At 50.0% G+C, this 72,089-nt stretch overlaps 1 protein-coding gene across 1 annotated transcript; it reads right to left on the bottom strand.

The window, feature by feature from the left end:
- Positions 1–20,938: 20,938 nt before the first annotated feature.
- Positions 20,939–48,475, bottom strand: LOC139272731 (probable G-protein coupled receptor 139). The gene is made up of 2 exons (XM_070888834.1): positions 48,253–48,475; positions 20,939–21,822 (listed from the first exon to the last, which is right to left on the bottom strand). The coding sequence occupies exons 1-2, from the start codon at positions 48,473–48,475 to the stop codon at positions 20,939–20,941; spliced, it is 1,107 nt and encodes a 368-aa protein (XP_070744935.1).
- Between the last annotated feature and the right edge of the window lie 23,614 nt (positions 48,476–72,089).

The raw sequence follows: 72,089 nt of genomic DNA on the forward strand, positions 1-72,089 counted from the left end.
AGTGAATGAAACCCCAGACCCCCGTTGCTCATCATTTCCCCACTTTACCCTCCCTCTGTCACCGAACATCACAGCGACACCCTGGGCTCAACACTTGAAAGGAGAGCTACCACAAAACACATAATTTATAAATTTATCAAATCCAAATCAAAACAACTAACCACCCTTGTGCAATCCCTCAGTGCCTGCCTTCCGTCTGCCTTTGCCTGCCCTAGTGCTCCTGCGCAGTGTTCCCCCAGTGTCTGCAGCATGGCTGGGGGAAGGCTGCTGACTCTCAGTGGGGGATACTGCAGATGGCCTTGCAGGATGACCTCGAGCAGCTCTGGGCCTAGTAGGCCCGGCTGTAGACTGCACCACCTCAGCACGGGCAGCCGTCTGAGCTGGCTGACAAGCAGCAGCAAGGGCACTGGGGGAGTGGCAAGGGTGGGAGGACAAATGCTGTCATCCTGAGAGAGTACAGCACGCAGCCACTGGCACTCCCCTGGGGCGGTGCCTCAGCATTCCTAGGCATCTGTTGCAGCACAAATCGCTGGACTGCTGTGACACCCTGCAAGCCCCTTTCCGCACTGGTAAACCCAGCCATGATGGCAGCAGTCTGAGTCCACTGCAGCACTCAGATGTTTGGTCGCTTCCGCCTGTGCTGCAATGGTAGCTGAGACATCGCCCGCCGCACCCAGCATCAAGGTTAGGTCCACATGTCTCTCCTGGAGTTGCCCATCTCTTTCATCCTGGAAATCCTGGGCTCCAAGCTCTGTGCACAACCCCGTGTAATGTTGGAGCCGGACTCCTCTGTTGTGTATGTATATCATAAGTATACTCCCTGTACACTCAATATACAGTTACATAAGAGTACTGGATGTACCTTCACACTGTATACACTATGTTGGACCACCAGAGGGTGCAACTGGTGGAGACCTAGGGATCACCTGTACATGACAGGTAACCAGGTATAACAGGGAGCTCACCATGCTGTATCCTCACTCAGGAGCTGTAATAAATGGACTAAGGTCATCACAGTTCAAGTACAATACCTTGCCTCGTGGGGTCATTAATAGAGTGCTTACAGACACAATAACTGGCGACGAGATTACGAATTTCCATGCGAAAATGGCTAACCTTGGCACGTTTCAACAATTTGCCAGTGGGTAAGATTGGGAGGCCTTTATGGAAAGGCTCGAACACTTCTTTATTGCGAACGACCTGGCGGGAGACAACCCGACCTCGCTGGCTGATAAGTGCAGAGCTATCCTGCTCAGCAGTTGTGGGCCCACCGTCTTTGGCCTTGTCAGAGACTTGCTAGCCCCAGCGAAAACAACGCTCAAAACATTGAAGGAGCTTGTAATGGCCTGCAATTCCAAACGGATGTCACACCCCCAGGCCTCTAACCCGGCAAGTTCTGTGAACCGACTGCCGCCTTTTAGAGGCAGGGCTGCTGCAAACAGTCTCTCTCAGGGAAGACAGAACAGAATCATGAGTCCCACAACCCTGAGTCCGTCACATGGGGCATGCCGACAAAACCAAGGGCAACCTCCCGTCGGAAGCACCCGGGTCCAGCGGGCTACCTGACCATGTACCAGCTGCAGGGCCAGTGATCAGCGGACGGCAAAGACACCACTACCGGTACCCTGCCCCTGATCGGCTCTACCTCTCTGGCCACCAGGGCCAGTACCGGGAGCAAGAGGCTAGCACCCTCCAGCTCTTCCAATGGGACCTGGGATGACCAGGCTCCCACTATCGCTGAAGGGCAGCAGGGAGACACCGCAGCCCTCCAAGGAGGACAGGGAGGCCACACACTCCTGTGGCTCTGCCCATCACTAGGCAACGGCAAAGGCCCTGAGACTCAGCCAGGTGAGTGATCCGAGCCCACCCAGCTGGCAGGGGGTACAACGCCGCCATCAGACAACATGGTCACTCTGGAACTAGCGTCCTCACCCACCTGCACCTACACAACCCAGGGGCAAGTCTGCGATACCACGTCTGTACCTTACCTGTAAAATGTACTTGTTCCACAACTGCAGAACCCAAACAGTGATGTAATTAATCCTATGTTTTTTTTTGTTCTTTCTTTCTGTACATGTATGCACAGGTAGGTGTTGAGCCACACACATGGTCTATGTATGGTGGGGGGGGGGGAGGAGGAATGGATGTATGTAGCCATGGACACACATGGATCACACCCAGAACCCACTCAACCCCCCACTGCAACCTCTAACCGTCCACTGCTGACCATTTCCCAATGTTGTGGCAATAAGGACTTAGGGGTCAACAGGGAGAGAGCCAAGCTAAAGCACAGACAAGGTGCAAGGGCCTTGGGCACTCAAGTCTAGGGCCAGAGCACACAGTGCAAAGGCCAGTGGCACAAGACTTAAGGGAGAGTGATGTTGTGTATGTATAACATAAGTATATTCCCTGTACACTCAATGTACAGTTACATTAGACTACTGGATTTACCTTCACACTGTATATACTATGCTTGTACCACCAGAGGGTGCAACTGGTGAAGACCTAGGGGTTACCCCTATACGACAGGTAACCAGGTATAACAGGGAGCTCACCATGCTGTACCCTCACTCAGGAGCTGTAATAAATGGACTATGGTCACCTCAATTCAAGTACAATACCTTGCCTCGTGGGGTCATTACTAGAGTGCTTACAGACACAATAGCCTCCATGCTCCTTGACATTGACTAGGGGTTCTCTGGCAGGCCTGCCATTGCACCAAGTATTTCTGTGTGCCCGCCTATCGCCCTTCTTCTGAAGTCTGCATCTGAGTCCTGAGCAGCAAAACTCGTGCGCGAACTCGCCTTAGTTTGCTGATGATACAAAGTTAGCTGGGAAAGTGAGCTGTGAGGAGGACATGAAGAGGCTGCAAAGGGGCATAGGCTGTTAAATTGAGTGGCCAAGAACATGGCAGCGAAGTGTGAAGTTATCCACATTGGTAGGAAAATAGAAAAAGCAGAATATTTTTGAAATGGTGAGATTGTTGCTCAGAGGAACCTGGGTGTCCTTGTACACAAATCACAGAACGTTAACATGCAGGTACAGCAAGCAATTAGGAAGGCAAATAGTCTGTTGGCCTTTATTACATAGGGATTAGAGTATATGAGTAAAGAAGTATTTCTACAATTTATACAGGGCATTGGTGAGCCCACACCTGGAGTATTGTGTACAGTTTTCATCTCCTTACCTAAAGAAAGACATAATTGCCTTAGTAGGAGTGGGGAGTGCAACAAAGGTTCACCAGACTGATTCCTGGGATGGGGGGATTGTCCTATGAGGAGAGATTGAGTAGACTAGGCCTATATCCCTAGAGTTTAGAAGAATGAGAGGTGATCTCATTGAAGCATACAACATTCTTACAGGGCTTGACAGGGTAGATGCAGGGAGGATGTTTCCTCTGGCTGGGGAATCTAGAACCAGGGGTCAAAGTCTCAGAATAAGGGGTTGGCCATTTAGGACGGAGATGAGGAGAAACTTCTTCACTCAGAGAGTGGTGAATCTTTAGAATTCTCTAGCCCATAGACAAGGGATGCTCAGTTGTTCTATATATTCAAGGCAGAGGTCGATAGATTTTGGGATACCAAGAGATTCAAGGGATATGGGGATAGAGCAGGAAGGTACAGTTGAGGTAGAAGATCAGCCATGATGATATCATTGAATGGCGGAGCAGGCTCGAGGGGCCGAATGGCCTACTCCTGCTCCTATTTCTTATGTTCTTATGGTCCCGTCATTGACCAAGCTCCCAGATACCCTGTTACCTTTGCCGCGCCATTATCAGCTCACACTTTCAGCAACTTACGGGGCAAACAATCTTTGAGCTGAAGGCTGCAGGAGAAAGTCTAACTAACCGAACCACAAGATGCTCTGCTCCAGCAAATTCTGGCCCTGTATTTAATTTCAATATATTCACAATTAATGACATTTGGTTGAATCACTCACTTTAATATTAAATTGTTCTTTTCATTCCTTTGCCCTGTTTACAAGGACCAGACTCACTCACAGTGTCAGCTAACAACTCCAGCTCCTCCCACAGTAATTCCCACTGATGGTGTGTAACCAGGGGCGTAAACCTGTCTCCAGGTGACATCACAAAGGAGCCAGTAGCCAATCACAACAGCAGCCAGGGATGATGTCACAAAGCAGCCCAAGCCCCGCCCACTCGAGGTGTTCCAGGGTCACATGACCAGGCCCGGCCCCTGGGGTGCAGTCTCACTGGGCACGAGCGCAGGTTGTACACTCAGTCCTGTCCCTGACCCCACTCCCATGTACTGAGGTTCCAGGTAGGGAGCACAGCCTCCCAAACATACCCCTTACAAATTTTCCCTCCCATCCTCTAAATGTGAGGTCTCACTATTCAATGTCCCCAAGACCACCTCTTGCTTTATACACCCTAAAGTCCCCATCCTCCTTAAATCAGGCAGTGTGACTCCTTCCTTCTTTGAAAGTGAGAAGCAGTTTGAAGGAATGATGTTGGGATGAGGCAAGTACATTACACACTCTTCTGTGTTCTGAAACCAGTCTATTCCCTGTAACCAATAAGGGGATAATGGTTATGGGGAACAGACAGGGAAGTGGACCTGAGTGCATGATCGGATCAGCCATGATCATGTTAAAAGGTGGAGCAGGCTCAAGGGGTTGTACGGCCAACTCCTGCTCCTATTTCTTATGTTCTTAACAGATGGGGTGTCAAACTCAAAAAGCAGAGGCATCAAGGTTATCAAATGATGTGACTATTGGAGCAATAATTTGAGGCAACATCATGGTCAATAATACATTGTCCCGTAAAATACTCCTATCATCATTATAGGCAGTCCCTCGATATTGAGGAAGACTTGCTTCCACTCTAAAAGTGAGTTCTCAGGTGACTGAACAGTCCAATACAGTAATTACTGTCTCTGTCACAGGTGGAACAGGCAGTGGTTGGAGGAAAGAGGGGGTGGGGAGCTTGGTTTGCCGCACGCTCCTTCCGCTGCCTTTCTGCATGTTCTCGGCGACGAGACTCGAGGTGCTCAGTGCCCTCCTGGTTGCACTTCCTCCACTTAGGGCGGTCTTTGGCCAGGGACTCCCAGGTGTCAGTGGGGATGTTGCACTGTATCAGGGGGGCTTTGAGGGTGTCCTTGTAACGTTTCCTCTGCCCACCTAGGGCTCTCTTGTCGTGTAGGAGGTCCGAGTAGAGCGCTTGCTTTGGGAGTCTTGTGTCGGGCATGCGGACAATGTGGCCTGTCCAGCAGAGCTGGTCGAGTGCGATCAGTGCTTCAATGCTGGGGATGTTGACCTGAGCGAGAACACTGACGTTGGTGCATCTGTCCTCCCAGGGGATTTGCAGGATCTTGCGGAGGCAATGCTGATGGTACATCTCCAGCACTTTAAGGTGTCTACTGTATATAGTCCATGTCTCTGAGCCATACCGGAGGGCAAGTATCACGACTGCCCTGTAGACCATAATACTCCCAGGTCAGTAACAGCACAGGTAAGATACATAATGAAGCTCCGTCTACAGTGTCCCATCGCACACTCCCAGGGCAGGTACTGCATGGGTTTGATACAGAGTAAAATTCTCTCTAAATTGGTGTACAAGCAATGCCAACTCATATACAGAATGTGTTCAATGCAGTGTACAGCTCCCTTGACGCTACAACACGTTTCGAGTAAACTCGAGACACTTTGTAGTGGAGTATACGGAACAGACTTTATTGACACACAGTACAGGTGACCAGCCTGACTGGACACAGAGAGTGGGGTTTTTCAGTTCCTGCATCTTTCGAGCCTGTCCAAGAAATGCAGAAAGCCCTGCTCCTTTATACAGTATATTTTGTCTACAGCAAAGGTAAATGTCATCGATAATACTTCATGACGTATGTATTCCCAAATCCTTTGAAGGCAGTCTATTGATGTAAACACGTAGTTGTTTACTTCAAAGCTACTTCCCCTAAACAAGGCTGCCTGATGTAACTGTCCCTGAACCCTTTGAAGACTCGGCTTCACCAATCATCATCTTTCTATATTATAGTTAATAAATACCTCAATCTATGGTTTATTATCCTAAAGGTACAATTTACTCACTCATGGCTGATGTCATCACTAACACTTATTTCCTTTCACACTGTCAGCTGTGGGTAGCACACTTACTTCTGAGACAGAAGTTTGTGGGTTCAAGTCCCACTCCAGAGACTTGTAACGCCCCTATTTAATAAAGGAGGCAGACAAAAAGCAGGAAACTATAGACCAGTTAGCCTAACATCTGTGGTTGGGAAAATGTTGGAGTCCATTATTAAAGAAGCAGTAGCAGGACATTTGGAAAAGCAAAATTCGGTCAGGCAGAGTCAGCATGGATTTATGAAAGGTAAGTCATGTTTGGCAAATTTGCTGGAATTCTTTGAGGATGCAACAAACAGGGTGGATAAAGGGGAACCAGTGGATGTGGTGTATTTGGAATTCCAGAAGACATTTGACAAGGTGCCACATGACAGGTTACTGCACAAGATAAAAGTTCACGGGGTTGTGGGTAATATATTAGCATAGATAGAGGATTGGCTAACTGACAGAAAACCGAGAGTCGGGATAAATGGTTCATTCTCTGGTTGGCAATCAGTAACTAGTGGGGTGCCGCTGGGATCTCAACTATTTGCAATCGATATTAACGATTTGCGAGAAGGGACTGAGTGTAATGTAACCAAGTTTGCTGATGATACAAAGATGGCAGGAAAAGAAATGTGTGAGGAGGACACAAAAAATCTGCAAAAGGATATCGACAGGTTAAGTGAGTGGGCAAAAATTTGGCAGATGGAGTATAACGTTGGAAAATGTGAGGTCATGCACTTTGGCAGAACAAAAATCAAAGAGCAAGTTATTATTTAAATGGAGAAAGATTGCAAAGTGCCGCAGTTCAGCGGGACCTGGGGGTACTTGTGCATGAAACACAAAAGGATAGTACGCAGGTACAGCAAGTGATCAGGAAGGCCAATGGAATCTTGGCCTTTATTGCAAAGGGGATGAAGTATAGAAACATAGAAACATAGAAAATAGGTGCAGGAGTAGGCCATTCAGCCCTTCTAGCCTGCACCGCCATTCAATGAGTTCATGGCTGAACATGCAACTTCAGTACCCCATTCCTGCTTTCTCGCCATACCCCTTGATCCCCCTAGTAGTAAGGACTTCATCTAACTCCTTTTTGAATATATTTAGTGAATTGGCCTCAACAACTTTCTGTGGTAGAGAATTCCACAGGTTCACCACTCTCTGGGTGAAGAAGTTTCTCCTCATCTCGGTCCTAAATGGCTTATCCCTTATCTTTAGACTGTGACCCCTGGTTCTGGACTTCCCCAACATTGGGAACATTCTTCCTGCATCTAACCTGTCTAAACCCATCAGAATTTTAAATGTTTCTATGAGGTCCCCTCTCATTCTTCTGAACTCCAGTGAATACAAGCCCAGTTGATCCAATCTTTCTTGATAGGTCAGTCCCGCCATCCCGGGAATCAGTCTGGTGAACCTTCGCTGCACTCCCTCAATAGCAAGAATGTCCTTCCTCAGGTTAGGAGACCAAAACTGTACACAATACTCCAGGTGTGGCCTCACCAAGGCCCTGTACAACTGTAGCAACACCTCCCTGCCCCTGTACTCAAATCCCCTCGCTATGAAGGCCAACATGCCATTTGCTTTCTTAACCGCCTGCTGTACCTGCATGCCAACCTTCAATGACTGATGTACCATGACACCCAGGTCGCGTTGCACCTCCCCTTTTCCTAATCTGTCACCATTCAGATAATAGTCTGTCTCTCTGTTTTTACCACCAAAGTGGATAACCTCACATTTATCCACATTATACTTCATCTGCCATGCATTTTCCCACTCACCTAACCTATCCAAGTCGTTCTGCAGCCTCATAGCATCCTCCTCGCAGCTCACACTGCCACCCAACTTAGTGTCATCCGCAAATTTGGAGATACTACATTTAATCCCCTTGTCTAAATCATTAATGCAGGGAAGTCTTGCTACAGCTATATAAGGTATTGGTGAGGCCACACCTGGAATACTGTGTGCAGTTCTGGTTTCCACATTTATGAAAGGATATACTTGCTTTGGAGGCATTCAGAGAAGGTTCACTGGGTTGATTCCAGGGATGAGGTGGTTGACTTATGAGGAAAGGCTGAGTAGGTTGGGCCTCTACTCATTGGAATTCAGAAGAATGAGAGGCGATCTTATCGAAACGTATAAGATTATGAGGGGGCTTGACAAGGTGGATGCAGAGAGGATGTTTCCACTGATGGGGGAGACTAGAACTCGGGGGCATAATCTTAGAATAAGGGGCCACCCATTTAAAACAGAGATGAGGAGAAATTTCTTCTCTCAGAGGGTTGTAAATCTGTGGAATTCGCTGCCTCAGAGAGCCAAGGAAGCTGGGACATTGAATAAATTTAAGACAGAAATAGTTTCTTAATCGATAAGGGGATAAGGGGTTATGGGGAGCGGGCAGGGAAGTGGAGCTGAGTCCATGATCAGATCAGCCATGATCTTATTAAATGGCGGAGCAGGCTCGAGGGGCCGTATGGCCTACTCCTGTTCCTATTTCTTATGTTCTTATGTTCAGCACATAAATCTAGGCTGACACTCCAGTGCAGTGCTGAGGGAGTGCTGCACTGTCGGAGGTGCTGGCTTTCGGATGAGTCGTTAAACCAAGGCCCTGTCTCCCCTCTCAGGTGGATGTGAAAGATTCTATAGCCCAGGGAAGAAGAGCAGGACTATTTTGAAGAAGAACAGGGGAGTTATCCCCGGTGTCCTGGCCAATATTTATCCCTCAATCAACATCACTAAAACTGATTATCTGGTCATTATCACATTGCTGTTTGTGGGAGCTTGCTGTGCCCAAATTGGCTCCTGCGTTTCCCGCATTACAACAGTGACTACACTCCAAAAGTACTTCATTTGCTGTAAAGCACTTTGATACATCTAGTGGTTGTGAAAGGTGCTATATAAATGCAAGTCTTTCATTCTTTTGTTTTAAATGGGTGTACATAGCACCGGGATGGAATTCTATCGGGTTGATCTTGACCGATAGTGTTGCCCGTTTTACATCTCTCCATCGAAGTCAATGGAAATAAACATGGTGAGAGATGTAACATGGGCTACCAACCCCCTATCACCTGTGTTACCCCATCAGACAAGGTCCTGATCTCCCCGCAGATTGTGAAATCCAGAGCCGTACCACAATGCCGGCATTTGCAGAGAAGCTGAGAGGGAGTCAGGTGGGAAATATTGCACGGCATACAGAATGAATTGGAAGCCAGTAATTCTGTCATTTGTTCCCTATTTACCATTCTGCAATAGAAAGAAACTTTGAGCCTTTCATTTAGATTTTTGTAATGGAACTATGAATTCCTTCATTTATACAGTAAAACTCAGGGGATGTGGTTCCTACTGTTGAGTGGAAAAGTCAGTGTGAGGAAGTCCCATTTTAAACCCACCTTCCCTTTTCAGTGAGTGGGAGGGGGGAAGGTGTTTCAATTCCATCTCATAAGTGGTGATACGCTTGGTATTCTCTGTTTCCCATTTAGTTCAGGTTTGTGATATTGCAATTTGTGACCCATCTATAGCAAGATCAGAAATCTACTAAAAATCTGGTGAGTGAATATTCTTTAGTATATTTTGTCCATAATTTTAATAATTTTGACTTGCGAGCTATACATTATGACGCACTAACATTAACGTCATTGAACAGGCCAACATCCCCAGCATTGAAGCACTGACCACATTTGATCAGCACCACTGGACAGGCCACATAGATCGCATGGAAGACACAGGACTCCCAAATAAGAAAATAAGAACATAAGAATTAGGAACAGGAGTAGGCCATCTAGCCCCTCGAGCCTGCTTCGCCACTCAACAAGATCATGGCTGATCTGGCCGTGGACTCAGCTCCACTTACCCGCCCTCTCCCCATAACCCTTAATTCCCTTATTGGTTAAAAATCTATCTATCTGTGATTTGAATACATTCAATGAGCTAGCCTCAACTACTTCCTTGGGCAGAGAATTCCACAGATTCACAACCCTCTGGGAGAAGAAATTCCTTCTCAACTCAGTTTTAAATTGGCTCCCCCGTATTTTGAGGCTGTGCCCCCTAGTTCTAGTCTCCCCGACCAGTGGAAATAACCTCTCTGCCTCTATCTTGTCTATCCCTTTCATTATTTTAAATGTTTCTATTAGATCACCCCTCATCCTTCTGAACTCCAATGAGTAAAGGCCCAGTCTACTCAATCTATCATCATAAGGTAACCCCCTCATCTCCGGAATCAGCTGAGTGAATTGTCTCTGTACCCCCTCCAAAGCTAGTATATCCTTCCTTAAGTAAGGTGAGGTCATCCACCTTGGGAAAAAAAAACAGTAAAAGGGAATGTTATTTGAATGGGGAGAAATTACAACATGCTGCGGCGCAGAGGGACCTGGGGGTCCTTGTGCATGAATCCCAAAAAGTTAGTTTGTAGGTGCAGCAGGTAATCAGGAAGGCGAGAGAGAGCTCGGTCAGTCAGAGCTCATGACCTGTCAATCTGGAGTAGTACTGACAAGGTAGTCCAATTAGAGATCTAGGGAGTCTTACCAGGGAATGGAGGGGTTTTTGAAATGTATAAAAGTTGTATGATTGTGCTGTTTGGGCAGCATCTCCACTCACAGGTGGCTGTGATGAGGGATGTTCCCGGACGTTCGTAATAAAGATCGTTATACTTTGCCATCCATCTCTGTCTGCTATCTTCGAGAATTGTTACGTGGGCTGGGGCGAGCGTCGACCCTCTATATCAGAAGCCTTCCCTCTCCCCCATCAACAGATCCCCCTGGAATGAATGATCATAGCATGATTTAATTTCAAATCCAGATGAAGGGTGAGAAAGTTGGATCTATAACCAGTGTACTAAGCTTAAATAAAGGAGACTATGAAGGTATGAGGACAGAGTTGGGTAAAGTGCACTGGGAAAACAGATTAAAGTATAGGACGGTTGATGAACAGTAATGTACATTTAAGGAGATATTTCACAACTCTCAAGAAAAATATATTCCAGTGAGGAGAAAAGGGTGTCAGAGAAAAGATAGCCATTGGTGGCTAACTAAAGTATTAAAGAACAGTATCCAATTAAAGACAAGGGCATACAAAGTGGCCAAAACTAGTGGGAGGACAGAAGATTGGGAAGCGTTTAAAAGCCAACAAAGAATAACTAAAAACTGATTAAGAAAGGGAAGATAGACTATGAAAGTAAACTAGCACGGAATATAAAAACAGATAGCAAGGGTTTCTATAGGTATATAAAAAGGAAAAGAGCAGCTAGGGTAAATGTTGGTCCTTTTGAGAACGAGACCGGGGAACTAGTAATGGGGAACATGGAGATGGAAGAAACTCTGAACAAATATTTTGTATCAGTCTTTATGGTAGAGGACACTAACAATATTCCAACAGTGGATAGTCAAGGGGCTATAGCAGGGGGAGGAACTTAACACAATCCCAATCACTAAGGAGGTGGTACTCAGTAAGATAATGGGACTAAAGGCACATAAATCCCCTGGACCTGATGGCTTGCATCCTAGGGTCTTAAGGGAAGTAACGGCAGGGATTGTGGATGCATTGTTTATAATTTACCAAAATTCCCTGGATTCTGTAGAGGTCCCAGCAGATTGGAAAACAGAAATGTAATACCCCTATTTAAAAAAGGAGGCAGACAAAAAGCAGGAAACTATAGACCAGTTAGCCTGACATCTGTGGTTGGGAAAATGTTGGAGTCCATTATTAAAGAAGCAGTAGCAGGATATTTGGAAAAGCATAATTCAGTCAGGCAGAGTCAGCATGGATTTATGAAGGGGGTATCATGTTTGACAAATTTGCTGGAATTCTTTGAGGATGTAACGAACAGGGTGGATAAAGGGGAACCAGTGGATGTGGTGTATTTGGACTTCCAGAATGGCAAAGTTATAAATGCAAGTTATTTCAACTTTGCTCTTTATTTATTTATTTATGTCCTTCTTCCCTTTTTATTTGTCCTTTCCTTTTTTCTCACATTCTTCTTTCTAGTCTATCCCATTAGAAATAAAGCCAAGTTTGCTTTTTGTGTTCTAATTAACCTGCGTCACTACTTTTAATGACAATTGCATCTGAACACCTAAATCCCTTTGCTGCTTACCCCATTTAGACCCTTATTATCCAAGCAGTGGCTTCCTTATCCTTCCTACATAATTGTGCCACCCCACATTTATCGGTATTGAAATGTATTTGCTGATTAAACACCCTTCGTGATACTTTATTCATCTCTTCTAATATTTTGTCACAATCTTCCTTTGTATTAAATACAATTTACTGTCGATTGCAAAATTAATATTGCACTGTCGATACCTGAGTCAGTGTCATTATGCAAATGGAAAATAGCAATGGTCCCAGCCCTGAACAACAATTCTCACCTTTTGCCAGTCTGAGTAGCTGTCATTATACCCTCTCTCTGTTTTTTTTTGCAGTGAGTTTGTTATCCATTCGGCTACCTGTCCGCTGACTCCATTTGCTCTGACCGTAGTCATGTGTCTACTATGTGGCACCTTATTGAAGGCCTTTTGATAATCCAAATATATTATATCTACTGCATTACCCTTATCTACACTTTCTGTTACTTCAAATAATTCAACAAGGTTGGTCAAACATGAAATTCCCTTTTGAAATCCGTGCATACTAATACGTTATATTTTCGGTTTCTCGCTGTTTTTTCAATTACATCCTTGCATTACGATTCCATTATATTTCCTACAACTGATGTTTAGCTAACCATCCTATGGTTCCCTACATTTATTCTATCTCTGTTTTTTGAATATAGGAATAACATTAGCTGCCCGCTAGTCTTCTGGCACGTTCCCATTTTCTAATTTTTTTTTAATATATAAAATAGTACCTTTGCTTTCTGTTCCCTAATTTATTTTAATATGAACAGTTGCATTCCACTTGGAACAGGGGGTTATCCTATAAGTTTGATTCATTTATAAATTATCTGCTCTTTGTATCTTAAATGTCTTCATATATTTTTTGACCTCTTCTAATTTAATGTACATGTGTTTACACATGGAGATGCCGTCAAGAATGCAAAAAAAATGTTTCATTTCTCTACTCTTTGGATCATTATTTAGCTAGCACACAGAGGACGGTCGGAGTTGAGTTCCTTAATTATTAACAAACAGGCAGATCGATAGGTTAATTGAGCGAACGATGGCGGAACAGTCTCGAGTGGTTGAATGGCCTTCTTCTGCTTGTCTGTTCCTATTTTAGGCCTGTACTGATGTAGCTACCCCGATTTGCAACAACAACCTTAATCTAAGTTGCAGGAATGACTGAAGTAGAAAAGTCAGGGACGGTCCTGATACTGATGTACCAATGAGCACCACCGTGTTTCAAACTTTTTTTCGGAAATTGTTTTTCTCCCAATTCACTGCAAACAATCGCAATGCGAGGGGGAGCAGCGATTATTACATTCACCTTCATATCTGTCTGATCCTTATAAAAAGCTGCGTGATATAAAAAGACTTGGAGAAGGAAAGTAGCATGCTGTTTGTTCGTGAAAACATGATTATCATTAATGGTCAACTTGATCATGTTGATTTTGGATCTGGATGTCTCGTTTTCCATCTGCCCATATTATGAAACCGCATTATGCTCACTTATAAGGTTTGTCCTTTGAATTGAGGGCTGCACTGTTGTTATTATCAATGTAAATATAATGCTACTACGAGGCATATTGTCAGCAAATGCTTAAAATTTCTGTCAGACTAATGTTGTTTCCTATTTTTTCTACAATTAAGCATTATTAATAGAGTATACGAAACACACCGAGCACGTAAGTCAACCATTTTATTATTTTCCTTTATATCTTCTCAGTTCTTAGCAGGCAAGGGTACGAAAGGCAAAAGTGATATTTATTTATTAAATTTGTGCCAATGCTTGAAAAACTGGTAACACAAGCTTCCATTTATATAGCACCTTTAACTTGGTAAAACTTCCCTTGGCACTTCACAAAATTTGACATCAAACCTCAACAGGAGATGGTCAAAAGCTTGGTGAAAGAGGTCTCTTTTACATTGCATTTTAAAGGCAGAGAGAGAGATAGAGAGATAATTTTAGTGAGGGAAATCTAGAAATTAGGGCCTAGGCAGCAGAAAGCACGGCTGCCAATGTTTGACCGATTAAAATCGGGGCTGCTCAAGAGGCCAGAATTGGAGGAATGCAGATAGCTCGAAGGGCTGTAGGCCTGGAGGAGTTTACAGAGACAGGGAGGGGCGAGGGCCATGGAGGGATTTGAACACGGTGATGAGAATTGTAAGGCCTGGAGTTTACAGAGATAGGGTGGTGGCGAGTGACAATGGAGTGATTTGAGCATGAGTAAGAGAATTCTAGAGCTGGAGGAGGTTACAGAGATAAGGATAGGCGAGGGCGATGGAGAGATTTGAACACAAGGAGGAGAATTGTAAGACCGCAGGTGGTTACAGAGACAGGGAGGAGGCGAAGGCCATGGAGGGATTTTAACAGGAGGATGAGAAATGGAGAACTGCAGGAGGTTACAGATGTAGGGAGGGGGCGAGTGGCCATGGAGGGATTTGAATAGGAGGATGAGAATTGTAGAGGCTGGAGGAGGTTACAGATGTAGGGAGGGGCAAAAGCCATGGAGATCACTGTCCCGACTCAGTGAGCCCAGTGTAGACAGTGAGTGAGTGAGTGAGCGTGTTGATGTTCACCTATATCACTGTCCCCACACAGTGAGCCCAGTGTAGACAGTGAGTGAGTGAGCGTGTTGATATTCACCTATATCACTGGCCCCACACAGCGAGCCCAGTGCAGAGAGTGAGTGAGTGAGCGTGTTGATATTCACCCAGATCACTGTCCAAACACAGCGAGCCCAGCGTAGACAGTGAGTGAGTGAGTGAGCGTGTTGATGTTCACCTATATCACTGTCCCCACACAGCGAGCCCAGTGTAGACAGTGAGTGAGTGAGTGAGCGTGTTGATGTTCACCTATATCACTGGCCCCACACAGCGAACCCAGTGTAGAGAGTGAGTGAGTGAGTGTGTTGATAGTCACGCAGATCACTGTCCCCACACAGCGAGCCCAGTGCAGAGAGTGAGTGAGTGAGTGTGTTGATATTCACCCAGATCACTGTCCCCACACAGCGAGCCCAGTGCAGAGAGTGAGTGAGTGAGTGAGCGTGTTGATGTTCACCTATATCACTGGCCCCACACAGCGAACCCAGTGTAGACAGTGTGAGTGAGTGTGTTGATATTCAACTATATCACTGTCCCTACACAGCGAGCCCAGTGTAGACAGTGAATGAGTGAGTGTGTTAATGTTCACCCAGATCACTGGCACCACACAGCGAGCCCAGTGTAGACAGTGAGTGAGTGAGTAAGCGTGAAGATGTTCACCTATATCACTGTCCCTACACAGTGAGCCCAGTGTAGACAGTGAGTGAGTGAGTAAGCGTGTTGATATTCACCTAGATCACTGGCCCCACACAGCGAGCCCAGTGTAGACAGTGAGTGAATGAGTGAGCGTGTTGATATTCACCTAGATCACTGGCCCCACACAGCGAGCCCAGTGTAGACAGTGAGTGAGTGAGTTAGCGTGTTAATGTTCACCTATATCACTGTCCCCACACAGCGAGCCCTGTGTAGACAGTGAGTGAGTGAGTGAGTGTGTTGATAGTCACCTATATCACTGTCCCCACACAGCGAGTCCAATACAGAGAGTGAGTGAGTGAGTGAGCGAGCGTGTTGATTTTCACCTAGATCACTGGCCCCACACAGCGAGCCCAGTGTAGACAGTGAGTGAGTGAGTTAGCGTGTTAATGTTCACCTAGATCACTGGCCCCACACAGCGAGCCCAGTGTAGACAGTGAGTGAGTGAGTTAGCGTGTTAATGTTCACCTATATCACTGGCCCCACACAGCGAGCCCAGTGCAGAGAGTGAGTGAGTGAGTGTGTTGATGTTCACCTATATCACTGGCCCTACACAGCGAGCCCAGTGTAGACAGTGAGTGAGTGAGTGAGTGTGTTGATGTTCACCTATATCACTGGCCCCACACAGCGAGCCCAGTGTAGACAGTGAGTGAGTGAGTGAGCGTGTTAATGTTCACCTATATCACTGGCCCTACACAGCGAGCCCAGTGTAGACAGTGAGTGAGTGAGTGAGTGTGTTGATGTTCACCTATATCACTGGCCCCACACAGCGAGCCCAGTGTAGACAGTGAGTGAGTGAGTGAGCGTGTTGATATTCACCCAGATCACTGTCCGCACACAGCGAGCCCAGTGTAGACAGTGAGTGAGTGAGTGAGTGTGTTGATATTCACCTATATCACTGGCCCCACACAGCGAGCCCAGTGTAGACAGTGAGTGAGTGAGTGAGTGTGTTGATGTTCACGTATATCACTGGCCCCACACAGCGAGCCCAGTGTAGAGAGTGAGTCAGTGAGTGAGTGTGTTGATATTCACCTATAACACTGGCCTCACACAGCGAGCCCAGTGTAGACAGTGAGTGAGCGTGTTGATGTTCACCTATATCACTGGCCTCACACAGCGAGCCCAGTGTAGACAGTGAGTGAGCGTGTTGATATTCACCTATATCACTGGCCTCACACAGCGAGCCCAGTATAGACAGTGAGTGAGCGTGTTGATGTTCACCTATATCACTGGCCCCACACAGCGAACCCAGTGCAGAGAGTGAGTGAGTGAGTGTGTTGATGTTCACCTATATCACTGGCCCCACACAGCGAGCCCAGTGTAGACAGTGAGTGAGTGAGTGAGCGTGTTGATGTTCACCTAGATCACTGGCCCCACACAGCGAGCCCAGTGCAGAGAGTGAGTGAGTGAGTGAGCGTGTTGATTTTCACCTATATCACTGGCCCCACACAGCGAGCCCAGTGTAGACAGTGAGTGAGTGAGTGAGTGTGTTAATGTTCACCTATATCACTGGCCCCACACAGCGAGCCCAGTGTAGACAGTGAGTGAGCGAGTGAGCGTGTTGAAATTCACCTATATCACTGGCCCCACACAGCGAGCCCAGTGTAGACAGTGAGTGAGTGAGTGAGCGTGTTGATATTCACCCAGATCACTGTCCGCACACAGCGAGCCCAGTGTAGACAGTGAGTGAGTGAGTGAGTGTGTTGATATTCACCTATATCACTGGCCCGACACAGCGAGCCCAGTGTAGACAGTGAGTGAGTGAGTGTGTTGATATTAACCTATATCACTGTCCCCACACAGCGAGCCCAGTGTAGACAGTGAGTGAGTGAGTGAGTGTGTTGATGTTCACGTATATCACTGGCCCCACACAGCGAGCCCAGTGTAGAGAGTGAGTGAGTGAGTGTGTTGATATTCACCTATATCACTGGCCCCACACAGCGAGCCCAGTGTAGACAGTGAGTGAGTGAGTGAGCGTGTTGATGTTCACCCAAATCACTGGCCCCACACAGCGAGCCCAGTGTAGAGAGTGAGTCAGTGAGTGAGTGTGTTGATATTCACCTATATCACTGGCCCCACACAGCGAGCCCAGTGTAGAGAGTGAGTCAGTGAGTGAGTGTGTTGATATTCACCTATAACACTGGCCTCACACAGCGAGCCCAGTGTAGACAGTGAGTGAGCGTGTTGATGTTCACCTATATCACTGGCCTCACACAGCGAGCCCAGTGTAGACAGTGAGTGAGTGAGCGTGTTGATATTCACCTATATCACTGGCCTCACACAGCGAGCCCAGTATAGACAGTGAGTGAGTGAGCGTGTTGATATTCACCTATATCACTGTCCCTATACAGCGAGCCCAGTGTAGACAGTGAGTGAGTGAGTGAGCGTGTTGATGTTCACCTATATCACTGGCCCCACACAGCGAGCCCAGTGTAGACAGTGAGTGAGTGAGTGAGCGTGTTGATGTTCACGTATATCACTGGCCCCACACAGCGAGCCCAGTGTAGACAGTGAGTGAGTGAGTGAGCGTGTTAATGTTCACCTATATCACTGTCCCTACACAGCGAGCCCAGTGTAGACAGTGAGTGAGTGAGTGTGTTGATGTTCACCTATATCACTGGCCCCACACAGCGAGCCCAGTGTAGACAGTGAGTGAGTGAGTGAGCGTGTTGATATTCACCTAGATCACTGGCCCCACACAGCGAGCCCAGTGCAGAGAGTGAGTGAGTGAGTGAGCGTGTTGATATTCACCTAGATCACTGGCCCCACACAGCGAGCCCAGTGCAGAGAGTGAGTGAGTGAGTGTGTTGATAGTCACCCAGATCACTGGCCCCACACAGCGAGCCCAGTGCAGAGAGTGAGTGAGTGAGTGAGCGTGTTGATGTTCACCTATATCACTGGCCTCACACAGCGAGCCCAGTGTAGACAGTGAGTGAGTGAGTGAGCGTGTTGATGTTCACCTATATCACTGTCCCCACACAGCGAGCCCAGTGTAGTGAGTGAGTGAGTGAGTGAGCGTGTTGAAATTCACCAATATCACTGGCACCACACAGCGAGCCCAGTGTAGACAGTGAGTGAGTGAGTGAGTGTGTTAATGTTCACGTATATCACTGTCCCTACACAGCGAGCCCAGTGTAGACAGTGAGTGAGTGAGCAAGTTGATATTCACCTATATCACTGGCCCCACACAGCGAGCCCAATGTAAACAGTGTGTGAGTGAGTGAGCGTGTTGATGTTCACCTATATCACTGTCCCTACACAGCAAGCCCAGTGTAGACAGTGAGTGAATGAATGAGTGTGTTGATGTTCACCTATATCACTGTCCCCACACAGCGAGCCCAGTGTAGACACTGAGTGAGCGAGTGAGCGTGTTGAAATTCACCTATATCACTGGCCCCACACAGCGAGCCCAGTGTAGACAGTGAGTGAGTGAGTGAGCAAGTTGATATTCACCTATATCACTGTCCCCACACAGTGAGCCCAGTGTAGACAGTGAGTGAGCGGGTTGATATTCACCTAGATCACTGGCCCCACACAGCGAGCCCAGTGCAGAGTGTGAGTGAGTGAGTGTGTTGATGTTCACCTATATCACTGGCCCCACACAGCGAGCCCAGTGTAGACAGTGTGTGAGTGAGTGAGCCTGTTGATGTTCACCTATATCACTGTCCCCACACAGCGAGCCCAGTGTAGACAGTGAGTGAGTGAGTGAGTGTGTTGATGTTCACCTATATCACTGTCCCCACACAGCGAGCCCAGTGTAGACAGTGAGTGAATGAATGAGTGTGTTGATGTTCACCCATATCACTGTCCCCACACAGCGAGCCCAGTGTAGACAGTGAGTGAATGAGTGAGCGTGTTAATGTTCACCTATATCACTGTCCCGACACAGCGAGCCCAGTGTAGACAGTGAGTGAGTGAGTGTGTTGACTTTCACCTATATCACTGGCCCCACACAGCGAGCCCAGTGTAGACAGTGAGTGAGTGAGCGTGTTGATTTTCACCTATATCACTGGCCCCACACAGCGAGCCCAGTGTAGACAGTGAGTGAGTGAGTGTGTTGATATTCACCTATATCACTGGCCCCACACAGCGAGCCCAGTGTAGACAGTGAGTGAGTGAGCGTGTTGATTTTCACCTATATCACTGGCCCCACACAGTGAGCCCAGTGTAGGCAGTGAGTGAGTGAGTGAGCATGTTGACTTTCACCTATATCACTGGCCCCACACAGCGAGCCCAGTGTAGACAGTGAGTGAGCGTGTTGATATTCACCTATATCACTGGCCCCACACAGCGAGCCCAGTGTAGACAGTGAGTGAGTGAGTGAGTGAGCGTGTTGATATTCACCTATATCACTGTCCCCACACAGCGAGCCCAGTGTAGACAGTGAGTGAGTGAGTGAGCGTGTTGATATTCACCTATATCACTGGCCCCACACAGCGAGCCCAGTGTAGAAAGTGAGTGAGTGAGTGTGTTGATATTCACCTATATCACTGTCCCCACACAGCGAGCCCAGTGTAGACAGTGAGTGAGTGAGCGTCTTGATATTCACCTATATCACTGGCCCCATACAGCGAGCCCAGTGCAGAGAGTGAGTGAGTGAGTGAGCGTGTTGATATTCACCTATATTACTGTCCCCACACAGCGAGCCCAGTGTAGACAGTGAGTGAGTGAGTGAGCATGTTGATATTCACCTATATCACTGTCCCCACACAGCGAGCCCAGTGTAGAAAGTGAGTGAGTGAGTGTGTTGATATTCACCTATATCACTGTCCCCACACAGCGAGCCCAGTGTAGACAGTGAGTGAGTGAGCGTGTTGATATTCATCTATATCACTGGCCCCATACAGCGAGCCCAGTGCAGACAGTGAGTGAGTGAGTGAGCGTGTTGATATTCACCTATATCACTCTCCCTACACAGTGAGCCCAGTGTAGACAGTGAGTGAGTGAGTGAGCGTGTTGATATTCACCTATATCACTGTCCCCACACAGCGAGCCCAGTGTAGACAGTGAGTGAGTGAGCGTGTTAATGTTCACCTATATCACTGGCCCCACACAGCGAGCCCAGTGTAGACAGTGAGTGAGTGAGCGTGTTAATATTCACCTATATAACTGGCCCCACACAGCGAGCCCAGTGTAGAGAGTGAGTGAGTGAGTGAGCGTGTTGATGTTCACCTATATCACTGTCCCCACACAGCGAGCCCAGTGTAGACAGTGAGTGAGTGAGTGAGCGTGTTGATATTCACCTATATCACTGTCCCCACACAGCGAGCCCAGTGTAGACAGTGAGTGAGTGAGTGAGCGTGTTTATGTTCACCTATATCACTGGCCCCACACAGCGAGCCCAGTGCAGACAGTGTGTGAGTGAGTGAGCGTGTTGATGTTCACCCAGATCACTGGCCCTGTGGGGGATAGTGCCTTGCACACAATATCAGACACATTGAGTTGGAAGGATGTAAAGTCTCCAGCTTTTCTCTTCATTTAATGAATTTCACAAAGGGATATTTCACCACATTCTTGAACTGCTCTCTGAACTTAGTCTGGGTCACGACATAAATGCCCGTGTTTGTGCAACAACTCAGGAGCTGGAGCATGAATCCTATTTCTTGTACATGCAAATGTAGATAGGAAAATTGAAATCCCAACCAGGCCATCCGGTTCCATATAGAAAACACCATAAACATTGACCATAACAGGATGAAATTCCCGGATATAACAAGTAGTAAAATGATGGATTTTCTGCGACTCTCCATCTCGGGGTCTCTGGGACTTGCGCCACTGCTGGGACCCAGGAGTCTTCTGCGAGCTCTGCTGGCCACTAAAATGTGACTGACAGTGACAGCATTAAGCAGTACAATCAAAACAAATGGGACACATGGGGTTAGAATGTAATGAAGGATCTCGATTTCTAGCCAGACACGTGAGTTCTCAAGATCTGCATAACAAAACCAGGGGCTGTTAACAAGGGAATACCTATCTGTCAACATGAAATACCATGTGATGTCCTTTAAACAGCTCAGCACAGTCACTGTTCCCAGAACCACATCCGCTGTTCTCTTGGTGCAATATTTAGTTTTCAGCTTCTGGCAACAAATGGCCACAAATCGATCAAAGGTGAAAGTGACGGTGAACCAGACAGAACAGTCTGTGGCTGCATAAAGCAGAAAACCATGAATATTACACACGCGGATGGACTGTAAAAATGCAAACTGTTCCCAATAAACAATCGGAATGTGTCTCAATATCAGGTCGAGGATAATGACCAGTAGATCTGCCGCTGCCATGGCCACCAGGTAGCGAGTGACACATTTGGAGAGTCCGCACTTTCCACGAGACAGGATCACAATCGTCACTAAGTCAACTGTAAGAAAGGGAAATAAACAGGGAAAATTATTCATCAGGTTGGAAAGCAGCAGTTTAATGGAATTCGTGGTGAAATCTGCAACCCATTAGCAACATTCCATTATATAATCTAATGATTTTACCAGTGGAGTTGAATATAGGGTTTATTGTGAGAAACATCACTAATACATTGTGGAATCAATAAATGAAATAGGAATAAATACAACAGGAATGTAACAGATGTTTGATCTGTTATATATGTAAACTTGTACATAATCTGTACAGCCAACAGAGGACTCAGCTCCTGGAGTCCCAAGGGATCCCATAATCCCTAGGGAGCACAGGTATTTAAGGAGGCCTCACAGGTTGGAGAGGCACTCTGGAGACCTGCAATAAAAGACTGTCACACTTTACTTTGAGCTCACAGTGTTCAGTCTAACTCTTTCTCCATACATAACAACTGGCGACCGAGATACAGATAACAAACCCAAAGATGCAGAGAACAGTGGGCATCCTGGAGAAATTCTCAGAGGGAGATGATTGGGAAACTTTTGTGGAGCGACTCGACCAATACTTCATGGCCAACGAGCTGGATGGAGAAAAGAACGCTGCCAAACGAAGGGCGATCCTCCTCACTGTCTTTGGGGCACCAACATATGGCCTCATGAAAAATCTGCTCACTCCAGCGAAACCTACAGAGAAATCGTACAATGATTTGTGCACACTGGTCTGAGAGCATTTGAACCCGAAGGAAAGCTTTCTGATGGTGAGGTACCGGTTCTACACCTACGAAACCATACTTCGCAAACTTCTGACTGTAGAGACCCCAACCTTGAGTAAGGTCATAGCGATAGCCCAGGCGTTCATTGCCACCAGTGACAATACTAAGCAAATCTCTCAGCACGCAATTGCTGCTACAAGTACTGTGAAAAAAGTGATGTTGTTTTCAAATCGCAACGTACAGGGCAGGTCACACATGCCTGCAGCTGCATGTCCGCAGATGTCTCAGAGTCCACAATCAAGGGTGATGAATGCAAGGCCATTAACACCTTGTTGGTGCTGCGGGGGTGATCATTGTTTCCATTCATGCCGCTTCACAGGGTACATTTGCAATGGCTGTGGAACAATGGGACACATCCAACGTATGTGCAGGCAAGCTGAAAATCCTGTTAATCCTGCAAACCACCATGTTGCAGAGGAGGACAGATGAACGGAGGATCACGATGAATCAGAGCCTCAGACCGAGGAGGCAGAGGTAGATGGGGTGCACATATTCACCACAAAGTGTCCCCCGATAATGCTGAATGTTGAACTAAATAGACTTCCGGTGTCAATGGAGCTGGACACGGGCATGAGCCAGTCCAACATAGGCAAAAAGACTTTTGAAAGATTGTGGTGCAACAAGGCCTCAAGCCTGCCTTAACTCTAGTTCGTACGAAACTAAGAACCTACGCAAAAGAACTGATTCCCGTAATTGGCAATGCTACCGGAGAGGTCTCCTACGATGAAGCAGTGCACAAGCTACCACTCTGGGTGGTACCGGGCGATAGTCCCACGCTGCTCGGCAGGAGCTGGCTGGGAAAGATACGCCGGAACTGGGACGACGTCCGAGCGCTATCGCCCGGTGATGACACTTCGTGTGCCCAGGTCTTAAACAAATTCCCTTTGCTGTTCGAACCAAGCATCGGGAAATTCCAAGGAGCAAAAGTGCAGATCCACCTATTTTTGGGGGCGTGACCCATCCATCACAAGGCGAGAGCAGTATCGTACATGATGAGAGAAAGGGTAGAGATCGAGCTAGACTGGCTGCAAAGAGCGGGCATCATTTCCCCGATCGAGTTCAATGAGTGGGCCAGTCCTATTGTCCCAGTCCTCAAGGGAGACGGTACCGTCAGAATCTGTGGTGATTACAAAGTAACTATCAATCGTTTCTCCGTGCAGGACCAATACCCACTACCAAAAGCTGACGACCTCTTTGCAACGCTGGTGGGAGGAAAGACGTTCACGAAGCTGGATCTGACTTCAGCCGACATGACGCAGGAACTGGAGGAATCATCGAAGGCCCTCACCTGCATCAACACGCACAACAGTCTTTTTGTTTATAACAGATGCCCGTTTGGAATCCGATCAGCGGCAGCGATATTCCAGAGAACATGGAAAGTTTACTGAAGTCGGTCCCGTGCACCGTGGTCTTCCAGGACGACATCTTGGTCACAGGTCGGAACACAGTCGAGCACCTGCAGAACCTGGAGGAGGTTCTTAGTCGACTCAACTGCGTGGGGCTCAGGTTAAAACACTCGAAGTGCGTTTTCCTGGTGCCTGAAGTGGAGTTCCTGGGAAGGAGAATCACAGTGGATGGCATCAGGCCCACCAACGTGAAGACGGAGGTAATCGAGAATGCACCGAGGCCACAGAACGTGACGGAGCTGCAGTCGTTTCTTGGACTCCTGAACTACTTTGGTAACTTCTTACCGGGTCTCAGCACACTGTTAGAACCACTGCATGTCTTACTGTGCAAAGGGGACGAATGGACATGGGGCAAAAGCCAAGAAAATGCCTTTGTAAAAGCTAGAAAATTGTTATGCTCAAACAAATTGCTTGTGTTGTATGATCCATGTAAACGTTTGGTACTAGCATGTGATGCGTCGTGATATGGCGTCGGGTGTGTATTGCAACAAGCTAATGATTTTGGGAGACTGCAACTGGTTGCTTACACATCCAGGAGTCTGTCTAAGGCTGAGAGAGCCTACAGCATAATTGAAACCAAAGCATTATCGTGTGTCTATGGGGTAACGAAAATGCATCAATATCTGTTTGGTCTAAAATGCAATTTGGAAACTGACCATAAACCACTCATATCCCTGTTTTCCGAGAGTAAAGGGATAAATACCAATGCATCGGCCCGCATCCAGAGATGGGCGCTCACGTTGTCTGCATACAACTATGCTATCCGCCACAGGCCAGGCACAGAAAACTGCGACGATGCTCTCAGTCGGCTGACATTGCCCATCACGGGGGTGGAAATGGCGCAGCCCGCAGATCTAGTCATGGTTATGGAAGCATTTGAGAGTGAGCAATCACCCATCACTGCCCGGCAGATCAAAACCTGGACCAACCATGACCGCTTATTGTCCCTAGTCAAAAACTGTGTGCTTCACGGGAGCTGGTCCAGTGTCCCAGTGGAAATGCAGGAAGAGATTAAGCCGTTCCAGCGGCGCAAAGATGCAATGTCTATACAGGCAGACTGCCTTCTGTGGGGCAATCGAGTAGTGGTCCCCAAGAAGGGCAGAGACACCTTCATCAGTGACCTCCACAGTACCCACCCAGGCATTGTAATGATGAAAGCGATAGCCAGATCCCACGTGTGGTGGCCCGGTATCGATGCGGACTTAGAGCCCCGCGTGCACAGATGTAACACATGCTCGCAGTTAAGCAATATACCCAGGGAGGAGCCGCAAAGTTTATGGTCTTGGCCCTCCAAATCGTGGTCTACGGTGCATGTCGACTATGCAGGCCCGTTCTTGGGTAAAATGTTCCTTGTGGTTATAGATGCGTACTCTAACTGGATCGAATGTGATATAATGTCTGCTAGCACGTCCGCTGCCACTACTGAAAGCCTGCGGGCCATGTTTGCCACACATGGCTTACCCGATGTCCTAGTGAGCGACAACGGGACATGTTTTACCAGTGCTGAGTTCAAAAAATTCATGACCCGTAACGGGATCATACATGTCACATCTGCCCCGTTTAAACCAGCGTCCGATGGTCAGTGCAAACCATCAAGCAAGGTTTGAAGAGGGTAACTGAAGACTCACTGCAGACATGACTATCACGAGTCCTGCTTTGCTACCGCATGAGACCCCACTCACTCACTGGGATCCCACCTGCTGAACTGCTCATGAAAAGAGCACTTAAGACAAGGCTCTCGTTAGTTCAGCCTGATCTACATGAACAGGTAGAGAGCAGGCAGCTTCAACAAAGTGCATACCATGATAGCGCAAATGTGTCACGCGAGATTGAAATCAATGATCCTGTATTTGTATTGAATTATGGACAAGGTCCCAAGTGGCTTCCCGGCACTGTCATGGCCAAAGAGGGGAGCAGGGTGTTTTGGGTCAAACTTTCAAATGGACTTATTCACCGGAACCACTTGGACCAAATCAAACTCAGATTCATGGATTATCCTGAGCAACCCACCTTGGACCCTACCTTTTTTGACCCCCCAACATACACACCAGTGGCAACCGTTAGATGTCGTCCTTATTATTAGGGGGATCAAGGGGTATGGGGAGAAAGCAGGAATGGGGTACTGAAGTTGCATTTTCAGCCATGAACTCATTGAATGGCGGTGCAGGCTCGAAGGGCCAAGTGGCCTATTCCTGCACCTATTTTCTATGTTTCTATGTTTCTATGTTTCTATGACACCACCCTCGAAGCAGAACCCATTATCCACAGCAGCACAACAGGACCCAACACACCAGGCAGCCTAGCAAGGCCAGCTGCACAGCAGCCCAGCGAGGGCCCAACAATTGACTCAACAATACCCTCTTTCACACCAAGATGATGAACCAGGACAAGAAGGGCCCCAGATCGACTCACATTGTAAATAGTTACATTATTGACTTTGTGGGAGAGTGTTGTTATATATGTGGACTTGTATATACTCTGTACAGCCACCAGAGGGCTCGTCCCCTGGAGTCCCAAGGGATCCCATAATCCCTTGGGAGCACAGGTATTTAAGGAGGCCTCACAGGTTGGACAGGCACTCTGAAGATCTGCAATAAAAGACTAAGGTCACACTTTACTTTGAGCTCACAGTGTTCAGTCTGACTCTTTCTCCATACATAACACGATCAATGAGAGATTAAATGATAGATCTACCCTTAAGCCCAGTAGACAAAAGCACCGCCTGAGGTACCAGGAACAAAAAGGACGGGAACCTTCCAGGGAGCATTTGTGTCCTGGGATCACTCAGCATTTGGAGTACTGCAATTCGCTTCCATGCCCCTGTGTTTGAAAGGTAGATATCCGCTTGGATCCTTTCTCCTAGTTAGAATACACATTATATTTAGAACTGAACATGAATGCAATAGCAAAATACAGACACTGCAACATTGGAATGAATGAAAGGAAATTGTATTTAAAATTTATGGATGTAATATGCAATTGCTAAGATAAGTAATACAGTGCAATTCACTTATAAAATAACTGCGCTGTAAGAAATGTTTGGGTGATTGGGTTTTCTGTATTTTTGTTGACATACATAATCTGTCGCTCATTGAAATGAAGATTTTCCAAATAGCATTACAAAAAATGGACTCTGAATTAGATTAAATAGTATCATTAACCAAGTAAAGTTCATCTAAAAGCTTTTGTCAGCTTCAAAATCAGATGATGGGCAAAGTTCCAGAGCATGCTTTTGTAAACTAACTGAAAACAAATAGAAGGGATATAACCTTGTGCTTTTCACCTGTTGGGTTCTAACTTGTGAAGATAATATTAGACGGGAAAATACTAAAGGACGTTCTTATCCTCAGCACTTCAATTACAGTCACTTGTGATTGTTTATCCAGAAATACAACAATTGGCAACAGAGAACAATCTGGGTCTCACTGAGAGATGAATTGAACTGTACCTGACATGCAGGGGATCCAATTGTAAATTTTTACAAACACAGATTGGAGATAAATGTATTGAAGTCTAGCCAATGAGCATTAAGTGAGAATGTAATTTATCATTGTAATGTTTTTCCAACTGTCAGAAACAGTGCCACTATCGCAGAACTGGAGATGATTGGAAAGGACACAGTAACTGGAATCAAAGGATGAGCGGATATTTCAGGCAGAAAACAACAGCAAAATATTGCGGATACTGGAATGAAAGCAGAAATGATGGCAATACTCAGCAGCTCAGGCAGCATCTGTGGAGAGAAACAGAGCTAACGGTGCAGAGCCACAGCCTTTTGACATTTGGTGAAGATTCTCCTCAACCCAGACAACATTCTTCTGATCGTTTAGTTGTTCAGTGGAGATAACAGACTGAAGATGGTTCAATAAAGAGTCTCGTCCAATATATTTGCTTGAGCTGAATAGAGAACATTTGAATCTTGGTAAAACTGCATCATGATCGAACGAATAGCCGACAGCAGAGTGGATGGGATGGGGAATGACAAGGAGAGATACACAGTCAAGCATTACTTATAGAATGAATAACTGGATACATAGATTAATCAGGGACATCAAAAGCGGCGTAGATGTTCCAGTGTTTATAAATAAAATCCATTCGTTACCAAAGATGCAACAACTTGAACCACAGAATACCATTAGTAACTGAGTATCCCACGGTAAACAGCAAGAATAATATTACAGTGTAACATGGTTCATAGAATTAATAACTGGCCATAGATACTTACTAAGTAACACCAGCAAAACCAAGGAGGGTCTAGTGAATATTTGCTGAATCATCATCATAGGCAGTCCCTCGGTATCGAGGAAGACTTGCTTCCACTCCTGAAGTGAATTCTTTGGTGGTTAAACAGTCCAATACGAGAGCCACAGTCTCTGTCACGGGAGGATAGATAGTCGTTGAGGGTGGGACAGGTTTGCCGCACGCTCTTTCCGCTGCCTGCGCTTGATTTCTGCATGCTCTCGGCGATGAGACTCGAGGTGCTCAGCGCCCTCCCGGATGCACTTCCTCCACTTAGGGCGGTCTTTGGCCAGGGACTCCCAGGTGTCGGTGGGGATGTTGCACTTTATCAGGGAGGCTTTGAGGGTGTCCTTGTAGCGTTTCCACTGCCCACCTTTGGCTCGTTTGCCGTGAAGGAGCTCCGATAGAATGGTTATTAAACACAAGGAGGCCTTTCAGCCCATCGATCCCATGCCGGCTCTCTGCAAGAACACTGAAGCTAGTCCCACTCCCCCACACTTTCTCCATAGCCCTGCAATTTTTCCTTCAGGTACTCATCTAATTCCCTTCTGAATGCCATGATTGGATCTGCCTCCACCACCCTTTCAGGCAGTGAAGTCCAAATCAAAACTCGCCGAACTAAAAAGCTTTAAGTTGCTTGGCAGAAGAACCAAAGGCGACATGAGGAAAAACTTTGTATGCAGTAAATGGTTATCGTCGGCAATGCCGATAGCCGGCATATGAGCGACAGGCCGAATGGCCTCCTTCTGTGCTGGAACCATTCTATGATTCTATGCTTCATTCACCAATTATCTTATATTTGTGTCCTTTTTTTAATGACAAGTAAGCCATTGGAAACAGTTTATCCTTTCTTACTGCATCAAAACCCTCAGCATTTTCACACATCTATTCAACCTCCCCCTAATCTTCTCTGCTACAAGGGAAACAATACCCACTTCTCTTGTCTCCCCACATAGCTGAAATCCCTCATCCCTGGTAATATTGTGGTAAATTATCCCCACACAAGTGGAAGACAATGTCCATCTCGAACAAGCGAGAGTCGAATCTCCTCCACTTGACATGCAATGGCATTTTCATCACCGTATTCTCCATCATCAAATTCATGGGGTCACCATTGATCAGGAACTCAACTGGATTAGCCACATAAATACCATGACAGCTACAGCAGACCAGATTCTGCAGTGAGTAACTCGCTTTCTGACTCCCCAAAACTTCTCCAAAACCTACAGGCAAAAGTTGAAGCATTACGATCTGCAGACAGAGTTAGGACATGTGGGTAAGTCCCTACTAATTCTAATAACTTTATTAAACAGTTCTCAATAGTAAGTATAATTGAACCTATTAAATCTAAGAGTCTGCAAAATAAGCAGGCTCGAAAGGGTCAAATTCCGGACAAGATTAACCTGCGAACAAATATTATTGCTCTAATAACCTATGGACCAAGGTTTTGATGCCAGTTCATTGGATATATTCAAGAGGGAGTTAGATATGGCCCTTATGGCTAAAGGGATCAAGGGTTATGGAGAGAAAGCAGGAAAGGGGTACTGAGGTGAATGATCAGCCATGATCTTATTGAATGATGGTGCAGGCTCGAAGGGCCGAATGGCCTACTCCTGCACCTATTTTCTATGTTTCTATGTTTCCAATTCGGATTTCCAATCCGAAACCATCTGTTTTGTGCCGCCGCCCGATAGGAATTTCTAAGACCTTATGGTTTCAGCGATTATTTTCGTTAGGTAGGATATGAAGACCATAGAGAGGGTGCAGAAAATATTTATGAGAAATAATCCAGGGATGAGGATCTTCAGTTATGTGAATAATCTGGAGATGCTGGGGTTGTTCTCCTTGGAGCAGAGAAGTTTGGGAAGAGATTTTATAGAAGTGATCAAAATCATGAGATAAATTTCTAGGCCCATTTGTTTTCTCTTTAAAAACCCTGTGTGACTGGTCCCACATTTCTAAAGTGCCTGTGTGAAAGTTTCTGTCTCACAGAAATTGTGTGTGGCTTGTCCTGTCTCTGTAAAAAGCCTGTGTGTCAGGCCATTCTCTTTAAGGAAACCTCTGTGACTGCATTACTGGTCCTGTCTCGTTACAAAAAAACAGGTGTGATTGGTCCTGTCTGTTTAAAAAGACGGTGATTCTGCTCCTGTCTGCTAAAAGCCTGTGTGACTAGTCATGTCCCATTTAAAAGCTGCTGTGACTGGTCCTGTCCCTTTAAAAGCTGCTGTGACTGGTCCTGTCCCTTTAAAAGCCACTGTGACTGATCCTGTCCCTTTAAAAGCCGCTGTGACTGGTCCTGTCTCTTTAAAAGCCGCTGTGACTGATCCTGTCCCTTTAAAAGCCGCTGTGACTGGTCCTGTCTCTTTAAAAGCTGCTGTGACTGGTCCTGTCCCTTTAAAAGCCGCTGTGACTGATCCTGTCCCTTTAAAAGCCGCTGTGACTGGTCCTGTCTCTTTAAATGCCAGTGCGACCATGCAACCTCTTAAAAAAGGCCTATGGTACTGGCCTTGTCTCTTTATAAAGACTGTGACTGATCCTGTCTCTTTGCTAAGCGTGGATGACTGGTCCTGTCTCTTCAAAAAGTCTGTGTGAATGGTCCTGTCCCTTTAAAAAGCCTGTGTGACTGGTCCCGTATCTCTAAAGTGCCTGTGTGAATGTCTCTGTCTCATACCAATCGTGTGTGACTTGTCCTGTCTCTCGAAAAAGCCTGTGGGGCTGGCTGTTCTCTTTCAGAAAACCTTTGTGACTGGTCCTGTCCCTTTAAAAAGAGGTGTGACTGGTCCTGCATCACCAGAAATGCCTGTGTGAACGTTCCTGCTTAATTAAAAATGCTGTGTTGCCTGTCCTGTCTCTGTAAAAAGCCTGTCTGAATGTCTCTCTCTCTTGAAGAAGCCTTTGTGGCTGGTCCTGGTTTTTTACAATGCCGCTTTGACTGGCTCTTTCTCTTTAAAATGCCCGGGTTGCTGGTCCATCTCTTCAAAAATCCAATGTGGATGGTCCTGTTCCTTTAAAGAGCCTGTGTGGCTGACTCTCCGGTGCAGTTCTGAGCGAGTGCTGCACTATCGGAATTGGTATGTTCTTCAGATGAGACTTTATAACGAGATCCCGTCTGTGCTCTCCTCGGGTGGGCATAAAAGATCCCATAGTAGGATTTCGAAGAAGAGCAGGGGAGTTGTCCTCGGGATCCTGGCCAACAGCTATCCCTCAATCAAGAGAATGAAAATACAGATTACCTGCTCATAATCAAATTTGTGTTTGTGGGAGCTTGCTGTGTGCAAATTGGCTGCTGTGTTTCCCATGTTACAAAAATGACTACACTCCAAAAATACTTCGTTGGCTGTAAATCCCATTGAGGCGTCCCGTAGTCACGAACAAGGCTGTAGGAATTCAAATCTTTCTTTTTTTTCTTTAAAAAGCCTGTGAGAATGTTTCTGTCGCATTCAAAAGCTTGTGTGAGTGTGGTCTTTTCTCTGTAAAAATCCTGTATGGCCTGTCCTGTCTCTTTAATAAGCCTGTTTGGCTGGTCCTGTATATTTACAATGTCTGTGTGTATGTTTCCGTGTCACTGGCTTTAGTCAGCCCACAATTTCAACATGTAAAAATGTTACAAATATCTTCTTTATTGCTAACAGGCAATGAACACCTTGTGCTCTCAACAAGAGCCGGAATGGAGTTTTTTAAAACGGAGGTCATGGATTTTGTGATCATGTGGGTGTTTATGGTACAGGATTACGAAGACTAATTCATTGATACAGAAGTAGCTTCACGGAAAAGTAGTATGAAGAATTGAAGATCTAGGCCTAAAAATCCATCTTTGACTGCAGTGGAGTTGAATATCAAGCACTGTATATAACTGGCACCTGGTCTGATACTGGTCCTTTTGTGCCACCAACTCAGACGAATTTCTCGGCCCTTGTATGTCAAATGACGAATGGGAGGAAGACCTTGCCTCTCAAATGCTCACCTTCAAACCATTCAGGGTCATTTTTTATCTTCCGACATAAATTGCTCCAGGGGTAGGTATATATATGAATTATATCTAAAATTAATTACAAGCATTTCTGTCCATAACTCTAGTGCCCGTGTCCTAACTCGCACCAAGTCCCGTTCATCCACTACCCACTGTGCTTGCTGACCTACATTGGTTCCCGGTCCGGCAACACCTCAATTTTAAAGTTCTCATCATCGTGTTAAGCTCCAAATTGCTTGCCCAAAATGGCAACGGTTAGCTTGTTTATGCTTCGTGTTTCACCGCAATTACTTTTCATCCCGAGGGCAGCAAGCGGTTCTGGGGGAGGTGGGACCAGTACAAACCGGACCGCCTGCACCTGGGCATGTGTGTATCGTCCTGGTACCTTTAAGGTAATATAAGCACAATGCTACACCACAGAGGGCGCTGTGGTGGGAAACCTGGAACAGGCAATATAAAAGGCTGACCACCACACCTGAGAGGCACTCTGGTGCTGAACAATAAAGGACGAAGGTCACAGCAGTTAGATTAACACCAGACCGTGTGGAGTCAGTGATTTGTGTGCTACATACACCACATTGATGACAAGGAAGCGGACGAACTCCACGCAACCATGGCTACTCTGAGCTCGCTAAAGGATTTTACCGTGGACAATGATTGGGAGGCCTTTACGGAAAGGCTCGAGTACTACTTCACAGCAAATGACCTGACGGAGGACACGGACGCAATGAGAGATAAGCATAAGGCGATATTGCTCTCCAGTTGTGGAGATGAGGTTTACTGTCTCATCAGGGATTTGCTGGCACCCGGGAGCGCCAGGGGCAAGTCATACGAGGAGCTGACTGAACTCATTCGTGACCAGTTGAAACCGAAGGAGAGCATCCTCACGGCCAGATACAAATTTTACCATCACTGCAGACCTGAGGGCCAGGATGTCACCAAATATGCTGCGGACCTCTGGAGACTCGCGGCGCCGTGTGATTTTGGGGCACACCTTGACGAGGCGTTACGAGACATTTTCGTTATGGGGATTGGCCATGAGGGCCTCCTTCACAAGCTGCTAGCCACGGAACCCACAGTCACTCTGACAAAGGCCATCGCCATCAGCCGGGCACATATGACCTCGACTTGCAGCACCAAGCAAATAATCCACACAGTCTCGAACCTGGCAGGCACTGTCCACAGGATAGTGCCCACCACGGACAAAACTGCAGAACGTGGCTCTGCCCGGGGCAGAGAGCACAGACCTCGGGGTCCTGGAGCTCAGAGTCCGCCGAGGGGGGCCAATCAAGCAGCACCATGCTGGCGCTGTGGAGGAAGCCATGGGGCTCACCAGTGCAGGTTTGCGGAATACACGTGCAATACCTGCCACACGAAAGGCCACCTTCAGCGTATGTGTAAAAGAAATCGGACTCACCGTGTGGCTGGGGAGATGGGGGATGATCCACCATCCAGCGAGGAGCAGGCAGAAGTTGATGAGGTGTTGGGACTGTACATGTGTACCGACGATTCGCCCCCAGTGATAAGGGAGGTAAAAATCAACGGAGTCCCTGTGAGTATGGAAGTGGACACTGGCTCGGGTCCGTCGTTGATGAGTCAGAGAACTTTTGATAAACTGTGGATTAACCCAGCTGCACGACCCAAGCTGGTCCCGGTCACGGCGAAGCTGTGTACCTACACCAGGGAACTGATACCTGTTCTCGGCAGAGCGATGGTGCAGGTATCCCACGGGGACGAGACGCACAGTTTACCTTTGTGGGTCATTGCAGGCAATGGGCCGACACTCCTCGGCCGGAGGTGGATGGGGACGGTCCGTGGGAGCTGGGAAGACTTCATCACTCCACAGGCTGTTGCTCCCCGGGGTGCTGCCGTGCCCCGGGTCCCCAGACTGAGCTGGAGCTGCAGCCTCAATCCACCCACAGGCATGTCCCAGGCCTGGACCTCACACAGAGATCCTGCAGCCTCAGCCCCCATAGGCAAGCAGAGCAAGCCCCAGGCCTGGACCTCACACAGAGATCCTGCAGCCTCAGCCCCCACAGGCAAGCAGCCCTGCAGAGAGGGGCCTAGTTTGGGGGGGGCGGGGGGGTGAGCCGGCAGGGTGCGAGGGATCCAGGATGGCCGGCGGTTTGGAGGGGTCCACGCGAGGGAGAGTCGGGCGGCAGCAGCAGCTGGAGGTCGGTGACCACGACGGCCGCATGAGAGGCCGCTACGGAGGCCGCCGGAGAGGCGGCAAGTCAGGTGGCAGCGGAGGGGAGCGGAGGCTGCGGCGGCGGAGGGCATCCGAAGCGGCGGAGAGCAAGATGGCGGCGGCCTCATGTCCAGAGCAGCAGAGCATCAAAGATGGCGGCGCCCAAGGAACAGTTTTGTGGAATTCTCCTGCATCAAAGATGGCGCCTTAAAAAGGAAATGCACCCGGGAGTCTTAAAAGGGCCTTACCATGAGGTGGTCCCCACAAAAGACTTCTGTGAGGCAGAGCGAGTCTAAAATGAGCTATGTTAATGTGAGATGGTTAATTTATAACAAGAATTAATATTTTTATGCTGAATGGCCACTGTATTTGTGTAAAATAATGGATATGAAGTACAATTAATGATAAGGGCGAACAAGAAAATCAGGGATCCGTTACCAGTCAATAACTAGTTAATGTACCAGATAACATGTACCATACTAACGCACTGTCTATGCCTACCTGCCTTCCGTTGGACAAGTGTGATGTTATGTATTGATGTGTGTGTCATCGTCCTGCGTCCTGGTGGGGGGGAAGTGTGATGTTATGTATTGATGTGTGTATCGTCCTGGTACCTTAAATGTAATATAAGCACAATGCTACACCACAGAGGGCGCTGTGGTGGGAAACCTGGAAGTCCCTGCAACAGGCAATATAAAAGGCTGACCACCACACCTGAGAGGCATTCTGAGGCTGTTCAATAAAGGACGAAGGTTACAGCAGTTAGACTTACACCAGATCGTGTGGAGTCAGTGATTTGTGTGCTACATACACCACACTCATCATCATGTTAAGCTCCAAATTGCTTGCCCAAAATGGCAACGGTTAGCTTGTTTATGCTTCGTGTTTCACCGCAATTACTTTTCATCCCGAGGGCAGCAAGCGGTTCTGGGGGAGGTGGGACCAGTACAAACCGGATGGCCTGCACCTGGGCAGAACCAGAACCAATGTCCTAGGGGGAGTGTTTGCTAGTGCTGTTGAGGAGGGGTTAAAATAATATGGCACGGGATGGGAACCTACGCAGAGAATCAGAGGGAAGTAGAATGGGGGCAGAAGCAAAAGATAGAAAGAAGAAAAGTAAAATGGAGGGCAGAGAAACCCAAGGCAAAAATCAAAAAGGGCCACATTACAAAAAATTCTAAAGGGGCAAAGTGTGTTAGAAAGACAAGCCTGCAGGCTCTGTGCCTCAATCGAGGAGTATTCGGAATAAGGTGGACGAATTAACTGCGCAGATAGCAGTTAACGGATATGATGTCATTGGCATCACAGAGACATGGCTCCAGGGTGACCAAGGCTGGGAACTCAACATCCAGGGGTATTCAACATTTAGGAAGGATAGACAGAAAGGAAAAGGAGATGGGGTGGCATTGCTGGTTAAAGAGGAAATTAATGCAATAGTAAGGAAGGACATTAGCTTGGACGATGTGGAATCTGTATGGGTGGAGCTACGGAATACCAAAGGGCAAAAAATGCTAGTGGGAGTTGTGCACAGACCACCAAACAGTAGTAATAAGGATGGAGACAGCAACAAACAAGAAATTAGGGATGCGTGCAATAAAGGTACAGCAGTTATCATGGGCGATTTTAATCTACATATTGACTGGGCTAACCAAATTGGTAGCAATACGGTGGAGGAGGATTTCCTGGAGTGTATTTGGGATGGTTTTCTAGACCAATATGTCGAGGAACCAACTAGAGGGCTGGCCATCCTAAACTGGGTGATGTGGAATGAGAAAGGACTAATTAACAATTTTGTTGTGCGAGGCCCCTTGGGGAAGAGTAACCATAATATGGTAGAATTCTTTATTAAGATCGAGAGTGACACAGTTAATTCAGAGATTAGGGTCCAGAACTTGGGGAAAGGTAACTTTGATGGAATGAGATGTGAATTGGCTAGAATAGACTGGCGAGTGATACTTAAAGGGTTGACGGTGGATAGGCAATGGCAAACATGTAAAGATCACATGGATGAACTTCAACAATTGTACATCCCTGTCTGGAGTAAAAATAAAATGGGGAAGGTGGCTCAACCGTGGCTAACAAGGGAAATTAAGGATAGTGTTAAATCCAAGGAAGAGGCATATAAATTGGCCAGAAAAAGCAGTAAATCTGAGGATTGGGAGAATTTTGTAATACAGCAGAGGAGAGCAAAGGGTTTAATTAGAGGGGGGGAAATAGAGTATGAGAGGAAGCTTGCTGGGAATATAAAAACTGACTGCAAAAGCTTCTATAGATATGTGAAGAGAAAAAGATTAGTGAAAACAAACGTAGGTTCCTTGCAGTCAGATTCAGGTGAATTTATAATGGGGAACAAAGAAATGACAGACCAGTTGAACAAATACTTTGGTTCTGTCTTCACGAAGGAAGACACAAATAACCTTCCGGAAATACTAGGGGACCGAGGGTCTAGTGAGAAGGAGGAACTGAAGGAAATCCTTATTAGGCGGGGAATTATGTTCGAGAAATTGATAGGATTGAAGGCCGATAAATCCCGGGGCCTGATAGTCTGCATCCCAGAGTATTAAGAAAGTGGCCCTAGAAATAGTGGATGCATTGGTGATCATTTTCCAACAGTCTATCGACTCTGGATCAGTTCCTATGGACTGGAGGGTAGCGAATGTAACACGACTGTTTAAAAAAGGAGGGAGAGAGAAAACTGGGAATTATAGACCGGTTAGCCTGACATCAGTAGTGGGGAAAATGTTGGAATCAATTATTAAAGATGAAATAGCAGTGCATTTGGAAAGCAGTGACAGGATTGGTCCAAATCAGCATGGATTTATGAAAGGGAAATCATGCTTGTCAAATTTTCTGGAATTTATTGAGGGTGTAACTAGTCGAGTGGACAAGGGAGAACCAGTGGATGTGGTGTATTTGGATTTTCAAAAGGCTTTTGACAAGGTTCCACACAAGAGATTGGTGTGCAAAATCAAAGCACATGGTATTGGGGGTAATGTATTGACGTGGATAGAGAACTGGTTGGCAGATAGGAAGCAGAGAGTCGGGATAAACGGATCCTTTTCAGAATGGGAGGCAGTGACTAGTGGGGTGCCGCAGGGCTCAGTGCTGGGACCCCAGCTCTTTACAATATACATTAATGATTTAGATGAAGGAATTGAGAGTAATATCTCCAAGTTTGCAGGTGACACTAAACTGGGTGGAGGTGTGAGCTGTGAGGAGGACGCTGAGAGGCTGCAGGGTGATTTGGACAGGTTAGGCGAGTGGGCAAATACATGGCAGATGCAGTATAATGTGGATAAATGTGAGGTTATCCACTTTGGGGGCAAAAACACGAAGACAGAATATTATCTGAATGGCGGCAGATTAGGAAAGGGGAAGGTGCAACGAGACCTGGGTATCATGGTTCATCAGTCATTGAAAGTTGGCATGCAGGTACAGCAGGCAGTGAAGAAGGCAAATGGTATGTTGGCCTTCATAGCTAGGGGATTTGAATTTAGGAGCAGGGAGGTCTTACTGCAGTTGTACAGGGCCTTGGTGAGGCCTCACCTGGAATATTGTGTTCAGTTTTGGTCACCTAATCTGAGGAAGGACGTTCTTGCAATTGAAGGAGTGCAGCGAAGGTTCACCAGACTGATTCCCAGGATGGCGGGACTGACATATGAGGATAATCTTGATCAACTGGACCTTTATACACTGGAGTTTAGAATGATGAGAGGGGATCTCATAGAAACGTATAAGATTCTGACGGGACTGGACAGGTTAGATGCGGGAAGAATGTTCCCGATGATGGGAAAGTCCAGAACCAGGGGACACAGTCTTAGGATAAGGGGTAGGCCATTTAGGACTGTGATGAGGAAAAACTTCTTCACTCAGAAAGTTGTTAACCTGTGGAATTCCCTACCGCAGAGAGTTGTTGATGCCAGTTCATTGGATATATTCAAGAGGGAGTTAGATATGGCCCATACGGCTTAGGGGATCAAAGGGTATGGAGAGAAAGCAGGAAAGGGGTACTGAGGGAGTGATCAGCCATGATCTTATTGAATGGTGGTGTAGGCTTGCAGGGTCGAATGGCCTACTCCTGCACCTATTTTCTATGTTTCTATGTTTCTGTTCCTTTAAATTGCTGTCATGTATCTCACATTACTGTATATAACTGTATCTTACCATGCTATACATGACTGTAACTAGATATGACCTGTAACAATAAGCATACCTTACCACCAGGGGTGCACTTGCAGGAGACACTCCATACCTGTCCCACTGAGGTATATAAAGGGAGGTCTCAGGCAAGTGCGGCAATAGAGAGCTGGAATTAAAGGTGCAGGTCCTAAGTGACCTTGACTCCAGCATGTGTCTCGTGTAAGTCAGTAGATTAGAGTCAGGACTTAACAGTGGCGACGAGTTACAGGATCACAGAATCCACAGAATGGCGACCGACAGCTCAGATGAGAAATACAATGCTGGGGACAATTGGGATGACTTTATAGAAAGGCTCCAGTAAAGCTTTGTGACCAAAGACTGGCTGGGCGACGATAAGGCAGTCAAGAGAAGAGCCCATCTCTTGACCAGTTGTGGCTTGAAAACATATGCTTTAATGAAAGACATGCTGGCTCCCGAGAAACCAGCAAGCAAGTCGTTTGAGGAGTTGAGCACACTGGTGAGAGATCACCTGAAGCCAGCGAGCAGCCTACTCATGGGCAGACACAGGTTCTACAACTACAGACGCTGTGTGGGCCAAAGCATACCCGACTTTGTGGTGGAACTTCGGAGGCTGGCTAGTTCCCCGATGAACTAATGAGAGAAGTACTGAGAGACTTTTTTTATTGAAGGAATAGGCCACACAGGCATGGTCCGAAAGTTTATAGAGACTAAGAACTTGACTCTAGAGGCAGCAGCACTGGTCGCACAGACGTTCTTGGCAGGCGAAGAAGAAACGAGGCTGATCTATACTTCGGGTACGACAACCAACGAGGCATCGGAACAAGGGGTTCACATTGTGAAACAAACCGCTACCCCCACACACAGACAAAGGCAGGAGAGCAGGCCTTCAATAGCAGACAGTGGTGCCAGAAGCCATCAAAATCAAGGGCCACATGAACGGCCGATCACACCTCATCAACTCACAATGCAAGCAATCAACAACAGATTGAGAGAAGCTCAAGGGAGATCAGCCAGACGCAGCTCATCCTTCGGAAACAATGGAAACGGTCTGTGTTGGAGATGTGGGGGAAGGCACTCAACCAGGGTGTGTCGATTTCAGCATGCCATTTGCCGAAACTGCAACTACACAGGGCATCTGGCTCGCATGTGCAGAAAAACAGTAGCTCGACTGGTATACGAATCGGAAGGGTCGGAAAGCGGACCAGAAGACAGTTGGAACAGTGCACGGGACGCCGAGGTACAGCAGGTTAACACGATCAATGTCCACTGTTTTTACACCAAAACGCCTACAATTATGATGAGGGTTCTACTCAACAGGATACCCGTCAACATGGAACTGGACACGGGGGCCAGTCAATCCCTCATGAGCGTTCAACAATTTGAACAGCCGCACAGAAGCAACAGACCAAAACTCACAAAGATCGACACCAAACTAAGGACCTATACTAAAGAAATCGTCCCAGTCCTTGGCAGCGCCATGCTCTCAGTCACACACAAAGGGATGGTGAACCGACTTTCCCTGTGGATTGTCCCCGGGGATCTCACAGCCCTGTTGGGGAGAAGCTGGCTTGCAGAACTTAATTGGAAATGGGATGATGTTCATGCCATGTCGTCAGACGAACGGACCTCCTGCTCAACAGTTCTAAGCCATTTTGAACATCTCTTTCAGCCAGGTGTGGGCACCTTCAAAGGGGCTAAAGTTAGAATCTACATCACACAGAATGCCAGACTGGTCCATCACAAGGCTAGAGCTGTGCCTTATGTGATGAGGGAAAAGATTGAAAACGAACTGGACCGGCTTCTGCGTGAAGGCATAATTTCTCCCGTGGAATTCAGCGACGGGGCAAGCCCCATCGTCCCCGTCATGAAGCCTGATGGATCCAAGCGAATCTGTGGGGATTACAAGTCTACCATAAACAGAGTCTCCCTACAGGACCAATACCCACTGCCCAGAGTGGAGGACCTATTTGCCATGTTGGCTGGAGGAAAACTTTTCTCGAAACTTGACCTCACATCTGCGTATATGACGCAAGAACTGACCGAAGAGTCTAAGCTACTCACCACCATCAACACACATCGAGGTTCTTTTTGTGTACAATCGATGCCCATTCGGCATCAGGTCGGCAGCTGCTATATTCCAGTGCAACATGGAAAGTCTGCTCAAGTCCATCTTGGAGACGGTTGTGTTTCAAAATGACATACTCATCACGGGCAGGGACACCGACTCTCATCTCCGCAATCTTGAGGAAGAACTAAGTCGATTGGATCGGGTAGGCCTAAGAGTTAAGAAATCCAAGTGTCTGTTTCTCGGGCCTGAGGTTGAATATTTGGGCAGAAGGATTGCCGCTGATGGAATCCGCCCAACCGAATCCAAAACCGAAGCAATTCGTCTGGCACTCAGGCCTCAGAATGTCTCGGAACTGCGCGCCTTTCTCGGGCTACTCAATTACTTTGGGAACTTTATGCAGAACTTGAGAACACTGCTGGAGCCTCTCCACGTGCTACTCAGAAAGGGGTGCGATTGGTTTTGGGGGGACGCCCAAGAACGCGCCTTCAAAAAGGCACGCAACTTTCTATGTTCCAAGAGTGTTTTAGCCTTTATTGACCCAGGTAAAAAGTTAGTCCTTATGTGTGATGCTTCAGCGTACAGGGTCGGGTGCGTTTTACAGCACATCAATGATGCGGGTAAATTGCAGCCCGTTGCTTATGCCTCCAGGTCACTTTCGCGGGCGGAGCGCGGGTACGGTATGGTTGAGAAGGAGGCGCTCGTTTGCGTGTACGGTGTCAAAATGTTGCACCAATATCTTTTCGGGGCCAAGTTTGCTTTAGAAACCGACCATAAACCCCTCACGTCCCTACTATCCGAGGGCAAGGCAATCAACGCCAATGCCTCGGCGCGCATTCAGCGGTGGCACTCATGCTGGCGGCTTACGATTACATGATAAGGCACAGACCAGGCACAGACAACTATGCCGACGCGCTTAGCAGGCTACCCCTGGCGACCACAGAAGGGTCCGACGAACAGGACTGTGAGATGGTCATTGCAATCAATGCCTTTGAATCCACAGGTTCACCCATGACGGCTCGCCAAATCAGAGCCTGGACGACCAACGACCCTACGTTATCTCTAGTTAAAAGATGCGTTTTAACCGGTGACTGGGCAGAGGCTCACGATGCCTGCCCCGAGGAGGTCAAACCCCTCCATAGACGCATGCATGAACTCTCACTACAGGCAGACTGCCTGATGTGGGGCAGCCGAGTAGTTGTGCCCTTACGAGGCAGGGAGGCATTTGTCCAGGAGCTCCATCGCAAGCACCCGGGGATCGTCCTTATGAAAGCCATAACCAGATCTCATGTCTGGTGGCCTGGCATTGACGCGGACTTGGAACTCTGCATCCGTCGGTGCACCATTTGTGCCCAACTCAGTAATGCACCCAGGGAGGCCCCCCTAAGCCCCTGGCCCTGGCCCACCAAACCATGGTCGCGGGTGCATGTAGACTATGCGGGCCCATTCATGGGCAAAATGTTCCTCGTAGTCGTTGATGCATTTTCAAAATGGATCGAGTGCACCATTTCAAACTCGAGCACCACCTCCAACACTGTGGAGATCCTTAGAACCATGTTTGCAACGCACGGCATTCCTGACATATTTGTCAGTGATAATGGTCCGTGCTTCACCAGCGCAGAATTTCACGATTTTATAGTTGATCACGGTATAAATCCAATGGCCAGGCGGAGTGAGCAGTGCAGATCATTAAACAAGGCATGCTCAGAATCCAAGGTCCCACGCTGCAGAGCCGCCTGTTGCGACTGCTGCTGGCATACAGATCTCGTCCGCATTCGTTGACTGGGGTTCCCCCCGCGCAACTATTGATGAAATGAACCTTAAAGACCAGGCTCTCGTTAATCCTCCCAGACATGCATGAAATTGTTGAGGCTAAGCTAACTGAGTACCATGACCGAAATTCGAGGGGGAGGTGGAATGAGATAGGGGACAAGGTGTTTGTGCTAAACTATGGCCAGGGTCCTAAGTGGCTTGCAGGGACAGTAACAGACAAAGAGGGAAACAGGCTACTGGTTGTACAAATGGACAATGGCCAAACCTGCCGGAGGCATGTAGACCAAGTAAAAAGTAGATTCACTGATAACACTGAAGAACCAGAGGCAGACTACAATGTGGAACTCACACCATACCTGGTGGACAGACAGGTGGAACAACCTGAGGAAAGGGAAGTCTCAACAGACAGCCCAGGCGAGATATCAGCAATCACACCGAACGAAACAGACAGCCCAGGCGAGATACCAGCAATCATACTGAACGAAAAACAGGCACCAAGGCAAACAACTGAACCACAACTAAGACGCTCCATGCGTCCACCTGAGACCACCTGAGAGACTGAATCTATAAAGGCAATAAGACCTTGGGGGAGGGTGATGTCATGTATCTCACATTACTGTATATAACTGTATCTTACCATGCTATACATGACTGTAACTGGATATGACCTGTAACAATAAACATACCTTTCCACCAGGGGTGCACTTGCAGGAGACACTCCATACCTGTCCCACTGAGGTATATAAAGGGAGGTCTCAGCCAAGTGCAGCACTGGAGAGCTGGAATTAAAGGTGCAGGTCCTGAGTGACCTCGACTTCAGCATGTGTCTCGTGTAAGTCAGTACATTAGAATCAGGACTTAACAATTGCATCAAAGGACAAAGAGGCACGGGGAGGTGGTAGAATTTGGCTCGGATTCTAGCGCAAAACACCACCACCTCCAATTTCCCCTTCAAGTCGCATACCATCTAGACTCGGACATTGAAAAAGATATATTGGAATGTGCGCATCGCTGGCATGGCCAGCATTTATATCCCATCCCTAATTGCTATTGAGAAGGTGGTGGTGTGTCGCTCAGCCATGTCACAGGGCAGTTCAGAGACAAGCACATTGCTGTTGGTCGGGAGTCAAGTATCGGCCAGAATGTGTAAGAACTCCAGATTTCTATCCCTTAAATCCATTAGGGGACCAGATGGGTTTCATAACAATGTTTCATCGTCGCAATTACTATTACTAGTTTTTATATTCCAGATTTGTTTAATTAATTGAATTTAAATGCCCCTGCTTATGGGATTTGAACTCTTGTCTCTGGATCATTTGTCTAGGCATCTGGATTACTAGTCCAGCAACCACTATGCTACCTATAACCACTATAACCCTTCAAATATATTGCCATTCCTTCATTGGGTAAAAAGCCTGAAATTCCTTCTCTACCAGTATTGTGGGAGTACATTCACCACACAGATTGTAGCCATTCAAGATGAAGGCGCATCATTTTCTCATGGGTAGCTAAGAATAGGCAAGTAATACCAACCTTGACTGCATTACCCAGTTGCTGAGAATAAATAGATAGATATAATAAACTCAATTATTTTGTAATTCATTAATTGAACTCCAGCGAGGCTTGTGATCAGAGTGGGACATCATGCTCTGCTAAACAAATGGCCTCACAACTTGTCTCTCCAATTCTATGGTTGATTTTGCTATACCTTCCCAATATCCCTATCCTTTCAAAAGGTGCTTGCAAAGTACCACATAATACCAAAATTGAAGCCCATGGGATTAAAGTGGCAGTGGCGAGATGGCTAAGAAATTGCCTAAGAGACAGCAAACAGAGAGTACTGGTAAACGGCTGTTTTTCAAACTCAGTATAGAGTGGTATTCTCCAGGGTTTGGAGTTGGGGCCATTGCTCCTTTCATGGACTTGGGTAAACAACACATAATTTCAAAGCTTGAAGATGACAGGTCCCTCGGTCATATTACTAACGAGTGAGAAGATAGTAACAGTCTTCAGCAGGACATAGACAGACTGGGGAAATGGGAAGACGCATGGCAAATACAATTTAACGCAGAGAAGGATGAAATTATATATTTTGGTATGAAGTAAGAGGAGCAGTAATATAATCTAATCGGTAGAATTTTAAATTAGGTGCATGATCAGACAGGCCTGGAGTGTATTTACACAGACCGTTGAAGGAGAAGTTGCGATGGCTGTTAAAAAACCTATGAAGCCCTTATCACAACAAACGTAGATAAAGGTAACAAAATCCAGCAGAGATGCTAACCAATTCTGAGAAACACACTTTAGCAAGCATGTCATGGGTTGAAGAAGGCATAGGGGAGAATCAGAAGACTGGTATCAGGGATCTGGGAATTCAATTATGTGGAGAGACTGGAGAAGCTGGAATTGTTCTTTTTAGAGCAGCGAAGGTTAAAACGCATAGAATTGCAGAACCATGGAAAGTTACGGCCCAGAAGGAGGCCATTCGGCCCATCGTGTTTGTGCTGGTCGAAAAGGAGCTACCCAGCCTAATTCCACATACCAGTTCTTGGCCCATCGCCTTGCATTTCAAGTATATATTCAAGTACTTTTCAAAGGTTATGAGGGTTCCTGCCTCTACAACTCTTTCATGCAGTAAGTTCCAGATCCTCAGCACCCTCGGTGTGAAAACAATTGCCTCAGCTCCCCTCTGATCATTCTTCCACTTACTTTAAATGAATGCCCCTGGTTATTGAGCCCTCTGCTGGGGAAATAGTTGCTTCCTACCCACTCTATCATTTTATGCAGCTTAATTAAATCTCACCTCAGCCTCCCCTATTCCAAAGTAAACAGCCCAGGGATATTCAATGCTTCCTCAGAGGCAACATTCGACAGTCCTGGTAAGATCCTCATAAATCTTTAGTTACTGCAAGCAATACTCTAGCTGTGGCCGAGCTAGTGTTTTATACATATCTAGCATACCCCTCTGCTCTTATATGCTATGCTTGAGCTAATAAAGCAAAGTATCCAATTTGCCTTCTTAACCACCCTATCTATATGTCCTGATACTTTCAGGCATCTGTGGACATGCACTCCAAGTTCCTATTTTCATCTACCCTTCTTATTACCCTCCCATTTATTGTGCATTCGCTTTCGTTTTTAGACCTCCCCAAATGCATTATCTAACAACACCTCTGGATTGAATTCAATTTGCCACTTTCCTGCCAACATGACCAGTCCATTGATATCTTTCCGCAGTCTACATTTTTCTTACTCACTATCAAACACAAGGACAATTTTTGTATCATCTGCAAACATCTTAATCATGGCCCCAATGTTGGTCTAAATCATTAATATATAACACAAAAATCAGGATACCGAGTACTGAACACTGCTGAAACGCACTGAAACAGCCTACCGTTCGCAAAAATCCAACCAATCCATCATTACTCTTGACTTCCTGCCACTGAGCCAATTTTGGATCCAACTTGCCAGTTTCCCTTGGATCCCATGGGCTTTTAGCTTTTTGGACAACCTGTTATGTGGGACCTTGCTAATATCTATGTGCACTATAATGCGCTACACTCAACGACACTCCCTTTTACCTCCTCAAAAATACAATCAAGTTTGTCAGCCATGCCAACTGTCCTTTATTAATCTGTGCCTTTCTAAATGCCTATTCACACTGTCCTTCAGCATGATTCCAATTTTTCTGCACCACCGAGGTAGCGTGACCAGGTCTGTAATTGGTCTATACATTTTAAACTTTTAAACGACAGCACAACATAAGCAGTACTCCTGTTCTCGGGCAGCACACCTGAATCCAGAGTGGATTGGAAAATGATGGACTGAACCTTTGCTATTTCCTCCCTTGTTTCGCTATACAATCTGGGATATATTTCATCTGGTCTCTAGATTTATCTACTTTCTGCGATGCTAAAACCCTTAGAATATTTCATCTCTCACAATGTTTATGTCAACTAATATTTCACACTCCTGCTGCTGAAGTATAATATCTGCACCATCCCTCTCTTCTGTGATGATGGAGGCAAAGTATTTTTAGGAACCACACCCACGTCTTCTGCCTCCACATGTGGGCGTTTTGGTCTCTAATAGGACATATTCTTTCCTTAGATAGCCTCTTACTATTTATGTATTTTAAATATTTTGGGGTTTTCCTTGATTTTACTTGCCAATTTAGTTTCATACCCCCTCTGAGGTTTCCTAATTCCTATTTAATTTCAACCCTGCACTTACTATACTCCTCTAGGATTCCTGCAGTATTTAGCCCTCGGTATCTGTCAAAAGATTTCCTTATTATTCTTATCCTTCAAATCCTACCTTGTATGTTCCTCGACATCCTGTGGCTCTCGATTTAGTAGTATCATCCTTTTCCTTTGTGGGAACGTGTTTGATCTGACCCCTCACTATCTCCTCCTTGAATGCCGCTCACTGCTCTGACACTGATTTCCTTTCAAGTAGCTGCTTCCAGTTCACTTTTGCTAAATAATATCTCAGTTTAGTAAAATTGGCCTTTCCCCAAGTGAACACGTTAGTGCCTGGTCTATCTTTCTCATTTTCCATAAGGGGAGATTTAAAAAGATATTAAAATCATAATGGGTTTTGTAAGATTAATAAGTCGAACCTGTTTCAAGTGGCAGATGGTGGTAACCAGCGGACACAGATTTATGATAATTTGCAACAGAACCAGAGGAGAGATTAGGGGAATTTTCTATCCACAATGGGTTGTGGTGATCTGGAATGGACTGCCTGAAAACGTGATGTAAGCATTATCAACAGTAATTTTCCAAAGGGAATTGGATAATTATTTGAAGGGGATTTTTTTTTACAGGGATCCAGCTGAAGAATAGGGCCAATTAGATAGATATTCCAAAGCGACGGCACGGACTCGCTTGTCCAAATGATCCCCTTCTGTGCTGCACCATTCTATGAGTCTATGAACAAGGGACAGAGAGAGAGAGTGGGAACTGGTAAAAAATAAGAGACAGAGAAAAAGGGAGAAAGATAGAAAGAAAGAAGAGAGAGAAAGACTGACAGAGGTACAGAGGCAAATAAATGAACTTTAAAAAGGGAAAGGGATAAATACTTGCTTAAGCATTTGCAGCACTATGGTAAACATAGAGAGGAATGGGACTAATGACAAAGATAAGGCCATGGAGAGATTTAAATACAAGGATGAGAATATTACAATTGGGAGCCAATGTAGGTCAGCGAGTACAGGGGTGCTGGGCTAACGGGACTTGGTGCGAGTTAGGTTAAAGGCAGCATAGTTTAGGATGAACTCCAGATTATGGAGTCTGATAATTCGGAGACTGGTCAGGAATAGTCCAGTCTGGATTTAACAAAGACAAGGATGAGGATTTATGCAGCAGAAGGGATGAGGCTAGGTGGAGACGGGCGATATTATGGAGGTTGTAGTAGGCAGGACTGGTGATGCAGAGGATATAAGATCAGAAATCAGATCTGTTTTAAAGAGAACGCTGAGGTTGCGAACAGTCTGTTTCCACCTCAAACATTAGCCAGGAAGGGGGACTGAGTCAGTAGATAGAGAATGGAGTTCAGGGAGAGGATCAAAAACAATGGCGTTGTCTTCCTAATATTTACGTGACAAAAACAGTAATACAGTGAAACGTGGTTTACAAACCTAATTGCAGGATATAGAGACTTATCAGGGACACAAAAGCATCAAAAATGCGAGTAAATTACATGAATAGTACTATAGTTAAACATGGTTTGTAGATTTAATAGCTGGACACAGAGACTTATCCAGAACAACAACCGCCACAAGGCTGGGAGAGCAAATGACAAGAACAATAATGCAGTAAAACATGGATTATCGAATTAATAGCTGGATAGAGACACTTACCAGGACCACCAACAGCAGCAAGCATGGGATAGTAAAAGCGTTGAATAAGCTGAATTGCTAATTCTATTTGTATTGCTAATGACATTTTACCACGATATTGAGAAAGAATGTCAAACTCCAACATGAAACTTCTGTCCACTGTTGTCACGTTCCAATCTACTTTTCTCAGATTCCGATGCATTGTTGTAACATTCCAATCCTTTGTTCTCAGGTTCCCGTCCATTGTTGCAACATTTCAATCGACCATTCTCAGATTCCGATCCATTGTTGTAACTTTGCAATCTACAGTTCTCAGATTCCGCCTGCCCCTCTGTGGAGCAGCATGCTTCTCCCTGTTAGTGCCTGAGATAATGCTCTCACTGACAGTCTGGGAAAACACATTGAACATTGTCCCTTAGTAATAGTAGTTGGAAACCCTGCGCTGATACAATTAGAGTCCATGGAGACTGATATTAATGACAGTCACTGAACAAACAGCTTCAGTTAACCCCTTCCAAGCCAACACTTTGTTGTACCACAGTAAAGTAGAAAAGTTACAGTCTGTATGGGATGTATGAGGAATGCTGAGGGAAGGAATCGTGGAACTATCACAGTATATGGACAAAATCTTTCACTCCTTCTTGGATATGGGAGTGGTGCCAGAGGACTGGAGGATTGGAAATATTACACACTGTTTAACGGCGAGAGGGAAAAACCCTGTAACCACAGGCCAGTCAGCATGAAATCACTTGTGGGAAAACTTCTAGCGACCATATTCTGGAACAAAATTATTATTATTGTTATTTTATTCGTTCCTGTGATGTGAGCGTCGCTGGCAAGGCCGGCATTTATTGCCCATCACTAATTGCCCTTGAGAAGGTGGTGGTGAGCCGCCTTCTTGAACCGCTGCAGTCGTTGTGGTAAAGGTACTCCCACAGTGCTGTTAGGGAGAGAGTGCCAGGTTTTTGACCCAACTATGATGAAGGCACAGCGATATATTTCCAAGTCAGGATGGTGTGTGACTTGGAGGGGAATGTGGAGGTGGTGGTTTTCCCCATGCGCCTGCTGCCCTTGTGCTTCTTGGTGGTAGAGATCACACATTTGGGAGGTGCTGAGGAGGAAGCCTTGGTGAATTGCTGCATTGCATCTTGTAGACGGTACACACTGCAGCCACGGTGTGCCGGTAGTGGAGGGAGTGAATGTTGAATGTGATGGATGGGATGGCAAACAAGCGGACTGCTTTGTTCTGGATGGTGTCGAGCTTCTTGCGTGTTGTTGGAGCTGCACTCATCCAGAAAAGTGGAGAGTATTCCATCACAATCCTGACTTATGCGTTGTAGATGGTGGAAAGGCTTTGGGGAGTTAGTAGGTGAGACACTCACTGCAGAATACCCAGCCTCTCTCCTCCCTTGTTGCCACAGTATTTATGTGGCTGGTCCAGTTAAGTTTCTGGTCAATGGTGACCCCCCCCAGGATGTTGATGGTGGGGGATTCGGCGATGGTAATGCCGTCAAATCTCAATGATCGGTGGTTAGACTCTCGCTTGTTGGAGATAGTAAGCCAGCCACTTATGTGGTGCGAATGTTACTTGCCACATATCAGTCCAAGACTGAATGTCATCCAAATCTTGCTGCATCTGGTCATGGACTGCCCATTATCTGAGGAGTTGCAAATGACATTGAACTTCTGACCTTATGATGGAGGAAAAACCATTGATGAAGCAGTAGAATGTGGTTAGGCCTAGGGCACTGCCCCGAGGAACTCCTGCAGTGATTTCTTGGGGCTGTAATGATTGACCTCCAACAAAGATAACCAGCTTCCTTTGTGGTAGGTATGACGACAGGCAGTGGACAATTTTCCCCTGATTCCCATTGACTTCAGTTTTACGAGGGCTCCTTTTGCCACATTCGGTCAAATGCTGCCTTGATCTCAAGGGAAGTCACTCTCTCCTCACCTCTGTTCCTTCGTGTTGGTTCTCTCACCACATGCTGCAGGCCCAGTCTGGTAGCTAGTTCCTTCCGGACTCGGCCAGCTCGGACAGTAGTGGTACCAAGCCAGTCTTGCTGATGGACATTGAATTCCCCCGTACCTTCTGTGCCATTGCTACTCTCAGTGCTTCTTCCAAGTGGTGTTCAACATGGAGGAGTACTGATTCATCAGCTGAGGGAGGGCAGTAGGTGGTAATCAGCAGGAGGTTTCCTTGCCCATGCTTGATTTGAAGCCATGAGATGTTGAGGATTCCTAAGGACACTCCCTCCCGACTGCATACCGCTGTGCAGCCACCCGTGGTGGGTCTGTCCTGCCGCTGGGTCACCACATGCCCAGCGATTGTGATGGAGGAATCTGGGACATTGGCTGAAAGTTTTAATTCTGTGTGTATGACTATGTCAGGCTGTTGCAGGACAGCTGTCCCAATTTTGGCAGAAGTCCTGTGGTCATCATTACTGATACTAGTTTTAATTTACAGATTTTATTTAATTAACTGAATTTAAGTGCCGTGGTAGGCTTTTAACTCAAGTCTCCGGATCATTCGTCCAGGTCTCTGTATCACTAGTCCAGTGACTTTAACAGTATGCTACCTGTTATGTCCTGAATAAAGAGTCAGACTAGATACTGCAAGCTCAAAGTAAGATGTGACCGTAGTCCTTTATTACAGATCTCAGAGTGCCTCTCCAGCCTGTGAGGCCTCATTAAAGACAGGTGCTCCCAAGGGATTGTGGGATCGCTTGGGACTCCATGCAATAAGCCCTCTGGTGGTTAGACATGGTATTTACAGGTTTACATACATAACAACATTCCCCCCCAAAGTCAATAGTGTAACTATTTACAATGTGAGTCGATCTGGGACCTTCTTTTCCCTGGTTGATCGTCTCGGTGCAAATGTTGGTTTTGGTGAGTCGTTTGTTGGGCCTTCGCTGGTCTGCTACACAGCTGGCCTTGCTGGGCTGCAGGGGGTGGTGTGTCTTGCTGGGCTGCTGCGGGTGATAGGTTCTGATTCGTGGTCAACCGCTGTGTCGGTTGCCACTTGTGTGTGTGTTGGAGGGTCGAAAAAGGTGGAGTCTACGGAGGTATAGTCCATAAATCTGAGTTTGGTTTGGTCCAAGTGTTTTCTTCAGGTGAGTCCATTTGAAAATTTGACCCGAAACACCCTACACCCCACCTCTTTGGCCAAAACAGTGCCAGGGAGTCACTTGGGACCTTGTCCATAATTCAACACAAATACAGGATCATTTATCTCGATTTCGCATGACACATTTACGCGATCATGACATGCATTCTGTTGAAGCCTCCTGCTCTCTACCTGTTCGTGTAGATCAGGATGGACTAACGAGAGCCTTGTCTTAAGTGCCCTTTTCATGAGCAGTTCAACAGGTGGGATCCCAGTGAGTGAGTGGGGTCACGTGCGGTAACTAAGCAGGACTTGGGATAACCGAGTCTGCAGTGAGCCTTCAGTTAGCCTTTTCAAGCTCTGCTTGATTGTTTGAACTCCTCATTCTGCCTGACTGTTGGACGCTGGTTTAAATGGGGCAGATGTGACATGTTTGATCCTATTGCGGGTCATGAACTCCTTAAATTCGGCACTGGTAAAGCACGGCCCATTGTCACTTACAAGGACATCAGGCAAGCCGTGCGTGGCAAACATGGCCCATAGGCTTTCAATGGTGGCAGCGGACGTGCTTGCCGACATTATCACACATTCAATCCATTTGGAGTACGCATCTACAACCACTAAAAACATTTTTCCCAAGAATGGGCCTGCATAGTCGACATGGACCCAAGATCATGGTTTGGAGGGCCAGGACCATAAACTTAATGGCGCCTCCCTGGGTGCATTGCTTAACTGTGAACATGTATTACATTTGTGCATGCAGGACTCTAAGTCTGCATCGATACCGGGCCACCACACGTGGGATCTGGCTATTACTTTCATCATTACGATGATTGGGTGGGTGCTGTGGAGATCACTAATGAAGGTGTCCCTGCCCTTTTTTGCACCTTTACCTGATTACCCCATAGGAGGCAGTCTGCCTGCATAGACATTTTATCACTGCGCCACTGGTACGGCTTTATTTCTTCCTGTATCTCTAACGGGACACTAGACCAACTCCCGCGGAGCACACAGTTTTTTACTAAGGACAGTAAGGGGTCCTGGCTCGTCCAGGTTCTAATCTGTCGGGCGGTAACAGGTGATTGCTCACTCTCGAATGCTTCCATTACCATAACTAAATCTGCGGGCTGTGCCATCTCCACCACTGTCGTGGGCAATGGCAGCCTGCTGAGAACATTGGCACAGTTTTCTGTGCCTGGCCTGTGGCGGATGGCGTAGTTGTATGCGGACAATGTGAGTGCCCATCTCTGGATGCGGTCCGATGCATTGGTATTTATCCCCTTGCTTTCAGAAAAGAGGGATTTAAGCGGCTTATGGTCGGTTTCCAATTCAAATTTGAGCCCGATAAGATATTGATGCATTTTCTTTACCCCGTAAACACACGCTAACGCTTTGTTTTCGATCATACTGTAGGCCCTCTCGGCTTTAGACAGACTTCTGGATGCTTAAGCAACCGGTTGTAATTTCCCAAATTCATTAGCTTGTTGCAATACACACCCGACCCCGTATCACGTGCTAGTACCAAACGCTTACAAGCAATTTGTTTGAACATAACAGCTTCCTAGTTTTCTCAAAGGCATTTTCTTGGCTTTTACCTCATACCCATTCATCTCCTTTACGCAGTAAAGAGTGCAGGGGTTCTAACAATATGCTAAGACCCGGTAAGAAGTTACCAAAATAGTTCAGGAGTCCTAGAAGCGACCACAGCTCTGTCACATTCTGTGGTCTCGGTGCGTTCTTGATTGCCTCCATCTTCGAATCAGTGGGCCTGATGCCGTCCGCCGTGATTCTTCTCCCCAGGAACTCTACTTCAGGCACCAAGAAAACGCACTTCGAGCGTTTTAGCCTGAGCCCCACACGATTAAGCCGAATAAGAACCTCCTCCAAGTTCTGCAGTTGCTCGACGGTGTCCCGACCTGTAACCAAGATGTCGTCCTGGAAGACCACGGTGCGCGGGTCCGACTTCAGCAAGCTTTCCATGTTCCTCTGGAATATCGCCGCAGCCGATCGAATCCCAAACGGGCATGTTTTAAATGAAGGGACCTTTGTGTGTGTTGATGCAGGTGAGGCCTTTCGATAATTCTTCCAGCTCCTGTGTCATGTAGGCCGAGGTCAAGTCCAGCTTTGTGAACTTTTTCCCTCCCACCAGCATCGGAAATAGGTCGTCTGCCTTCAGTAGGCTGGTATTGATCCTGCAGGGAGAAACGATTGATCGTTACTTTGTAATCACCACAAATTCTGACGGTACCGTCTCCCTTGAGGACTGGAACAATCGAACTGGCCCACTCATTGAATTCGATCAGCGAGATGATGCCCTCTCGTTGCAGCCTGTCCAGCTCAATCCCCAGCCTCTCTCTCATCATGTAAGGTACCGCTCTCGCCTTGTGATGGATGGGTCGCGCCCCTGGAGTCAAATGGATCTACACTTTTGTTTCTTGGAACTTCCCGATGCCTGGTTCGAACAGCGAGGGGAACTTGATTAGGACCTGGGCACATAAGGTGTCGTCGACAGACGAAAGCGCTCGGACGTTGTCCCAGTTCCAGCATATCTTTCTCAGCCAGCTCCTGCCGAACAGCGTGGGGCCATCGTCTAGTACCACCCGAGTGGTAACTCGTGCACCGCTCCATCGTAGGATACCTTTACGGTAACACTGCCAATTATGGGAATCAGTTCCTTTGTGTACGTTCTAAGTTTGGTACTAATGGGAGTCAGGACTGGCCTTGAGGCCTTGCTGCACCACAATTTATTGAAAGTCTTTTTGCTCATTATGGACTGGCTTGCGCCTGTGTCCAGCTCCATGGACACCGGGAGTCCATTTAATTCAACCTTCAGCATTATCGGGGGACATGTGTGCACCCCATTTACCTCTGCCTCCTCGGTCTGAGGATCTGGTTCATCATGATCCACCGTGGATCCGTCCTCCTTTGCAACATGGTGGTTTGCAGGATTAGCAGGGTTTGCAGCTCACCTGCACATACGTTGGAGATGTCCCATTGTTCCACAGCCCTTGCAAACGTATCCTTTAAAGCGGAATGAATGGAAATGTTGATCACCCCCCGCTGCGCCAACAAGGTGTTAATGGCCTTGTATTCACTATCCATGATGGTGGACTCTGAGTCATCTGCAGATGTGCAGCTGCAGGCGTGTAAGTCCTGCCATGTACATTTCAATTCGAAAACAACATTACTTTGTTCACAGTACTTGCAGCAGCACTAGTGTGCTGAGAAATTTGTTTGGTATTGTCACTGGTGGCGATAAATGCCTGGGCTATCGCTATGGCTGTACTCAAGGTTGGGGTCGCTACAGTCAAAAGCTTGCGAAGTATTACTTCATGACCAATACCAAGTACAAAGAAGTCCCTGAGCATGTGCTCCAAGTGTCCTTCAAATTCGCAATGTCCTGCAAGGCGCCTTAGCTCGGCGATGTAGCTCACCACTTTCTGGCCTTCAGACCTCTTGTAGGTGTAGAACCGATACCTCACCATCAGAATGCTGTCCTTCGGGTTTAGATGCACCTGAACCAATGTGCATAATTCATTGTATGACTTGTCTGTGGGTTTCACTGGAGCGAGCAGGTTTTTGATGAGGCCATACGTTGGTGCCCCGCAAATGGTGAGGAGGATCGCCCTTAGTTTGGCAGCATTTGCTTCTCCTTCCAGCTCGTTGGCCACGAAGTATTGGTCGAGTCGCTCCACGAAGGTTTCCCAATCATCTCCCTCTGAAAATTTCTCCAGAATGCCCATGGTTCTCTGCATTGTTGCGGTGGGGTTTGTCATTTGTATCTCGTCGCCAGTTGTTATGTCTTGAATAAAGAGTCCGACTAGATACTGCAAGCTTAAAGTAAAGTGTGACCGTAGTCCTTTATTACAGATCTCAGAGTACCTCTGTGAGGCTTCCTTAAATACAGGTGCTCCCAAGGGATAGTGGGATCCCTTGGGACTCCAGGGGATAAGCCCTCTGGTGGTTAGACATGGTATTTACAGTTTTACACACAAAACACTACCGTTCCCGGTCTTCTACTCCCCATCACAAACTCTGTCTCCTCGCCAGTTAATTCCATCCTGCTCGCCAGCCACTCTCTGAATCTAAGTCTGACTGTTGTCAACATCCACTTCCTATTTGCTCATGAACTTAGCTTCCGATTCCACATCCTCTCCCTCACAAATACAACCTACTTGCACCTCCATAACATTGCCCGTCTCCACTCCGACCTCAGGCTACCTTCTGCTGAAACCATCATCCGTGCTTCTGTCACATTTAGACTCAGTTATTCCAATGCTCCCCTGGCCGACATCTCCTCCTCCACTCACCATAAACTTCAGATCATGCAAACCTCTGCTGCCTGTGCCCGATCCCGCTCAACTATCGTTCGTGTGCTCGCTCACCTATAGTGGCTTCAGGTCCACGAATGCCACTAATTGAAATGATCTGTTTAAATCCCTTCATGGTCTCACCACTGCCCATGTCAGTGATCTCCTTCTGCCCTACAACCCTCCTGCAACCCTGAATTATCTGTTCCTCTAACTCTGTCCTTCACCAGTGGTGGCCAAGCTTTCAGCTCCCATAATGCCCCGAGTCCTGTAATTCACGGCCTAAACCTCTCCACATTCATCTCCTCCTTAAAGCGTAGCTTTTACTGATTCTACTGATGACTCCCGCTTTCTATTTTAGTTTTATGAAATGTATTTGCTGTTAGTGAGAGAAATCAAGGTGTTTATAGAATATTCAACCCATGTTAAGAATGGATCAGTACCCAGCCCAGTGATTGCTTTTTGTGCTCAAGACAACTGGGTGATCCCAACACTGAGCTGATCCTTTCCTGTTCATCCTCAGCGTTTGTCTTTTACTGCACTCCTCAATATATTCATTGTTATTCTTTAATGAAAATCACTGAGCTCGTGGATAAGGGAAACTGGACGGACAGTTCCAAACTTCTCCTCAATCTGGTGATGGAGAAAGGTTCTCGGGCCCGAAGGGCGCTGTGGGAATCCTTTGTGAAAATGCACCAAGGGGTACCAAAGGTGGACAGAATACTGAAACAGATGTAACAACTCGATATGGTAAAATCATACAATGAATTCCAATTCAGATTCAAACACTGCAGATTTTACTATTGTATCACACAAAACTGATTTCATAAAAGTTCATTGATTTTAACAGGTTCTCAGTATTTGATTACATGAACATCACAGATTGTTTATCCAAAGTACCCATTCATCGAAAATGTGAGTGATGATATGAGATTTCACACTGTGTATTTCACATCTGAGAATCAGAATGTTTGACTGTAGCCGTTTGTTTAGAGAATCTCATAAACTGGGAATCAGAAGTACGAAGGCTGCAGCAATAGAGTTGAAGTTTATTTGGATTTGAGATCCTGATACACCACAATACAACGCCTCGATTTCAAAATTATCATCCTATTTTCAAATGCCTCCATGGCATCGCCCCTCCATATCTCTGCAATCTCCTCCAGCTCCGACAATCCCCAGGGACATCTCTAATTCTGCCCTCTTGAGCATCCCTGATTATAATCATTCAACAATTGGTGGCCGAGCCTTCTGTAGGCCAGGTCCCAAGCTCTGGAACTCCTTGGCTAATCCTCTCCGCCGCTCTGCCTCTCTTTCCTCCTTCAAGATGCTCCTTAACACCTAACTCTGTGACCAACCTTTTGGTCACCTGTCCTAATTGCTATTTATGCGGTTTGATGTCAACGTTTTTATCTCATAAAACTCCTGTGACGCACCTTGGGCTGTTTCACTACGTTAAAGGCTCTATATAAATATAAGTTGTTTTTGTTGTTGTTGTTGGCTAATCCAGAAATACATTGAAACCATGTATACACCTGGCAGGATTCTGATACGCTGTTAAAAGCCATACACATCTGACAGGTTTCCTGATACACTCTGAAACACCATACACACCTGGCCGTTTCCCCTTATTGTGAAACACCACATACACCTGCCAGGATTTATGTACACTGTGAAAACCCATACACACCTGACAGAATCCTTATACATTGTAAAACTCCAGACACACCAGAAAGGATCCTAATACACTGTATCTGAGATAAACTCGCATTATGTCCCGTTCAACCAACTCGCTGGCTCGCTGGCCTACATTGGTGCCCGGTCCGGCAATGCTCCATTTCAAAATTATTATCCTTGTTTTCAACTCCTTCTAGTGCCTCGTCCCTTCCCTATCTCTGTAACCGCCTTCTGCGCTCCTCTGATTCTGGCCTCTTGCGTACACCGGATTGTATTTGCTCTGAAATTGGCAGCATAGGCCCTAATCTCTGGAATTCTCTATCCAAAATTCTCAGCATCTCTATCTGTCTCTTCCATTTATGGAACTGTTTAAACCTACCGTTATGACCATGCATTTGGTCATCGGTCCTGATATCAGCTTACGTTGTTCGGTATTTAATTATGTTTCGTAACGCTTCTGTGAAGTGTCTTTGGACAATTTACCACTTTAAAGACACTATATAAATGCACGTTGTAGTATCTAGGTTGGTAATCCGGTGCAATACTGAGCGAGTGCTGCACTATCGGAGAAGCCCATTCGGATTAGGCCCAGTCTGCTCTATAAGCTGGACGTAAAAGATGCCAGGGCACTATTTCGAAGAAGAGCAGGTGAGTTATCTCTAGTGTCCTGGCCAATATTGATCCTTAAAGCAACTTCACTACTTGATTATCTGGTCAATAATCAATTATCTGGTGAACAGAGGGACTTGTGGTTATATGTGCACACATCGTTGACGGTTGCAGGGCAGGTTGACAAAGCAATAAAAAGGTTTATGGTATCCTGGGCTTCATGAATAGAGGTATAGAGTACAAAAGCAAGGAAGTTATGATCAACCATCATAAAACACTGGTCCGACCTCAACTGGAGGATTGTGTCCAATTCTGGGCATCGACTTTAGGCAGGATGTGAAGACCATAGAGAGAGTGCAGGAAAGATTTACAAGACTGAAACCAGGGATAAGGGACTTCATTTATGTGCATAGACGAGAGAAGCTGGTATTGTTCTCCTTAGAGTAGAACCCTTTGATGGGAGTTCTGTTAGACGTGTTTAAAATCATGAGCCGTCTATACAGAGGAGATAGAGAGAAACTGTTCCTATTGGTGGACGGATCAAGAACCAGATGACACAGATTTAAGATGATTGGCAGAAGAACCAAACGCGATACGAGGAAAATATGTTTTACGCAGTGAGTATTTATGATCCGGAATGTACTGCCTGAAATGATGGTGGGGGTAGATTTAATTGTAGCCTTCAAAAGGGAATTGGATAGATAACTGAAGAAAAATAAGTTGCAGGGCCATGGCGAAAGGGCGGGGACATGCGATAAGCTGAAGTGCTCTTGCAGAGAGCAGGCACGAGCTCATAAGGCCGAATGCCCTCCTTTTCTGTAACCATTCTATGATTCTATGATAACACATTGCTCTTCCTGGGAGCTTGATGTGCGCATATTGGCTGCCGAGTTTCGTGGATTACATCAGTGACTACACTTCGAAAAGTACTTCATTGGTTGTAAAGCACTTTCGGACGTCAGTTGTCGTGAATGCATGATATACAGCAACAACAATTTTATTTTTATAGCGCCTTTAAGGTAGTAACCTTTCCCATGGCGCTTCACAGGAGTATTATAACACTAAAGACTTGGCACCGAGTCATGTCACGAGACACACTGCCCGAGACACGCCACCCGAGACACACGGCCCGAGACACACGGCCCGAGGCAAACTGTCCGAGGGCCCGAGACACACTGCCCGAGACACACTGCCCGAGACACGCCGCCCGAGACACGCCGCCCGAGATACGCCGCCCGAGACACACTGCCCGAGACACACCGCTCGAGACACACCGCCCGAGACACGCCGCCAAAGACACACCGCCCGAGACACACCGCCCGAGACACACCGCCCGAGACACACCGCCCGAGACACACCGCCCGAGACACGCCGCCAAAGACACACCGCCCGAGACACACCGCCCGAGACACACCGCCCGAGACACACTGCCCGAGACACACCGCCCGAGACACACTGCCCGAGACACGCCGCCCGAGACACACTGCCCGAGACACACTGCCCGAGACACACTGCCCGAGACACACCGCTCGAGACACACCGCCCGAGACACGCCGCCAAAGACACATCGCCCGAGACACACCGCCCGAGACACACCGCCCGAGACACACCGCCCGAGACACACTGCCCGAGACACGCCGCCCGAGACACACTGCCCGAGACACACCGCCCGAGACACACCGCCCGAGACACACTGCCCGAGACACACTGCCCGAGACACACTGCCCGAGACACGGCGCCCGAGACACGGCGCCCGAGACACACCGCCCGAGACACACCGCCCGAGACACACTGCCCGAGACACGCCGCCCGAGACACACCGCCCGAGACACACCGCCCGAGACACACCGCCCGAGACACACTGCCCGAGACACACTGCCCGAGACACGCCGCCCGAGACACGCCGCCCGAGACACGCCGCCCGAGACACGCCGCCCGAGACACGCCGCCCGAGACACACTGCCCGAGACACACTGCCCGAGACACGCCGCCCGAGACACGCCGCCCGAGACACACTGTCCGAGGGCCCGAGACACACAGCCCGAGACACACTGCCCGAGACACACTGCCCGAGACACACTGCCCGAGACACACTGCCCGAGACACACTGTCCGAGGGCCCGAGACACATTGCCCGAGACACATTGCCGGAGACACACTGCCCGAGACACACTGTCCGAGGGCCCGAGACACACTGCCCGAGACACACTGCCCGAGACACACTGCCCGAGACACACTGTCCAAGGGCCCGAGACACATTGCCCGAGACACACTCCCCGAGACACACTACCCGAGACACACTGCCCGAGACACACTCCCCGAGACACACTACCCGAGACACACTGCCCGAGACACGCCGCCCGAGACACACTGCCCGAGACACACACTGCCGAGACACACTGCCTGAGACACACTGCCCGAGACACACTGCCCGAGACACACTGCCCGAGACACGCCGCACGAGACACGCCGCCCGAGATACGCCGCCCGAGACACACTGCCCGAGACACACCGCCCGAGACACACCGCCCGAGACACACCGCCCGAGACACACTGCCCGAAACACACTGCCCGAGACACACCGCCCGAGACACACTGCCCGAGACACACCGCCCGAGACACACCGCCCGAGACACACTGCCCGAGACACACCACCCGAGACACACCGCCCGAGACACACTGCCCGAGACACACTGTCCAAGGGCCCGAGACACACTGCCCGAGACACACTGCCCGAGACACACTGCCCGAGACACACTGCCCGAGACACACTGTCCAAGGGCCCGAGACACATTGCCCGAGACACACTCCCCGAGACACACTACCCGAGACACACTGCCTGAGACACACTCCCCGAGACACACTACCCGAGAGACACTGCCCGAGACACGCCGCCCGAGACACACCGCCCGAGACACACTGCCCGAGACACACTGCCCGAGACACACCGCCTGAGACACGCCGCCCGAGACACACCGCCCGAGACACACTGCCCGAGACACACTGCCCGAGACACACTGTCCGAGACACACTGCCCGAGACACGCCGCCCGAGACACACCGCCCGAGACACACTGCCCGAGACACACTGCCCGAGACACGCCGCCTGAGACACGCCGCCCGAGACACGCCGCCCGAGACACATTGCCCGAGACACACTGCCCGAGACACACTGTCCGAGGGCCCGAGACACACTGCCCGAGACACACTGCCCGAGAAACACTGCCCGAGACACATTGCCCGAGACACACTGCCCGAGACACACTGTCCGAGGGCCCGAGACACACTGCCCGAGACACATTGCCCGAGACACACTGCCCGCGACACACTGTCCGAGGGCCCGAGACACACTGCCCGAGACACAATGCCCGAGACACACACTGCCGAGACACACTGTCCGAGGTCCCGAGACACATTGCCCGAGACACACTCCCCGAGACACACTACCCGAGACACACTGCCCGAGACACACTCCCCGAGACACACTACCCGAGACACACTGCCCGAGACACACTGTCCGAGACACACCGCCCGAGACACACTGCCCGAGACACACCGCCCGAGACACACTGCCCGAGACACACTGCCCGAGACACACTGCCTGAGACACACTGCCCGAGACACACCGCCCGAGACACACTGCCCGAGACACACTGCCCGAAACACACTCCCCGAGACACACTACCCGAGGGCCCGAGACACACTGACCGAGGCATACTGCCCGAGACACACTGCCCGAGACACACTGCCTGAGACACACTGCCCGAGACAAACTGCCCGAGACACACTGCCCGAAACACACCGCCCGAGACACACTGCCTGAGACACACTGCCCGAGACAAACTGCCCGAGACACACTGCCCGAGACACACTACCCGAGACACACTGCCTGAGACACACTGCCTGAGACACAGTACCCGAGGGCCCGAGACACACTGCCTGAGACACACTGCCTGAGACATTCTACCCGAGACACACTACCCGAGGGCCCGAGACACACTGCCTGAGACACACTGCCTGAGACACACTGCCCGAGACACACTGCCCGAGACACACACTACCGAGACACACTGCCCGAGGGCCCGAGACACTCTGCCCGAGACACACTGCCCGAGACACACCGCCCGAGACACGCCGCCCGAGACACGCCGCCCGAGACACACTGCCCGAGACACACCGCCTGAGACACACCGCCTGAGACACGCTACCCGAGACACACCACCCGAGACACACCGCCCGAGACACGCTACCCGAGACACACCACCCGAGACACACCGCCCGAGACACATGGCCCGAGACACACGGCCCGAGACACACTGTCCGTGGGCCCGAGACACACTGCCCGAGACACACTGCCCGAGACACGCCGCCCGAGACACGCCGCCCGAGACACGCCGCCCGAGACACACTGCCCGAGACACGCCGCCCGAGACACACCGCCCGAGACACACTGTCCGAGGGCCCGAGACACACTGCCCGAGACACACTGCCCGAGAAACACTGCCCGAGACACATTGCCCGAGACACACTGCCCGAGACACACTGTCCGTGGGCCCGAGACACACTGCCCGAGACACATTGCCCGAGACACACTGCCCGAGACACACTGTCCGAGGGCCCGAGACACACTGCCCGAGACACACTGCCCAAGACACACACTGCCGAGACACACTGTCCGAGGGCCCGAGACACATTGCCCGAGACACACTCCCCGAGACACACTACCCGAGACACACTGCCCGAGACACACTCCCCGAGACACACTACCCGAGACACACTGCCCGAGACACACTGTCCGAGACACACCGCCCGAGACACACTGCCCGAGACACACCGCCCGAGACACACTGCCCGAGACACACTGCCCGAGACACACTGTCCGAGGGCCCGAGACACACTGCCCGAGACACATTGCCCGAGACACACTGCCCGCGACACACTGTCCGAGGGCCCGAGACACACTGCCCGAGACACAATGCCCGAGACACACACTGCCGAGACACACTGTCCGAGGTCCCGAGACACATTGCCCGAGACACACTCCCCGAGACACACTACCCGAGACACACTGCCCGAGACACACTCCCCGAGACACACTACCCGAGACACACTGCCCGAGACACACTGTCCGAGACACACCGCCCGAGACACACTGCCCGAGACACACCGCCCGAGACACACTGCCCGAGACACACTGCCCGAGACACACTGCCTGAGACACACTGCCCGAGACACACCGCCCGAGACACACTGCCCGAGACACACTGCCCGAAACACACTCCCCGAGACACACTACCCGAGGGCCCGAGACACACTGACCGAGGCATACTGCCCGAGACACACTGCCCGAGACACACTGCCTGAGACACACTGCCCGAGACAAACTGCCCGAGACACACTGCCCGAAACACACTGCCCGAGACACACTGCCTGAGACACACTGCCCGAGACAAACTGCCCGAGACACACTGCCCGAGACACACTACCCGAGACACACTGCCTGAGACACACTGCCTGAGACACAGTACCCGAGGGCCCGAGACACACTGCCTGAGACACACTGCCTGAGACATTCTACCCGAGACACACTACCCGAGGGCCCGAGACACACTGCCTGAGACACACTGCCTGAGACACACTGCCCGAGACACACTGCCCGAGACACACACTACCGAGACACACTGCCCGAGGGCCCGAGACACTCTGCCCGAGACACACTGCCCGAGACACACCGCCCGAGACACGCCGCCCGAGACACGCCGCCCGAGACACACTGCCCGAGACACACCGCCTGAGACACACCGCCTGAGACACGCTACCCGAGACACACCACCCGAGACACACCGCCCGAGACACGCTACCCGAGACACACCACCCGAGACACACCGCCCGAGACACATGGCCCGAGACACACGGCCCGAGACACACTGTCCGTGGGCCCGAGACACACTGCCCGAGACACACTGCCCGAGACACGCCGCCCGAGACACGCCGCCCGAGACACGCCGCCCGAGACACACTGCCCGAGACACGCCGCCCGAGACACACCGCCCGAGACACACTGTCCGAGGGCCCGAGACACACTGCCCGAGACACACTGCCCGAGAAACACTGCCCGAGACACATTGCCCGAGACACACTGCCCGAGACACACTGTCCGTGGGCCCGAGACACACTGCCCGAGACACATTGCCCGAGACACACTGCCCGAGACACACTGTCCGAGGGCCCGAGACACACTGCCCGAGACACACTGCCCAAGACACACACTGCCGAGACACACTGTCCGAGGGCCCGAGACACATTGCCCGAGACACACTCCCCGAGACACACTACCCGAGACACACTGCCCGAGACACACTCCCCGAGACACACTACCCGAGACACACTGCCCGAGACACACTGTCCGAGACACACCGCCCGAGACACACTGCCCGAGACACACCGCCCGAGACACACTGCCCGAGACACACTGCCCGAGACACACTGCCTGAGACACACTGTCCGAGACACACCGCCCGAGACACACTGCCCGAGACACACTGCCCGAAACACACTGCCCGAGACACACTACCCGAGACACACTGCCTGAGACACACTGCCTGAGACACACTGCCTGAGACATTCTACCCGAGACACACTACCCGAGGGCCCGAGACACACTGCCTGAGACACACTGCCTGAGACACACTGCCCGAGACACACTGCCCGAGACACACACTGCCGAGACACACTGCCCGAGGGCCCGAGACACTCTGCCCGAGACACACTGCCCGAGACACACCGCCCGAGACACGCCGCCCGAGACACGCCGCCCGAGACACACTGCCCGAGACACACCGCCCGAGACACGCCGCCCGAGACACGCCGCCCGAGACACACTGCCCGAGACACACCGCCCGAGACACGCCGCCCGAGACACGCCGCCCGAGACACACTGCCCGAGACACACCGCCTGAGACACACCGCCTGAGACACGCTACCCGAGACACACCACCCGAGACACACCGCCCGAGACACGCTACCCGAGACACACCACCCGAGACACACCGCCCGAGACACATGGCCCGAGACACACGGCCCGAGACACACTGTCCGTGGGCCCGAGACACACTGCCCGAGACACACTGCCCGAGACACGCCGCCCGAGACACGCCGCCCGAGACACGCCGCCCGAGACACACTGCCCGAGACACGCCGCCCGAGACACACCGCCCGAGACACACCGCCCGAGACACGCCGCCCGAGACACACCGCCCGAGACACGCCGCCTGAGACACGCCGCCCGAGACACACCCGCCCGAGACACACCGCCCGAGACACACTGCCCGAGACACACTGCCCGAGACACACTGCCCGAGACACACTGCCTGAGACACGCCGCCCGAGACACACTGCCCGAGACACACTGCCCGAGACACACTGCCCGAGACACGCGACCCGAGACACACCACCCGAGAGACACTGCCCGAGACACACCGCCCGAGACACATTGCCCGAGACACACTGCCCGAGACACACTGTACGAGGGCCCGAGACACACTGCCCGAGACACACTGCCCGAGACACACTGCCCGAGACACATTGCCCGAGACACACTGCCCGAGACACACTGTCCGAGGGCCCGAGACACATGCCCGAGACACATTGCCCGAGACACATTGCCCGAGACACACTCCCCGAGACACACTACCCGAGACACACTGCCCGAGACACGCCGCCCGAGACACACTGCCCGAGACACACTGCCCGAGACACACTGTCCGAGGGCCCGAGACACACTGCCCGAGACACACTGCCCGAGACACACTGCCCGAGACACACCGCCCGAGACACATTGCCCGAGACACACTTCCCGAAACACACTGCCCGAGACACACTACCCGAGGGCCCGAGACACACTGACCGAGGCACACTGCCCGAGACACACTGCCCGAGACACACTGCCTGAGACACACTGCCCAAGACACACCGCCCGAGACACACTGCCCGAGACACACTGCCCGAGACACACTGCCTGAAACACACTGCCCGAGACAAACTGCCCGAGACACACTGCCCGAAACACATTGCCCGAGACACACTACCCGAGGGCCCGAGACACACTGCCTGAGACACACTGCCTGAGACACAGTACCCGAGGGCCCGAGACACACTGCCTGAGACACACTGCCTGAGACACACTACCCGAGACACACTACCCGAGGGCCCGAGACACACTGCCTGAGACACACTGCCTGAGACACACTTCCCGAGACACACTGCCCGAGACACATACTGCCGAGACACACTGCCCGAGGGCCCGAGACACACTGCCCGAGACACACCGCCCGAGACACACCGCCCGAGACACGCCGCCCGAGACACACGGCACGAGAAACACCGCCTGAGACACACCGCCCGAGACACACCGCCCGAGACACGCTTCCCGAGACACACCGCCCGAGACACGCTTCCCGAGACACACCACCCGAGACACACCGCCCGAGACACACTGCCCGAGACACGCCGCCCGAGACACACCGCCCGAGACACGCCGCCCGAGACACACCGCCCGAGACACTCTACCCGAGACACACCACCCGAGACACACCGCCCGAGACACACCGCCCGAGACACGCTACCCGAGACACACCACCCGAGACACACTGCCCGAGACACACCGCCCGAGACACGCCGCCCGAGACACACCGCCCGAGACACGCTACCCGAGACAGACCACCCGAGACACACCGCCCGAGACACACTGCCCGAGACACACTGCCCGAGACACGCTACCTGAGACACACCACCCGAGACACACCGCCCGAGACACACTGCCCGAGACACACTGCCCGAGACACGCTACCTGAGACACACCACCCGAGACACACCGCCCGAGACACACTGCCCGAGACACACTGCCCGAGACACACTGCCCGAGACACTGCCCGTGACACACTTCCCGAGACACGCTACGCGAGACACACTGCCCGAGACACACCACCCGAGACACACCGCCCGAGACACGCTACCCGAGACACACCACCCGAGACACACCGCCCGAGACACGCTACCCGAGACACACCACCCGAGACACACCGCCCGAGACACGCTACCCGAGACACGCCGCCCGAGACACGCTACCCGAGACACACTGCCCGAGACACACCGCCCGAGACACGCTACCCGAGACACACCACCCGAGACACGCCGCCCGAGACACGCCGCATGAGACACACTGCCCGAGACACACTGCCCGAGACACACTGCCCGAGACACACCGCCTGAGACACGCTACCCGAGACACACCGCCTGAGACACGCTTCCCGAGACACACCACCCGAGACACGCTACCCGAGACACACTGCCCGAGACACACCGCCCGAGACACACTGTCCGAGACACATTGCCCGAGACACACTCCCCGAGACACACTACCCGAGACACACCGCCCGAGACACACTGCCCGAGACACACCGCCTGAGACACGCTACCCGAGACACACCGCCTGAGACACGCTTCCCGAGACACACCACCCGAGACACGCTACCCGAGACACACTGCCCGAGACACACCGCCCGAGACACACTGTCCGAGACACATTGCCCGAGACACACTCCCCGAGACACACTGCCCGAGACACACCGCCCGAGACACACTGTCCGAGACACATTGCCCGAGACACACTGCCCGAGACACACTGCCCGAGACACATTGCCCGAGACACACTCCCCGAGACACACTACCCGAGACACACTGCCCGAGGCACACTGCCCGAGACACACTACCCGAGGGCCCGAGACACACTGACCGAGGCACACTGCCCGAGACACACCGCCCACGACACACTGCCCGAGACACACTGCCCGAAACACACTGCCCGAGACACACCACCCGAGACACACTGCCCGAGACACACCACCCGAGACACGCTACCCGAGACACACCACCCGAGACACACTGCCCGAGACACACTGCCCGAAACACACTGCCCGAGACACACCACCCGAGACACACTGCCCGAGACACACCACCCGAGACACACTGCCCGAGACACACCACCCGAGACACACTGCCCGAGACACACTGCCCGAGACACGCTACCCGAGACACACCGCCCGAGACACACTGCCCGAGACACACTGCCCGAGACACACCACCCGAGACACACCGCCCGAGACACGCCGCCCGAGACACGCCACCCGAGACACACTGCCCGAGACACACTGCCCGAGACACACCACCCGAGACACACCGCCCGAGACACACCGCCCGAGACACGCTATCCGAGACACACCGCCTGAGACACGCTACCCGAGACACACTGCCCGAGACACACCGCCCGAGACACACTGTCCGAGGGCCCGAGACACATTGCCCGAGACACACTCCTCGAGACACACTACCCGAGACACTTTGCCCGAGGCACACTGCCCGAGACACACCACCCGAGACACGCTACCCGAGACACACTGCCCGAGACACACCGCCCGAGACACACTGTCCGAGGGCCCGAGACACATTGCCCGAGACACACTCCTCGAGACACACGACCCGAGACACTTTGCCCGAGGCACACTGCCCGAGACACACCACCCGAGACACGCTACCCGAGACACACCGCCCGAGACACACCACCCGAGACACACTGCCCGAGACACGCTACCCGAGACACACGGCCCGAGACACGCTACCCGAGACACACCGCCCGAGACACACTGCCCGAGACACACTGCCCGAGACACACCACCCGAGACACACCGCCCGAGACACGCCGCCCGAGACACGCCACCCGATGCACACCGCCCGAGACACACCGCCCGAGACACACCGCCCGAGACACACTGCCCGAGACACACTGCCCGAGACACACCACCCGAGACACACCACCCGAGACACACCACCCGAGACACACCGCCCGAGACACACCGCCCGAGACACGCTACCCGAGACACACCACCCGAGACACACTGCCCGAGACACACCGCCCGAGACACGCCGCCCGAGACACACCGCCCGAGACACGCTACCCGAGACAGACCACCCGAGACACACCGCCCGAGACACACTGCCCGAGACACACTGCCCGAGACACGCTACCTGAGACACACCACCCGAGACACACCGCCCGAGACACACTGCCCGAGACACACTGCCCGAGACACACTGCCCGAGACACTGCCCGAGACACACTTCCCGAGACACGCTACGCGAGACACACTGCCCGAGACACACCACCCGAGACACACCGCCCGAGACACGCTACCCGAGACACACCACCCGAGACACACCGCCCGAGACACGCCGCCCGAGACACGCTACCCGAGACACACTGCCCGAGACACACCGCCCGAGACACACCGCCCGAGACACGCTACCCGAGACACACCACCCGAGACACGCCGCCCGAGACACGCCGCATGAGACACACTGCCCGAGACACACTGCCCGAGACACACTGCCCGAGACACACCGCCTGAGACACGCTACCCGAGACACACCGCCTGAGACACGCTACCCGAGACACACTGTCCGAGGGCCCGAGACACATTGCCCGAGACACACTCCCCGAGACACACTACCCGAGACACACTGCCCGAGGCACACTGCCCGAGACACACTACCCGAGACACACTGTACGAGGGCCCGAGACACACTGCCCGAGGCACATTGCCCGAGACACACTGCCCGAGACACACTGTCCGAGGGCCCGAGACACACTGCCCGAGACACATTGCCCGAGACACATTGCCCGAGACACACTCCCCGAGACACAGTACCCGAGACACACTGCCCGAGACACGCCGCCCGAGACACACTGCCCGAGACACACTGCCCGAGACACACTGTCCGAAGGCCCGAGACACACTGCCCGAGACACACTGCCCGAGACACACTCCCCGAGACACACTACCCGAGACACGCCGCCCGAGACACACTGCCCGAGACACACTGCCCGAGACACACTGTCCGAGGGCCCGAGACACACTGCCCGAGACACACTGCCCGAGACACACTGCCCGAGACACACTGCCTGAGACACACTGCCCGAGACACACTGCCCGAAACACACTGCCCGAGACACACTGCCCGAGACACACTGCCGGAAACACACTGCCCGAGACACACTGCCTGAGACACACTGCCCGAGACACACTGCCTGAGACACACTGCCCGAGACACACCGCCCGAGACACATTGCCCGAGACACACTGCCCGAGACACACTGCCCGAGACACACTGCCCGAGACACACTGCCTGAGACACACTGCCCGAGACACACTGCCCGAAACACATTGCCCGAGACACACTGCCCGAGACACACCGCCCGAGACACATTGCCCGAGACACACTTCCCGAAACACACTGCCCGAGACACACTACCCGAGGGCCCGAGACACACTGACCGAGGCACACTGCCCGAGACACACTGCCCGAGACACACTGCCTGAGACACACTGCCCAAGACACACCGCCCAAGACACACTGCCCGAGACACACTGCCCGAGACACACTGCCTGAAACACACTGCCCGAGACAAACTGCCCGAGACACACTGCCCGAAACACATTGCCAGAGACACACTACCCGAGGGCCCGAGACACACTGCCCGAGACACACTACCCGAGACACACTGCCTGAGACACACTGCCTGAGACACAGTACCCGAGGGCCCGAGACACACTGCCTGAGACACACTGCCTGAGACACACTACCCGAGGCACACTACCCGAGGGCCCGAGACACACTGCCTGAGACACACTGCCTGAGACACACTTCCCGAGACACACTGCCCGAGACACATACTGCCGAGACACACTGCCCGAGGGCCCGAGACACACTGCCCGAGACACACCGCCCGAGACACACCGCCCGAGACACGCCGCCCGAGACACACGGCACGAGAAACACCGCCTGAGACACACCGCCCGAGACACACCGCCCGAGACACGCTTCCCGAGACACACCGCCCGAGACACGCTTCCCGAGACACACCACCCGAGACACACCGCCCGAGACACACTGCCCGAGACACGCCGCCCGAGACACACCGCCCGAGACACGCCGCCCGAGACACACCGCCCGAGACACTCTACCCGAGACACACCACCCGAGACACACCGCCCGAGACACACCGCCCGAGACACGCTACCCGAGACACACCACCCGAGACACACTGCCCGAGACACACCGCCCGAGACACACCGCCCGAGACACACCGCCCGAGACACGCTACCCGAGACAGACCACCCGAGACACACCGCCCGAGACACACTGCCCGAGACACACTGCCCGAGACACGCTACCTGAGACACACCACCCGAGACACACCGCCCGAGACACACTGCCCGAGACACACTGCCCGAGACACACTGCCCGAGATTCTGCCCGAGACACACTTCCCGAGACACGCTACGCGAGACACACTGCCCGAGACACACCACCCGAGACACACCGCCCGAGACACGCTACCCGAGACACACCACCCGAGACACACCGCCCGAGACACGCCGCCCGAGACACGCTACCCGAGACACACTGCCCGAGACACACCGCCCGAGACACACCGCCCGAGACACGCTACCCGAGACACACCACCCGAGACACGCCGCCCGAGACACGCCGCATGAGACACACTGCCCGAGACACACTGCCCGAGACACACTGCCCGAGACACACCGCCTGAGACACGCTACCCGAGACACACCGCCTGAGACACGCTACCCGAGACACACCACCCGAGACACGCTACCCGAGACACACTGCCCGAGACACACCGCCCGAGACACACTGTCCGAGGGATCGAGACACATTGCCCGAGACACACTCCCCGAGACACACTACCCGAGACACACTGCCCGAGGCACACTGCCCGAGACACACTACCCGAGGACCCGAGACACACTGACCGAGGCACACTGCCCGAGACACACCGCCCAAGACACACTGCCCGAGACACACTGCCCGAAACACACTGCCCGAGACACACCACCCGAGACACACTGCCCGAGACACACCACCCGAGACACACTGCCCGAGACACACCACCCGAGACACGCTACCCGAGACACACCGCCCGAGACACACTGCCCGAGACACACCGCCCGAGACACACCACCCGAGACACACCGCCCGAGACACGCCGCCCGAGACACGCCACCCGATGCACACC

Source organism: Pristiophorus japonicus, chromosome 9, assembly GCF_044704955.1.
Source record: "Pristiophorus japonicus isolate sPriJap1 chromosome 9, sPriJap1.hap1, whole genome shotgun sequence".
In the NCBI taxonomy this organism is placed as follows: domain Eukaryota; kingdom Metazoa; phylum Chordata; class Chondrichthyes; family Pristiophoridae; genus Pristiophorus; species Pristiophorus japonicus.

Bases quoted from the DNA above. Each gene is read 5' to 3' on its own strand.
- LOC139272731 (XM_070888834.1), bottom strand. From the start codon at position 48,475: ATGGACGGGAACCTGAGAACAAAGGATTGGAATGTTACAACAATGCAT. The intron at 21,823-48,252 runs GTAAGTGTCTCT...CCTTTCTTACAG, and splicing joins TGCTGCTGTTGGTGGTCCTG to TTGACTTAGTGACGATTGTG.